This window comes from Prosopis cineraria, unplaced genomic scaffold (assembly GCF_029017545.1).
Source record: "Prosopis cineraria cultivar Desert tree isolate PC_DT_omini unplaced genomic scaffold, ASM2901754v1 PC4, whole genome shotgun sequence".
NCBI classification, from domain to species: Eukaryota; Viridiplantae; Streptophyta; class Magnoliopsida; order Fabales; family Fabaceae; genus Prosopis; species Prosopis cineraria.
The window spans coordinates 17,700,786-17,771,212 of record NW_026555335.1 but is presented as its reverse complement, the minus strand read 5'-3'; the positions used below and the strand labels follow the sequence as shown (position 1 = coordinate 17,771,212).

The window sequence follows — 70,427 nt, the reverse complement described above, 5'->3', positions numbered from 1 at the left end:
AAAATGGTTATGTGAAGTTCTATTAATCATGTGAAATGTGAATTATTATATGAATATGCATTGCATAATCTTGAGAGGCAGGAGCTCGCCTAGGAAGAGAAGTAGAGAATTAAAATCCACATAGTAGGGCTCCTATTTGAGTAATGGCTTGCCCAAATTGTTTATATTCATATTGTCCCACTTGTTCAACAAGGGACTATTCCATTGGTTCAACGAGGGACTCGAACCTAACTAGATATCTACTAGTTCAATGAGGAAGCTAGTTTAGGGAATATAACACCCTATAGTGTGAGAAATGGGGGAAACCATATTTTATAAGTGAGTTAGGTAAGCCTTGGTTGGGTAATCCCCTCACAAGTATTTAGGCTAGGGAAGTCACAAATTATAGACTATCCCATCGTGTTATAGCCCATAGTTTCATGTTAGAGGAATAAGGAGTATATAAGGGAGGTGTGATCATGCATATAGTGAAAACGGGCACATGGTTGATATATTGTGACCCCAGTGAATTAATACACTTAGAAATCTTGTTGATTATGTAAGGGCATTAATTTGTTTGAAATTTTATGGATATGAATCATTGTAAATGAATATGTGGATAGTTGTTCTCGAGACATGTTTACAAATTAATTTTTAATCATAATCTCATATGTATGTCTTGAAGATGATAAGAAGGTTGAGTTAAGCCCTTGAACATGTCTATATGTTGTAATTACTTATAAATTGCCACTTGCATTTAAATTAATTGACATGCATAAGCATAAGTTAGTTGGACCTTAGTGAGTGGTTATACTCACCTCATCATTTTCAATATTGCAGGGAATAGCTCAAGAGGATTAGATAGAGGAAAGCAGCTAGAGTCATAGGACTACTATCTTATTTTAGTAAGCCTCTTTATTTTTAAGCCTTTATATATATTTTACAATTTAAATTGCTAACTAGGATTAGTTCATTTTTAGTTCTTACTTGCATTATATATTTTGTGAGTTGTAAGTGTATTTTGAACCTTAGGGAATGAGTTGATGATATTTGTTATTTATGTAAGGGCCAAAATACTAATGAAAGTAAGAATTGAGCATATTATGCGTTGAATATAGATCACATGATGAAAATGTGCTTAAACTCCCCCTTGTATGTTTTGAAATTTAGGGTTTGAAATTGTGATCTAGAAGTGTTTAATGTGATATGGTGCATTGTAGGAGTTAGTTTTGATGTTTTGCATATGGTCAAATTGGTGTCGATGGCTATTGGCTTTTGATAATTGAATGGAACACTTAGTTTTGTGAAAATTGTTGAAAAACTATAAGTTTTGAAAAGAATATCCAAATTTTGATCGAGTAATAATCTAATTATGAAACTAAAGCCATTAGTTAGAGCTCGAAAAGAGCTTTTTGTAGACACTTAGTTTGTGTCAATCACATATCGGATGAAGAATTAGGGTGCATCAGAAGTTGCCCAAAAGCTATCAAATTGACAGCAAAATTTATTGTCAAAAATTATACAAATGCGCCGTGGTGTGTGGCATAGAGGTGAATACACTGCGATGCATATTCAACCATGGCTTCCCCTTTCTCTCCTCCATTTTTCTTTATCTAACTATTGGATCATCACCAAATCACTCCCATTCTTCTCCTCTCACTCCCCTCTACACATCCTTACTACTTGATCATCCATTTTACGCTTCATTCTCTACTTAGTTCCATGGAGGGGTTTGGCTAACTTGAGCTTTTCATAGAGGACTTGAAGAATTTTGAAGGCTAAATCATTTTAGGTGCTTGGAGGAGGAGGGAACCTTAATAAACCACTTGGGTCTTCAATTTTGTAACCCTTTTATTTTTCTCTTAATCTTTCTCCATTAATAGATTTGTAAGACCATAATATTAGATTGTTATGTCTTGACTTTACAACCATAATCTTGGTTGATATTTTTATATGGAGATTGATTTGATTATTATTAAATTTCATTTGGTATGTTAAGCTATATATTTCAACCACTCTTGAATGTGCCACAGTTTTGAATAGTCTTGAGTGTTTTAACCTATCATATGCTTTATCATAATTTTAAGAAGTGTTTGTTGGACTTGCTTGGGATCTATCATAATTTTGGGGGTCATTTGGTGGTGTAAAGAGCTGATCATACTTGCTAAAATTTTCCATTAATTAGCTAACTTGGGCTTAAAACTAAATTAAGGAAGTGAATTGGGCTCTAGAATCCTAAGTTTAATTAGATTCCTTGGTGAGGTTAACTTGCTAGAGAGAATTATCCTAGTGGCTTCATGATTTAGTTAAGAACAAAATGACTAATTCACATTTCATAAATGGTTAGGATTTAAGCATTAATCTAACTCTAAGTACCCTATTCCATCCCATTTTCACAAATTTATTAGCTTAGGTTTTAGGCTTTAATTAGGTTAATTAATATTTAGTTTAAATCAATTAAAATTAATTAACTCTTGGGGCTTTTATTTTAATTTAATTGCATTAAGAAGCTCTGATTTAGTCTTTAAACACCTTTTTGAGAGATGACCTATGTTGCCATTATGCTGTATAGTTGGTTAATCTAGTTTAAATTGCTAAGTGTATGACCACTTGATTTATATAGCACTAAGTCCAATAAATCTATTGTGACACTTAATCATCTCTAATGTAATTAATTCTTTAATTGACTAATTTACCCTTAGTTTGATTAATAAATCTTAATTTAAAATTTGAGATTTTACAATTTACCATATAAATTAATTTTGGGTTAAGGGGCATAAATGCCCTAAAAAAAATTTGAAAGGAGAAATTTATAACATCCTAGATTTTTAATTAAGGAATAATTAAGGACTATTAGTAATGGAGCAAGGAATTTAAGGTAAATTAATGGATGCAGGAATACTAAACCTTAGCTGAAGGCATTGCATGAGTTATAGGTAATTATGCCATCATAGGGCCCAACTAGGATGGCTTAAAATGGACTTCACCATTGTATTATCCATCATGGTAGAATGCTTTATGCACTACAGTGGATTAAAGTGGAATCGATTTTTAAAACCCAAAATGTAATAGTACATACAAAGGTGTAGTAAAGGGGAACTTAAGAAAGGGAATCTTACTCGGTTAAGGTTAATGGTTTTTGACACTTGGAAGACTCTTGGAGCTAAACAACTCTTGGGTAAGTTCAATACTCCTTTCTCTACCCTTCTTATGATTAGTTTTTAGGATTATAAGGTGGAATTTGAAAATGGTGAGGATGGTTACTAAGTTTCTATCATCGGCAAGGTTAATAGATCTTAGTTTGGTGTTCTAATTGAAGTTTTGAGCTAATAGCATTAGTGAATGCTTTTAATAGTAGGTTTAAGCTTAGCCCTAATACTTAATAACCTAGTTAATGACAAAGGGTTAGTTTCACAATGTTATTTATGCTAATAGAAGGTTAGACAAGTAAATGACAGTTAGGAATGAGGTGGTTTATAGTTAATGGTATTAATGGAAGTCTTAAGCCTTAACCACAATTAAGGGATAATTGATGATAGTTAGTCATTAATGATGTTTAATGACCTTGTGCATCATGTACTACGGTGCATTTGGCCAAAAACCATGAAAGATTTTCTTTGTGCCACATGCCATGACATGTGTGAAATGTGTCACAACGCATGGCTCATTTTTTGCATAAATAATATTCGATCATATGCAAAAAAACAGAGAGAGGAATAAGATTTGAGCGAGAAGGAGAAAGCGAATACTAAGAACTCTACTAGGTCATGAAGAATTGAAGATATGAGAGAATTTTAGGACTCCTAGACACAAGAGGTAAGTTTTCTAAGCACTCATCTTCCTTCCTCTCTTATTTTTCAGAAGTTTAGAGATTAGGCTTTGTTGTTAGATGTGATTTTCAGTCCATAGAATTATGGGTCCGAATCCATTGACTTAAATAAAGTTAATAGGAGTTATTTTAATTGTTTAAACTAATAATTAAATGCTTTACATGTTTTGGTGGTTGAGGGTGCATTACTAGCCAAAAATTGCCATTTAATGAGGTTGTTCGAGCTGGTTGAAAGCCATTAATGGCAAGCACGTAGTTTAATGGTGTTATTTAAGGTTAATTGACGTTTATAATCCTAATGGGTAAACTTAATGCTAGAAATGAGAACTTTGAGATATTTCAGGTGTTAAAATAAGAGTTTAAACTATGTAAATGGTGATGATGATGATGAGTTTGGACATGATTAATTATATATTAATCATTTATGCACCTAATTGAGCTAGAGAGCAACCTTGGATGCAAATTATTTGAAGGATAAATCTTTGACCTCTCCAAGATTTAAGGTAACCAAAGGAAATATTTTTTGTATAGTCATTTGTTAATTGATTTATATTTTGGAAATGAATTATTTGATGTGAATGCATGGGGTGTATAATTATGTAAGTACCACATTTATGAATTGAAATGGGAAGAAGACAACTTTATGAGATGATTGTATTGTTGTCATAATTTTGAATGTAGTATATGAAAAGTAAATATGTGACATTACTATTGAATAGCACCAAAATTAATAAAAACTAGATTTTGTAGTAAAACGCAACCTGAGTCGTCTTCCTAAGAGTCAATAGAGTAACTATTTGAATTATGATTATGAAAAGGTAAATAATGGGGTGTTTTTTATGATGAAATTAAAAACTAAATTAAAAATAAATAAATAGAGGAAATTCAACTATGAAAATTATCAAGTACAAGCAGTGCAATCAATCACAACCCAATCACCTAAACTTAATATTCCTTGTCCACCAAATAAATCAATTTTATTTAACTTTATTATTCTAGTTTTATTATATATTTCTCAAATTATCATTCAAGAATTAAACAAGAAATTAAGTTATAGATTAATTGAGATCTCCTTTAACCCACGACCTAACAACTGTTCTATGTTAGCCATACCAGAAACAAAGCATGGATAATCACCCAAGTTAGGCCAAATTACTCTTACAATGCTATATCAATCGATTGTAGCAAATAAAACCTTAGATAAAATTTATAACCTAAAAATTATGCAGTAAAGATACTCTAATCAGCAATAGCAATTAAAGCATAAAATTTAGAGGTAGAGAGAAGAAGAGCAATTTAGAATAAAGCTAAAATAAAATCTTTCCTGAATATTAAAGACTCTGATTAAAATTTAAGATCATGGTTTATAATTAATCAAACTAAAAAAATTAGCTCTTCATAGAACTAAAAATAAAACATCTCGTTCTTTTCTCCTCCTCGTCCAAATCGTGATTTATATCCCACTCTTTTCGTCTCCTATGCGTGCTTTTATAAATAAAAGGGATGAGGCATTGCTGTACGAGCGGCTTGCGTCTCTCTTTCTTTTCATTTTCTAATAAAACGTAATAATTTATTAAAAAGATTAAACTACCCTAAAAAACCCTAATTAAAAACTACACTAAATAATCCAAAATAAATTCAAACAAAATTTTAAAGATTTGATTCTTGATTTGATCTCCAAGCATGCCTATATTCTTCTTATAAAAAATATTCTCTATTAATATCTTCCAAATTAAATCTAGAAAATCTACAAAAATAAAATAAAATTAAATAGCACAAGTGCAAAAATATTAAAGATATTATTTATATTTTAAAATCAAAGATTTAGTTAGTTAAAATCCTAAAACTGAATATTGGCTAATAAAATCAAATAATATCTAATTAAACTTAATTAACCTTAAATAAATATTTAAAAGTCTAAATTAAAAAGATAAAAATATATAAAATTATCATTTATCAATATGCATATATGATATGAGATTGAGAAAAGAAGTGAAGTGTGTAAAGTGAAAATGATTGTGATGCTCATATGTGATAACTTAATGTTTGAATCCAATAAGCATACATTATATATGTGAAGTAAGTGAGCACGATTTATTACATGATTATTTGGTGGGAGTTCGCTTAGGAGGAGTAGATAAATCCATATGGTATATACAGCATCCTTTCGATAATCGAAGGCTAGCCTTGTCCCATTATTTGTCGAGGAACTATCTCATTATTTCTCAAGGGCTTGAACCTAACTATCTCTACTAGTTTTTTTAAGAGACTAGCTTAGGGTTTACGACACCCTAAGGATTCAAAAATAGGGAAAGTCATAGTCAGAGAGTGAGTGAAATAACATTTGGCCAGGATTACTCCTCACAATTGGTGAGCTTGGGTAGTCCATTCACACAGATGGAATCCTATTCAATTTATAGCCCACGATTTCAGTCAAAAGTTATAAGGAGGATATAAAGTAAAATTGATCATGCATTTTATCCAACATATCAATGGTTATTAAGCTTATGAAAAGTCATGATATTTGATTGTGGCACTGTCACATGGTTGATAGTATTATGGCAATGTGCATTTGTGATGCTTATGAGAATATGTTGATTTGTGTGGGTATGATACAAGATGTGTGTGTGTTCATATGGATTGCACGTTTTTCATCCCTCTTGCATGTTGTAAATGCCAATTGATATACAATTTCATAGGATAGACATACTTTGGTTATTGAGTGGTTATACTCACCACTATCTCTTAATATTTTGTAGGCTTTAACTCAAGTGTAAACAAGGGGAAAGCTTAAGAGGCTTAGGAATTTAACATTCCTATCATATAACCTTTCTCTACTTAAATTTAGGTGTAACTTATGATGATACTTGCCAACTAAGGAATTGCATTCTTTTACTATACTTGCACTACGTTATATACATGATTAATTATTGTATTTTGGGCCCTGAGATGTGTGTATGTAAATATTAGTGTAAAATAGGATTAAAATACTGATACAAGTATAGAAATGATTCATATTGTCATTTATACATGAATATTGATGAAATGTACATGCTAGACCTCCCCCATTGTTTTTTATATTGAGAGTTTGAGGGTTAAAAATGAGTCATGGATGCTATTATATGTATATGGTGTGTTACATAGGTTGTACTAAATCTAATAAAGATGGTCTAGGTTTTAGTAGTAGCTTTTGGCACATGTGTTGAGTTCTGGACACCCTTATATTGTGAAAAGTTCAAAAAATGTGCTTGGGTGTCTAATTTCTTTATGTGAAATTATTTGGAAGTAAAACCCATACCATTAGCTAGGTTATGAAAAGAGTTTTCTATAAATATCTAAATCACTTCAATCGAATATCGGCAAAGAAATAGGGCATAGTGGAAGTTACCCTGCATGCTGTCAAAATTTTATACAGTGTGCCATGACATGCGGCACAAAGAAGAACAAGTCGTGGTGTATGTACGTAATGCTACAGTGTGTTCCTCTGTTTTTCACTCCCTTGATATTTTTCAACTAGTTTTGTGTCTTTTTGAGTACTAAATGGCATCCCATGTTTCTATACTCATTTATTCTTAATTTTCACTTGACGAAGTCAATTTTGATTGGTTTTACTAAGGCTTAAACTTGGGATCCCAATTTTTGAAAGAAATACTTTTGGTTTTAATTTACTTTAAATTGGTTAACCATAGTTAGGTAATCCCCTTGGGTTAATTCTAATGATTACTAGTGTTGAGTTATTTGAGAGTTGAATTAGTAAGGGAGACCTTATAGCATAGATTAAGCACAATATTTAGTATCACTGGGTCCTATAGAAACAATGTGGGTCAAAGAAAGGGGAATTTATGTTTCAAGAGTGAGTGTGGGTACCTTTGCCGAGTAACCCCTCAAAACTAAAGAGTAAGGCTAATTCATTCGCTCAGGTTAGCCCTATATTATAATAACCCATGTATTCGATTAGAAGATATAAAGAGAGTAATAAGATGGAATTTGTAAGTTCTGCTTACTTATGCATAGTTAATTATCAATTCTGAGGTAATCAAGAGTCTAAACCCAATAAAGATTACTAAGCTTTCACAAATTTTACAAGTGGAAGAGAAACAATTTTAAACAAATGCAATGGGATCCCACAAAATCCATATGATCAATTGTTTAACAAAATTACCATTGGAATGACTAAATTTTCCAAAATTTCAAATAGGAGAAACAATTTCAAATTATTTCCAGAAGATATTCCAAGAACGGAACATTTGAAATACTTATATACACTTTCATATTTCTCAAATCAGAGTTTTAAAATAATGTGGAAGCCTAAGATTCAAATAAGAATCAAATTATTTGATTTAAAACACAAAGTTGTGAATTATGCAAAAAATGGCACTTGTGCCATGGCTAACCTCTATTCCATGTACTACAACGTGAAGTGCCATGCACCGTAGTGTATTACATGATTTATGATAGTAAAATTTTGCTGTCAATAATAGCAAAGGAAGCAAACTTTTGACACATCCTAAATCTCCTTCCAACGTCCAATTAAAGTGACTTCGGTGTTTACAAAGAGTTAGATACCCAAATCCATTTTTACTCCCTTTTTCACAATTCACATAAATGGAGTATACAAACTCACACACAAGTGGCAATAGCCTACACTAACCATCTGACCACCCTTAATGGATCATATAAGACTCGTGTAACAAACCAAAACCATACATATGCACATGTAACACAATTTTGCCAATCAACCCCAGATTTCATAAAATAAAGGGGAGGAAATTCTTGCACAAATCATTCATTTTCACTCTAAACCATTCAAAATATAAATTTTCCTACTTGCACTTGTATTTTAGATCTACAAGGTTTACAACCACAACTCACTAACCCAAGGCACAAAATACATAAGATTTTACAAATGGTAATACAAGTAGCACAAAAATTGATGAATGAATCCTAGTTGGCAATTCAACAACATAAATACACATAATCGAAATAAAGAGGCATACAAGTAGGATTTATACTACAATCCTAAGCCTCATCATGTTTACACTGATCTAGATCCGATGAGATAGGCCTTGAAAATATTAAAGATTGAGGGGTGAGTACAATCACTCAGTAATCAAGTTCCACCTAATTTATATAGCTATATATCAATTAAAATATATGTAATTGGCAATAACTTCATAAATAATGCATGCATGACCATCATAGCCACAGTTCACAACAATAACAACCATGTGACTAAGCCTAAAACACATATAATCATATTTAGCAATAATGCACATCATAGGGTCGTAAAAATACCAACCATGCGTCCCTAATACACGCCGAACTACAATAATAACAACCATATAGCTGGATCTAAGTGCATAATCAAATGCCAGCCTTATGTCCTGTTGTTACCTCTGATATGAAACCAATGGCTATTGAGTAGCAATGTCTATAACATGGACTAACCTAACCTTCTACTTGTGAGGAGCTATCAGGCCAGGGTTAATTTACATACTTGCATACCTCAATTTCCCTTAATACTAACAACCATAGGATGTCATACCCCTAATCTAGCCTCCTCATGAATCAGTGGAGACTAGTTAAGTTCGAGTCCCTCATAGAACAAGTGGGACAGTCCCGAATCAACTATAGGATAAAGGCTACCTCCTGATTCTAATGGTTAGTGCCAAAGTAAGATTCCAATTCCAATAGTAAGTACTATGTGGGTTTGCCAATCTACTCCTCTCTCTAGGAAAACTCCTGCCAATAATCGTACTATGCATAACTTACATATATTATGCATTCTAATCAATAATTCATATCATATGAATTCACATATCCACACACATATTGGTCACACTTCACATGTCAAGTACCACATTGTCCTTAATTTCACAATGACATGCTATCAAGTATAGTCATTAATCTCAAATGTGCAATCATGCATGAAGTTCTCCATTTCCTAAAACCATTTCTCACAAATTCATCATATTTGTCAAATTGCATCAAATTGTTTTCACATATTAAACAAGTTTCAAAGCATTAGTTTCAACAATTATTTAATTAACATATAACTACTAATATAAGAATTGAAAGTATGTGGTATTGTATGCTATGCTTGTTACTTTGCATATGCTTGAATCTATGTATCCTGGTTATTGAGATATCATATCTCACTTCTTACAATTTATTGATTTGTTTTTAAGGAACAATTGTGAGGCCAGGGAAAAAGAGGATTAAGCTACATACATCTTGCAATGTATTTATTTATTCCTATGTGTATGTTTAATCATAATATTGCCAACTGGGGTTAATTTGCTTATTAAGTCATTAATACATTTGAGCTAAGAAGTCATGAGCATGATAAGTTGGCTAGTAGTGGTCATTGGTCAAATTTTTGTACTGTGTCACTTAATTGTTTGAGAATTTGGCAAAAGGCTAATTTATTGTCCTAAGCATCCAAATCTCCCATATGACGTCAGATGGTGAGGAATATAGAGTTATTAGCTAGTTTATTAAATTATCTTTGTGTGGCTGCTTGGATCATCTTAATTAGAGGTGGCACTTTAGAAGTTAGGTTCGAGAGTTGATTCATTGGAGGCAGAATGCATATTAAACTGCAATTAAAGTTGTTTCATGTGTCAGTCGTAGAGGATAGAGTTATTAGCCACTGTGAAATCCTTCTGTACCTTTAGTCACAATAGATTCTCTTTTAGCTATAGTGGATTGCTTTGCTTTTGCAAAAGGGCCTTTCTAACCCTATTTGACTTGTTTTAATGCTCGAACTAATTTTTATGCTTCTGTAACTATTGGTACTACGATTTTAAGGGAGTTAAGGGTGTTATTTACTTGTTTTCAAATTTAAGTCTTTATAGGATCCCTTTTTCTTTAAAGTATTCTTTTAAATTAATCATTGAAATTTTTAATAGCTAAGGTTGATCCTATCTTCCTTTGGTACCTTTAACTAATCTAATTTATTAGCCTTAAATGTTATGGTTAGTTGGGGGTTAATATCTTGAACACTACACAATTAGCATCCTTACCTTTTAGAAGGAACGATGTTCTCTTGGAAGTGTTAAAAGTATAGCAATGTCATCCTTTTCTAACCTCTGACTAATTTTTAACTAACAAAATTTTGACAAGCCTTGAGATGAGACAACTGGCATAAGATGTGGTAGTCATACTTCACTCTGAGCACCTAGAAGGCCATGTCCTTCGGGTTCTTCCATGTTCTACATGAAATAGATCAATTTTCTAAAACTAGTGTCTTGGGTACTCCTATATTTGGCACACCACCGCCTTTTCCTCCCCTACCTTCTTCACTCGGGGAGCTATAATGTACTCTTACATCCTCAACTCCTTTACCCCACTCTATAGACATCGCCTTGACCTTCTTCCCAAGCTTTGACGCTGTGAAATCAAGACTGGTATGTCAATGCCAAGCTTCCCTCCTTGTCTTCTTCCTAAGCCATGTTAAGGTGAATGCCAAAGCAAAGGACACCACACAACCAGAGTTTTGTGCTTGTAGCAGGTAGAGTTGTGCAAACGGGTTGCAGGCCAACCCATAAGCTAGCCCATATGGGTTAGCATTTTAGCGGGTTGGGTTGGGCCAGCCCGCCAAGATAAACGGGCTAGGAAAAGCCAACCCAACCCATACATTGGCAGGCTAGTGAGCTCGCAGGTCAACCCACAAAATATAATTTTATTTTTTAAAAATGATTTAAAATTTATAATCAACATATCATATATATAGATAATAATTTTTCTCATATTATTTTTCTCAACGAATTTATATTTGTGATTTCAATCAATAAATCTCATAAGATTAATAAATAATATATAGTCAAAATATTTCTATAAAAACTAATAAATAATTGATTTACAAACTATAACACAAAATTTCATTTGTAAATTGTAAAAAATATTTACATTATTTTTTAAATGTAAAGAACATATTTGAAACTCATAAATTATAAATTTAAAAATATTATCGTTATTATAGATTTATAAGATGTATTATGATTAAAAAATAAACTATTTTTTTTAAAAAAAATAGGCTAGCCTAGTCAGTTTTGTGGGTTGGGCTAGCCCAGTCTATTTTAAAAAATGAGCCAATTCTTTCAACCCAAACCCATCAAAGTTGGTGGGTTGAACAAGCTAACCTGCAAGCTCAACTCATTTTTCCGACTCTAGTGATAGGATATCAATGCTTTTAAAAGCATGAGGAGGAGGTGGATCATAACTGGGGGTGTCGAATTCGGATGTATTGTAAGTAAAGCCATTCCCAACATCAATGAAAGCTGACTCCCTAAACTTCTTGTGCTCGTCTAAGTCAACTAGTGCTGTGAAGTTGTTGTGAGAAATGTTGAAGAACTTGAGCATTTCTAAAGGAGGGAAATCGAAAATGAAACTATCATTCAAAGAGTTGTTGAACAAGACCAAGTAATTTAATGAGCATAGAACAAAAATGGGTTTCACAGTTGGTTTGATATTGCAACTTGAGAGTTCAAGATGGTGTAGCCTGGTGAGGGTTTTTTTTTTCTTTAGGAGATGCCAGTCAGTGATCGAACTTGTGTCTTGAAGTTTACAAGCACTAAAGTAAACCACGAAAGCACGACGTAGCTGGCTAGGTTTTAAAGCCATAAGGGAGAATCAATAGATTGTTATGCATGAGGTCTAGAATTTAAGAGGTTTCAAAACTCTCAAAGTTTAGGCTCAATGGTGAAATAGGTCATGTGACACAGTGGCATACATCCGTCTACTTATTTAACAATTTAAGGTGACATTGCTCTATTTTAAACACTTCTAGAAAAACACTATTCCTCTTAAAAGGTAAATTTTCAAAAAACTTTCAAAACATTTTTCCTTTAACCCATTATTTTTAAAACTTTTAAAACTTTTAAAAAGTAATTAAGACAACAGACCATTGAAAAGCCTATCACTTGTCAAGAACCATTTGGTTTAATAGTATTTCACACTCCTTTAAAAAGAGGAGGTTGTGGGTTCTATCTCCAAATAACCTAAACAAATATTATTAGGCATATATGGTGTGGGTGTTATGTGCTTGTATGTGGTGTGGGTGTGTTTGCATGTATGTGCCTCCTCCTTATGGGGAAGGGGTAGTTTGGATAATAAAAAAAAAAAGAAAAGAAAAGAAAGTATATCATTATAATTTATTTTAACTTGCTCGATTTTAAGTATAAATGTATCTAAAATCAAGTCATGAATTATGGAAACAAGTCCATCTAGGACCTGTCACCATAATAAGGCATGATTTTTTTTCCTTAAAAAATAATCTCATTATGGTGACAGTTGCTCAGAGCAACTGTCCCCTTAATGGTTCCAGAATTTTAAAACACTTCCCTCAACTTCACTCTTAACTTGTGCATCAAATTCATCATCTCCCTTATCCTCACCTTACCCTTATAGTTGCTCCTTCCCTTGGCTGTTCACTTCACCATCAACTCTTCACTCCATGTTTCTCCCTTAGCTCCACCTCCACAATTCGTGCCTCCGGTTCATTGCAAGCTTTGCCTCCAGCTTGTGTCACTCTACCACTCCAACTTGTCTCTCCCATTGGTAGGTATTAATTTCTAGGATAATAAGCAAATAGGATCGTAAACTATTAGTCAAAAATCGCCTTGAATCCTGAATTTTTAAAATATGCAAAATAAACTCTAAACATTTAAATTCAAAGCAAAATAAACTATAACCATTAACTTTTTAACATCGTTACTGTCCACATGGGTACTGTAATAGTCAGAGTTAAATTCATAGAAAAACTCTAAATAGTACCTGCATGGACAGTAATTATATTAAAAAGTTAACGGTTAGGTTTATTTTGTTATGAATTTAAAAGTTTAGAGTTTATTTTATATATTTTAAGAGTTCAGGGTTCAGAGCGATTTTCGAGCAAAAATTTAGGGTCCTATTACTACCATGTTATTTTTACTTACTACCTTTTGCATTTCAATAAATCCATCCACATTAACAACCATTAAAGCCAATCATCTCGAGCTATCTGGAATCGAGTTGAGCTTTGAACATAGAAATTCTTTTGAGTGTTGAAGTTTCTAATTAATATATAAAGAAAATTAAAAATGTCTATCATGTTAATTATGAAATATTAAAAAATTATAATTTTTTGGTATCTCGTTAGTAACCTGATGAACTAACATTCTCAACCAAAAATAAAATTTTGTTGCTACTGTTTGCACCTCCTCAGGAAAAGGAAATGGTATAAAAACATTAACATTCATAACTTCTTCAACCATCATCTTCACCTGATTATCTTGTATCTTATGGCAGTTATCTTGTATTATAGCTAACTTCATATTAGTATTAAATATTCTTATATAAATCTTTTACTTGAGTTTCCCAAAACATAACAACATGATATCGTCTTCAGCTTCGAGCATGTTCAGCGCAGTAAAAGGCTTCATCAAGAGTATCTGAAATGCATCGTATGGATTGGCTTCCAGACCAGCCATCAAAAGCAAGGCAAAATCACACTCATTATGCTTTCCCGAAGAAACTGGAATCAATGGTGTTAGGGAGTCCATTGATTCATAGTTTTAAGTGTACGTGCAGGATTCATACCTTTGGTGAATTTGGTTTGATCTGTTTTCGACAATGTAACCTTTGCATTTGAAAAATGACAACAGAGTCGAGTCAGATAAGTTACTCAGCAGTGACCCTCTATGCATTTAAGCTGCAAATCTAATGTAACATCCTTGCTTGATGTTAAATAACCAGTGAACCATAATTTTCAGTACATGTAAAAAGGATAAGAGAACTTGGCTGAGACTCAGAAGTCAGAAGACAGAATACATTGATATTAACCTCAAAGTGAACCAAAAAAAAAAAAAAAAGGCTAACTTACAAATTAATGTATGTATTACATTCACTATGACTAGCTAGACAACAATAAAGTATTATTTCTTCGTTGTTCTGAATCAGTGGGATGAAGATGATACATGACTTTCTATTTCTCTTTTTTTTTTCCTTGTTTATTCCAATCCATAAGGAACAATTCATTTCTATTCCCTCGATGACTCACAAAAGTTCCTCGATCTTGTCTCCTAACATGCTAAAGAAACAAAAGCACTTTATCAGGAAGTCAAGTTAGGTCACTTGATTTCACAGACTGTAAATAGGCCCTGATAGAAGAGAAGAAAAATACAACGCCACAAAATTGCACCCTGGGTGGTGGATTAGAGCCACAATAAATAGAATTGACCAAAAAACTAACCCAGATGCATGCCTATGGTACGTTACACTTTCGTATGAAGCCAGACAAGTAATTATCATGATGAGGATGCACCAGATCCGGTGTTCCAACCAAGACCATGACCTAAGCCCAGAGGAACACTCTCATTTTTTGTTTTGCCATTGTGGCAACAACGAGAGCAATGAGCATGACAATTGCCATGACTGAGATGAGCACGAGCATGGTGCGAATTAGAGCTGGCGCTTCTGGAACCAACATTAATGACAGTATGGCCGTTGCTCTTTGCAATGTAAGAATGTGAGTCTCCGTTGGCTAGGCTTGAGATCCTTGAGATGTTTATCATTCCTATACCCTCAGAGTTATCCGATTCTTCAATTAACTGCACATCTTCATTGGATCCATTGATGAAGAAATCTGTACAATTCTTCTTGATCCCATGATCATATGGATTTCTGAACCTACCGCCCGCACCTCTAAGGTAGCTATATCGCACTGCGTTTGCCATTTCATTTGTTGTAATATTTTGTGATATCTGCAGGAAGCAAAAGATAATACATGTAAAAATAAACTCAAGAGGACAGCGAGATCAATCCCTTTGCGTTTACATAAATGAGAAAAGCATACATACAAGATGTTTTAAAATAAGAATTGAATTATAGCATCATGAGCAGGAATTTACAAGTATTATTCTTTGTTTTTTGATTAAGGTACTTCCTTGTGGATCCTTGATCACATGGTTCGTATTAATCAACATCAAACCACATCAAATTCATAGAGAAGGAAACAAAGCTGCAGCAACTTTTAACCAAGCTTCAGACTCAAAGTCTCCGAAGAATAATATTATGCAAGGTTATGAGAACTCAAAAGCTTTGTTTTTCAAAATTTTTAGATCCCCAGTGATATGACATTGATTTAAGTCAAACTACAGACAATTACAATCGAGACTGCAAAGCTACTGCAACTTGCACCAACAGTGATTAACAAACAGAATGTGAACAAGGGAAATTGAAATTTGTGATGAACAATATGGTTCCACAAAATCAGTGGCTTTCCACAGGTATGCCAGCATTCTTAATCTACACATAATACTGAATGAGACTTCAATACATACCTGATTAGCTTGGACAACTGTCATGAATAACACATTAAAGAAGAGGAAAAAATCAACAGCTAGAAATGATGTAGCCCCCACAAGATGTGTAAATGCAAATTGAATCCGTGCACCAAATGATGAAGGAGCAAGTGGATCAGTTAATATTCCTGTACACAAAAAATGAGTTCCCATTGGTAACTTAAACCAAAAAAGAATGAGGAATAAAAAGGAAGTTATCACAAGTCAAAGTTTCACAAACTCGTAAGAGTAACTCCACCAGTGATCAACATTGCTAAAACTTCAAGAACGAGAAAAACAAAGAATTCCCATTTGTTCCGCTGCATATTAAAAAAATTGCAGAGAACTAAATTAAAAAAAAAATTGCAAAACCAGGAAATCGGAAATGAAGAAGAGAAGTTGGCATTTCATTAGATAGTATTAGGATTAGTAACCATTCACCTCGATACCTTTACAAGAAGGATTGAGATAAGACTGACAGTCCAAACTAACTTTCCAAAGTGATTTCGTATATCATGTTTAGTCACAGAAAATCTCATATAGACCTTCTCAGGGGAGAAAAAAAACTATATTTATAACTTTCAACTACATTTTCACTCACAAGCTCAATCAATTCTCCCAAAATCGACAAATAAAAACTGCTACTAAATCCACCACCAAATAAAAATGTATAAAAAAGGATTTTTTCCCCCTCTTAGAGTAGCAAGGTGAATTTATTAATAAGAGGCATAGTTTATAATGTATACTTGAGGTACCACAGTGAAATCATAATCATTGGTACTTTTATATAGCATGCCATGGCTCCTAGCACCGGGCTACATTTGTAGTTTTTCAACTTTCATTAGCCTGCATTATTGCTATGCAACAAGAGCTATTTTGTGCAGCTGCAGTTTGCATACATAAAAATAGAGCACCAACAACCCAAAGTTAAGTGATTTTGCGGAGGCTACCAAGAGATTTAATCAAACCATCCCTGTACAACCAAAATTAAATGATTCAGAGTAAATGAAGTAAGGGTTTGAGGTGATTTAATTCTCATGATACCATTAACAAATAGCAGAGTGGTCAATGACATCATTCCTTCCAATTCTCTTGATATGGTTAATGATCCAACAAATCTCGTAAAAGGTACTTCAGGGATTGCCTAATAATGATCTTTATGACGATGTTGCATTTGAAGGAGAGGAATCAATTTAGATATCTTATGATGAAGCATAGGCTCAAACTTTCATGAGCATAGATTCATTTTACAATTTAAGTGTTTGACGTTAAGATTGTCTTAAATGTAGGTTGATTTTCCAAATATTCAGTCATCAACTATATTTTGAATCATCTTAAGTTGTTGCTTTTAATTACTGGCGGTGAAATGGTGCATAAAAAATAATTTGTTGTCCTTGCTAGACACAACATTTCAGACAAATTACCCTAGCACTTATTTTAAATTGTTTTAAATGTCTAACACTATTTTTTTTTCTTTTTTGACCATTCCCCCTTTAAATCAAATCAAAATGAAAAGAATAATTTAAGGTTAAAGAAGTTCAAATAGTACATGTCAAACAAATTGCCCAAGCACTTATTTAGAAAATACCTTGCCGATGCAATTAGATACCCAAGGACAATGATGATCAAATTGTTCCACACAACGATTACAGGTAGAACAGTGCTTTGCACGAAGGGGCCTGACAATCTAAAGGAAAAAACATTAAAATGCGCATGAGTCGTATAAAGCAAGAGAAAGATGAGCATGTGCATTTGAGTGTGTGCAAGTCAGAGATTGCTGGAGAATAATTCTTCATAGTAAGAGGTCTGACAATCTAAATAAAGCAGAGAGAACCTTGCATGTTGCACAAAGATGGGACCAATTTCCAGCAAGCAATGCAGGATGATTTATCTCAATCTTTAAGAGAGGTTCCTGCCACAAATTATTTGTAATACATAATTGATAGTGTATACTAGATCTTTATAGTACTCGAACATAAAACAAAAGAAGAAGAAAATGATAATTTCTGGGAGAAAATGAAATCTAAATAGAAATTCAAAAGAAAAGAAAAATACTCACATCATCTTTGTTATTCTCAGAGTCATGCACGTTCATTCTGATGAAACCGGGATCTTTGCTGCTAAAAGACAAGAGAAAGCAAATGAAGTATAATAATAAGGCAATTGAACACTAATAAATCTCTCAGTCCCAGGATTTTTTTTTTTTTTCATCGAGGATAACATGCAAGCAAAAAAATTCACATTTACCCTAAACTGCTTCATAGAGGATAATCCCTTTTTTTACAGGGCCAACACATGGAGAATAACCTTTGACAATGCATAATTGCATGAAGGTTGAAACAGATATACCATTAGCAATATATTAATAAGAAATACCAATCATCTGACTTTTCCCAACCCTCTCAAATTAACAAGTCTGTCAGACAGATATGTAGAAAACATCATTTCCATTTAACTTTTATGATTCACAGTTCCACACTGCGTAGTGAAAATATTTCCTAACTATACTTCGAGTTGTACTTTTTGTGAGTTGTGTGAGTAGCTGCATGATAAAATTCAGTTCTCCCAAACAACTAAAATACTACTTCACAATAATAACAAATGACATGGAGAACCCACTACTGAAACGAGATCCTCCTTTTTCAATTGAAACAACATTGTTTCCTTAAGCAACATGGCACAGAAACCGAATGAACAACAAGCAATTCTTATTCTTTCAAGTCTGCCTCTTTCACAGCCACAAGGGTCCTATTTTTAATCCTAGAATTCGTGAAACTGAACCATACAAATTTAAAAGGGGGTTACAGAAATTAAGGGGCGGTTACAAAGAGTTTATGATGCTCCATTTGTGTGTCTCCCGTTTTCTGCTTCATTATGTGTGTGCCTTCCGTTTCAGCTCGTTTCTGCTCTTTCCGTTTCATCCTCCTCGGGTTGGGAAGAACTCGCCCTCGAGTCAAATTCATCATCTTCATCAACATATGGAGATAAATCAGCGACATTGAAGGTGGCAGATACACCATAAGAACCAGGTAATTCCACCTTGTAAGCATTGTTGTTGATCCTTTGCACTATCTTGAACGGACCATCAGCTCTTGGAGACAACTTGGTGTTTGGCTGTTTAGGAAATCATTCCTTTCGTAGATGTATCCAAACCAAATCTCCTACCTTAAAAGTCTACTGTCTTCGATGCTTGTCACATTGAGCTTTGTATCTCAAATTCTGCTTTTGGATTCGCTCGCGGACTTGCTCATGCAACTTCTTAATTTCCTTAGCCCTTTGGTCAGCATCAAAGCTGTATTGCTGCTTATCAAGTGAAGGGCTCAAGTCTAGTGGACTAAGGGGACGAGTGCCATAAACAACTTCAAATGGACACTTCCCAGTTGCTTGATTGACAGAGTTATTATAAGCAAACTCAACTTGAGCAAGAATAAGATCCCACTGCTTCAAATTCTTCCCCACAAACTGCGAAGAAGATTACCAAGAATTCTATTTATAGCTTCAGTTTGACCATCTGTCTAGGGATGACTAGCGCTGCTAAATTGGAGCTTAGTTCCCATCTTCTTCCATAGCATCTACCAAAAGTGGCTAAGAAACTTCACATCACGGTTAGAAGTGATAGTTTTAGGAATGCCATGAAGACGCACAATCTCCTTAAAGTACAAGTCTGCTACTTGAACAGCATCATTGGTCTTCTGCCATGGGATGAAATGGACCATTTTTTAGAAACGATCCACAACTACCATGATAGAATCTTTTTGCCTTTGAGTCCGTGGTAAACCTAGAACAAAATCCATAGTTATATCTTCCCACGGTGCTTCTGGAATTGGCAGAGGCATGTATAGTCCGGTATTCTGACTCTTGGATTTAGCCAAGTGACAAATTCTGCATCTTTGTATATGCCTGTTGACATCCCGTTCAAGTCGAGGCCAGTAAAAGTTCTCCTTCACCAGATCAACTGTTTTATCCCATCCAAAATGTCCAGCTAATCCACCATCATGTGCTTCCCAAATTATGGCTTCTCTTGAGGAACCCCGTGGCATACAGAGGGTTTTACCTCGAAATAAAAACCATCATGCCTATAAAACTGGTGGAAAGATTGATTTACGGTTGCTTCCCACACTCCTTGGAAATCAGGATCATCCTGATACAACTCTTTGATAAGGTCAAATCCAACAACCTTGGTTTGCAGTGTTGTAAGTAGCACATGGCGACTACTAAGGGCATCAGCTACGGAGTTCAGAGTTCCAGCCTTATGTTTGATAAGGAATGGATAAGACTGTAAGAGTTCACTCCAACGAGCATGTCTGCGGCTGATCTTCTGCTGGGAATTCAAATACTTGAGAGCCTCATGATCCGAAAAAGGTATGAACTCTTTATTTAGGAGATAATGACTCCAATATTGAAGAGCTCGGACAATGGCATAGAATTCCTTGTCATAGGTAGAATATCTGAGCTTGGCATCATTGAGCTTCTCACTAAAAAAGGCAATGGGATGGCCCTCCTGGCTTAAGACAGCACCAATGTCAGTGTTAGAAGCATCACAGCTAACTTCAAATACTTGGTCAAAATTAGGAAGAGCTAGGACTGGAGCTTCGGTCAACTTCTTCTTAAGCTCCTCAAAGCTTTTCTGAGCTTACTCTGTCCACTGAAACTTCTCTCCTTTGGTGCAGTCTGTAAGTGGTGCGGCAATTGAGCTAAAATTACAGATGAACCTCCTGTAGAAAGAAGCTAATCCGTGGAAGCTTCGAACCTCCTGGATAGATTTTGGAATTGGCCAGCTGTCAATGGCTGCAACTTTGCTTGGATCAACGCGAACACCTTCCGCGGTAATGATGTAACCCAAGAACACAACTTCGTTGGTGAGGAAGGTGCACTTCTTGAGATTTGCATAAAGCTTCTGCTCACGCAAGGCTTGCAAAACTTGTCGCAAGTGATCTAAATGCTCTTCTTGATTCTTACTGTAAATAAGAATATCGTCAAAGTACACAACAACAAATTTACCAATGAAGGGTCTCAATACCTGATTCATCAAGCGCATAAATGTGCTAGGGGCATTTGTTAACCCAAAAGGCATCACATTCCACTTGTACAAGCCATCTCTGGTCTTGAAAGCGGTCTTCCACTCATCTTCTGGCCGAATTCTGATTTGATGGTACCCACTACGAAGGTCAATTTTGGAGAAAGTAGTGGCACCATGCAATTGGTCCAGCATATCATCAAGCCGAGGTATCGAAAACCGATACTTAATAGTGATCTTGTTGACGGCTCGACAGTCAATGCACATTCTCCAACTTCCATCCTTCTTAGGTACTAGAAGAACAAGTACAGCACAAGAGCTGATACTTTCTCGAACTAACCCTTTCTTCAACAACTCTTCAACTTGCCGTTGGACTTCGGCATGTTCCTGGGGACTCATCCTATAAGCAGGCTTATTAGGAATGACTGCTCCTGGAACGAAGTCAATGGCATGCTGTATGTCTCGCATTGGAGGCAACCCTGGTGGTATCTCATCGGATATTACATCTGGAAATTCTGACAATAACAGAATGACTCCAGGTGGATTGGCCGTCTCGTCGTTCACCTCAAGCACCAGAATAATACTCATCATTTGGGCTTCGGATTTTGACACCTTGAATTCCTCCTTAGTCAACAAAGACACTAACGGCTTAGAAACACTAGATTCCCTTGAAGATTGGTTAATCTCATTGGGTGGTAGAGGCGCTAGTGTGAACTTGACACCATCTTTCGTAAAAGAATAAGTGTTCGCTCGCCCGTTGTGCATAGCATGTCGGTCATATTGCCATGGCCTCCCCAAGAGAAGGTGGCATGCATCCATAGGAACAACATCACATAAAACTTCATCACAATATCGATTCCCAATAGAAAAGGTCACAAGGTATTGTTTAGAAACTTTTACCTCATTCCCTTTATTGAGCCAGTGAAGCTTGTAAGGTTGCGGATGATCTTGTGTTGGCAACTTCAATTTCTCCACCATGTAGTCAGATACTACATTTTCACAGCTTCCACTGTCAATGATAACATTGCAAACTTTTCCTTGGGCCGTGCAACGAGTGTGAAAAATGTTGCATCGTAGCCAAGGTTCTTCTTTGACTATTGTTGTATGCAGGCTTCTTCTAAGCACCAATGCTTCTCCTTGATCAGCAGGTGTGACCCCTCGTCATATACGGGATCAGTGCCGTAGAACTCATCGTCCTCCTCATCTTCTTCAAGTGCTTCATACCCTGATCCTTCTCGAATGGTGACAACGCTTCGTGTAGGACAGTCCGCAGCAATGTGGCCAAATCCTTGGCATTTAAAGCATTTGATTGCTTTAGAACCAGATTCGTTGGCAGCATTGGATAGTGGTTTGCGCATAGCAGTAGGTTGTGGCTTGCTTGAGGAGTTGGTCTGCTGAAATTCTGCTTTACAGCCTTCTGGATAACTCCTAGAGGATGAAGGTTGGAAAGTGGATCTCTTGGGCATCTGCTTCTCAACACGCACGGCCAGACGGATGACATCATCCAAGGTCCAATATTGTTGAAGCTAGACTGGACGACTGATATCTGTGTTTAAGCCTGCAAGGTACCGAGCTATTGTTTGCTCCTCCTTCTCCTGAATATCACACTTCATCATGAGTTGTTCAAACTCTCTAGTAATTCTTCTACAGATAAAGATCTCTGTCGAAGATTTTGCAACTGGATAAAATTATCCTGGTGGTAATGATCTGGTAAAAATTTTCTGGTGAGCTGGCGTTTCATTTTCTCCTAGGTTTCAATCTTGCGCTTTCCCTCACGTTCTCGCTTCCGTCTGAGGTTTTCCCACCAAATAGAAGCATGTTTCTTGAGTTTGAGGGCGACAATTTTGACTTTCTATGCATCTGGAATCTCCTTGTATTCAAATACTCGTTCAACAGTTTGCAGCCAATCTACAAACTCGTCTGGCTGGAGCCTTCCCTCGAATTCAGGAATGTCAACCTTGATGTCATTAGGGCGGAATTGTTGTTGTCGTGGGCGGCGGCGGTTGTCAGTAGATGACGAACTACTGCTTCCCGAATCTCTCTCTAAGTTTTCTCTGTTGTTGTTTAACAGAGTTTGCTGCAATTCCACAGTGGCTTCCAATTCTCGTATCCTACGTCTCAACTCTTCCATCTCAACCTCGTGCACATGTCTACGTCTTGGAGGCATTTTGGATAAGTGTCAAGGCTAGGGATAAAGATTGGGGTGCGATTGAAAACGTTGAAGGATATAGGGGTAAAGTGAAATTTTTTTCAAAAGGCTAGGGGCAAAATGGGGATTTTGGACTGTCTAGGGGGTAAAATAGCGATTCTAGAAGAATGATGGGTCAAATTGAAATTTATGAAAAATATAAGGGTTAAAATGGAATTCAGGTAAAATCAAGGGGCCAAAGTGTAATTTCAGGAAAGTTTAGGGGTTAAAATGGCATTTCGGAAAAATTTGGGGGTCAATATGAAATTTCATAAAAAATAGGGGCAAATTTGGAATTACTGAAAGATTTAGGGCGAAAATGTAATTTCTGAAAAGTTGGCTAACTGGGTATAGTGACATGGCGACTGTGACACGTGGCAGCAAACTACTGGGCTGACATGTCGTTGACCGGTCAGAATGCTGACGTGGCAGCTGACGTCAGCGTCTTCAACCTTAAGATGGCGCGTGAAAGCGCGTGGACCGGCGGCGAGGCGCGTGGTCTTCCGACGGTGACGCGTGGCGGCGCGTGCGTTGGTTTCTGGTGACGGGAAACCTCTTGTTCCACGTTTTCGGACCTCCTGAGCACGATGGTGATGTTAGTTTTCTGAGAAAATGCCTGGTTTGTAAAACGCGAAGACGTCAGGGACTCCTCCTCTGAATCTCTCTTCTTTCCGGTGTACTTTCTCAACTGTAACTCACTCTCTCGCTCTTTGGACCAGCTCTGATACCCAAATGGCACAGAAACCGAATGAACAACAAGCAATTCTTATTCTTTCAAGTCTGCCTCTTTCACAGCCACAAGGGTCCTATTTATAGTCTTAGAATTCGTGAAACTGAACCATACAAATTTAAAGGGGGGTTACAGAAATTAAGGGGCGGTTACAAAGAGTTTATGATGCTCCATTATGTGTGTCTCCCGTTTTCTGCTTCATTATGTGTGTGCCTTCTGTTTCAGCTCGTTTCTGCTCGTTCCATTTCATTCTGCTCTTTCCGTTTCACAACACCAGGCCCTCATGACATGAGTCAAGACTGCGGCGCAGTGAAGAAAACCTCATTTGTCGAAACAACTCTTTTCAATTGATCGCTGTGCATCAATTTCCCAATCCACGATAGGGCCAATAGGTTTGCAATTTTAAAGGGGAAAAAAATAAATAAGTCCTACGTAAAAAATCATAGAAGCATGTTCTTCACAAAAATCCCAGTTCAATATTGATGGCCCTCCTGCCAAGAAACAGGGCCAAGTTTACAAGAGCCCGGACCAGAATAGTCAGGGCTCTGCAGTACAAAGGAAGAGGGCACGATGGGAATAATACTGGGTAACGAATGTACTGACTTGTCAGATAGTGGTAGCACGTAAAAGGGCTGTAGGGAGTGGGTGCAGATAGGCAAGAGTTTTCTTTTGTGAGGAGAGGACATAGTCTCTTGAAAACCAGGCTATGAGGGTTGTTTCCTTGTCTTTGAGAGTTCGTCTTATCCTGTTGAGTGTGAGAGACATTCCGTAGAGTGATTAGTGTGTGTATTCTTCTACATTTTCCCATCGTAATAGAGGAATACTATCAAATTTCTTCTCTATTCTATTGTTTTATTTGCAGGTTCTATCAAATATTTACAAATTTCAGCCAAAAGCAATGCTCATTTGTCCTTTGCATCGCATTTTGCCATTGTACGTTTGGTTTGGCACAAAAGCAATTAAATCAGAATTTGGACGTGGTAGATCATAAGCGGTTTTTAATTTTTGCTCTTATTGTCAGCTATGGATCCAAACAAACAAACAAACAACAACAACAACAAGCCTTGGGATCACCAATGAATCTCTTGAAATAATGTTAAATGTAATTGTTGCCCAAAATAATGAAGGGAGGGGCACGCAGGATGAAAAACAATCCAGCCAGAACACACGAGGAAATGATGATATTATTATGCTTGAATGATAAAGAAAGTCAAGAAAATAAGATGCAAAAGAAGGGATCCAAGACAAAGGAAGTGGGAGATGTGCCTCCGTCTCCTCTAAGCCTAATAATATAAAGCAACTAACAATTAATGAAATGTTGAAGGATAGAGATCTAACAGTTAGGGATATTGTATATGATTATATGGAAATGTGTGGCCATTTAATTTGGCGAAGAGCCCCTATTTAAATATTGTGAAATATACCAGTGAAAACAGTAGGGTTTGGAAATCATCACTCATCATGAGATGTCTCATTTTTTTAAGGAAGAAGTTGATCTTGTCCATGATAATTTGGAGGCCCAAGTAACAGGAGGAAGATAGGTAACATTAATTGCACTAGCAATCTTAAACATGTTTTTTCTGATTTTTAAAGTTTTCATATTAATTACTCATTGTAATTACATGTCTACATATAGGTCCATGAAATCTTATTTCGAACAAGAAAGAAAAAGGAAAAGGAATTTACATGCAAGTTAATGTTGAAAAAGAAATCAACGATGATGGTTATCGACGTAACGAAAAGGATGGCAGAATTGTCTTCTTGAAGATGGCAACAATAGGGATGACATCAGCCACAACTAATAGGAAAATGACTAATTTTGCACAACTTTTTAATTCGAGAACTTGTGTTAGTTATCAATTAGATAATTATTGGGTTATTATTATTATTGCAAGTGATTTTGTATTCTGAGTCTTATAATTTAAAATTTTCTGGTTCCCTCTTTGAAATTATTATTTGAGCACATTTTGATGGTATAAATTTCTGTAAAATACAATTCAAATTATTTTTGTCTCTAGACAACATAGTTCAACACAGTTTATAATTCATGATTGAAAAAATTAGCCTCCCAGTATACAGTTTGAATGGTTATTCAACTACGATGCTTGTGAGAACTGATTGTTTTTAAACCCAGTTTACCTACCTGCTACACCTGTAAAACATGAATGATCCAGCAGTTGCAAGGAAAACTCCAAGCCATGCAAGAAGACCAGAGGCAGCTGTTCGTTTTGGCAGATTTGTTGCTGTAGAAATTGTAAGAATAAAAATTAGAAGAAACATGTAACCCAAAAAAAAAAAAATAGAAGAAACATAACAAAAAAGTACTATTATTATTACAAAAATTGTCGAAGAAATACAGGCAAGATAGATACCCAAGATGACCGAGTGAATATAGGTGACCAGGAGCACAAAAATAATACACCAAAGTACAGGAGCAAGTCCTAATTTGGAGACTTTTCCAAGGCGGCTATTACCATCATAGCGCCTACCAAGCAACCTTCTGGCATTACCCTATAGAACATATTTAGCATCACAATAAAACCTCCTATTCATTCTTGTTCCGAAAAACAAACCTCAGCAAGGGGAAATGCTCAGCAACTGTGGCATCAGTACAAATGGCGGCAATATTGGAAAAGAATTTTATATCTTCAGATGCATCTTACTTTAATGAAGTATAACCAGGTTCATTCATTTAGGAAAAAATAACGGACGAGAGAAAAAAACAATAAAAAGACATAATCATAAGGTACCTCCCTCTTTCAAACATACCAAGTACATCTCTTACTCCAAACAATTACACCCACACAAAATAGGCAAGAGATTCTTATAATGGTACATGACCTTATTATCAGCCACTACGCAGTACTTAGTGAGAAGGCAGTTTTTGGACTTTCAGCAATTTACATATTTTTCAGAATGAAATGACCATTGCATGTTGCAAAGGTTGCTCAGTTGTGCCATTGGGAATTTTGTGGACAAAACAGCTTTGTAAGTGATTGATTAAGATCTCAAGGTGCTTTTGCACATGATAGGCATTACTCGCTCATTTATCCAAACATTCTCTGAATGATAAAAGTAAAAATACGTCATTGGTATTGCTGGAAGTTTTAGCAAAAATAAGTAAACATTCATAAGATAATCCAAATGTGAATATGCAATATTATCATCACTCCTGTGATTCAAATATCCCATATGTAATATGGAAGAGTAAAAAAAATCGCATCAATAACACCAGACAGAAAAAATATGCATCTCCAGGATAACAATGTGAATACTGACTGTTTTCATCAGCACACTTAAGAGCTCCACATAAGCACCTCAAATACAAAATGCTAAATATGCACCCTAAGATCTGAACAAACAGTGCCATGTATAATTAGGCAGAGTTCTATATGTTCACATGAAGAATACAGTATATCTAAAAACACATCTACAGACACATCCTCAAATTATAAGAACAGACTATAAAAAGAAAGGGTGTCCAAGTTCCCTAGAAGATATTCAAATGAAGTTATGAAAAATTTTCCCAATACATATCTATTCAAAAGTTATGACTTTGCAAAGAGAAAAAAGGGAATTGATGAGCACATAATCGTTTTCATCAATTTGTACTTAGACATTCTTTATAAAACAACTACCAGTAACAAAGGAAAAATAAGCCCCAAAAAACTCAATCAGCAAGAAACAAAAGAGGGTAATTTAAATGAATAAACAAATAGACAAATAGACAAATATTTTAATTATAAAACACCTACGAGGAAGAAAGCAACTTGTCTATGATTCTTATCAGAAGCAAGCTGTGCAGGAGTAAGGCCAGTATTATCAGAAACAACGAGGTCCTCTTTCTTGCCAGCCCATACTAGCACAGTACATGCCTCCAAATTACCCCTGAAAGCAGCCCAATGGAGAGGAGTGCGACCTGAGTAAAATTACAGGAAATAAAAATTACTAAAAAGCTTCAAAAATAAAGAATAGATTCACCCCATATAAATATCAATGCTTATACTATTTTAGAACAACAATATACAGGAGGAAATTCAGATTAGAGCATTAAACTTGCCCTCATTGTCCTGCCGCCCCCTATGTGCATCTAGGAAAATCAGAAGACGAATGCAATCACCAAAGCCTTTGTATGCAGCCCTGATATTCAAACCAAAAAGGAAGGAGTTTTCTCAACGTCTTAATCTGTGAAACAACCATTTTAGTTAAGCAGAGCATTCAAAATGTAGGGACAGGATTTCTTTCGTTTTCCTTTTATCCTTTGGGCATTCAGGTGAAACCGGTTAAGAAAAATTAAATTTATCATAACAAAGAAATAAAGATGTGTAAAATCAAACCAAAAAGCCACCTCCAAATTTTAAGAAGAAGTGAACATGTAGTAAGGAAAAAACAATGTTCAACTATTTAAATACAAAATAAATTCTGTATGCTACCTTTGGGTGACACACCTAGGATCTAATTTGAACATTTCTTTCATAATGGACAATATTACAAAACAGAAGTAAATTACATCACATTCATTAATGAACACAACCAGCAAGCTTATTCAATGTAGTAAAAAATGAATATATATATATATATATATATATATGTATGTATGTATGTATGTATATAAAAAGAAATTAAAAAAATAAAGCATAAGTGACCATTCATTTTCAATTTAAAAGTTTCTAGAAATACTAACATTCTGAGTACTTGTTATCATTTTTTAAATTAAACTTGCTACCTGTAGCAAAAAACACGTTTCATAATCAGACTCATCATTCACTAAACATCATTCCATGCACATTAAATGTGCTTCTAATATATTCAATTTAATGCATCACTTTAAGCCGCTCACTTAAATCAAGTGATCCATTAATCCACATAAGCTCCACCAAAGATTTGACACAACTTAATAATGTGATCAACTCCTTCATACATATTCATTAGATTTAAATTTTCTACACAATTGTTGTAGTCACTATTCTGCCTTTCTTCCCAGCTTTTACAACTGAGAGAACCATGCAATGCGTAATACCCAAAAATTAACAGTTTCCAGGGAGATTGGAAGTATTAGGACAGAAAGCTACAGGCAATTCTCTAGTTTATGCCTGACGGTGGCACACCACATTTAACTTCGAATTGTAACACTATATGATTCCCTTAATTCTATCAGAAATATATTCATCGAGAGTTCAAACCAAATTTTATGTTAAAAGAAGGTATTTGACGGATTCAAAACTTACTAAACGCAAAAACAGGCTATTTTCGAAAGAGAAGTATGCAACATATAGGGGGGGATACCTTTTCAATCAGTGAATCATAACAATAGAAAAAGTGGGTGAATATAATTCTGAATTACCAATGCAATTGGCTTCTTCCATAATTATCAGGAACATCAGGGTCAGCATTCCATTTTGAAACAATGTGGTAGAGCAAAGCTGTCTGACCGAATTGAGCTGCAACATGCGTTGTCTGTGAAAAGTTTAATATATTTACTTATTTAGTAGAACCGCCATTCTACAGAAATACTTGTGCTCCAGGCGAAAATAAATTAGGGACATCCAATTTTAGCTTGTGCAAGTATATTTACATCACTTTGCAGTTATTGATAGATGGAATGAATATTTTATGGAATAAATATTAAAATGTATATTGCTAGTTCTATGAAACAAATAATTGCTCGTATCAGCATAGTGACTAACTTAATTGTCACTTACAATGCGTCCAATAGACTTCCCGCACTACCACCTAACAATTTATTACGTGAGATTCTCAACGTTATTTTGAATGATAAAAAGGGAACAAATAAAACTAACCTGATACCCATTCATATCAGCAGCACTAGCTCGTGCACCTTCTTGGAGCAAAAGCTCTGCAACCTGGATGGCACCATTTACTGCACTCCAATGTAATGCTGTCTGGCCGGCATGATCTGTTGCGTTCACATCTGCTCCATGCTGGCAATCAATACATCAAATATATTTTGAGCTGATTTTAAAACCACAAATTAGTTTCACATATTGCATAGATGGATTGAAAGTAACATTCCCCATCATGGAAAATATGGATAATACACTTAATAGCATCAATGTATAAGTGATTTTACATGCTGTAAAGAGCAGATGGGTATGGATGACAGTTATGTGAAGAGAGAGATAGGCACAAAACTGTTATTTCTTTTTTGTTATAAATTGTTATATATTTATCTCTCCCCTTAAATGAACATCTAGTCGCATGAGATTACGCAAATCCCAAACAGATGACTAAGAAGCAGAGAGAAGGATAATTGTTAAAAGTTCGAGGACTGAAAACACCAGCAACAACTTCTCTTTTTGTACAAATCCTTAACTATCTTTTTTTTTTCCTCGGCCAATGTATAAATCCTTAATTATCAATCAAACTCGGTAAGTGCAGAATCCAGATGCAGTCATACTCATAAGAACATTGTACAAGCCAAATCTTCCCCATAACGATCGGGAAAAAATGTTGTCGAAATTGAAATATGCCAAAGGGAATGTGGAATACTAGGAAGCTGCAGAATGAGAAAAGCTCAAATGATAATAAATCAAACGCAATTCAACAAACCTCAATGATGTATTGAGCAGCGGCAGTATGATTGTTAAGCGCAGCCCACTGGAGGGCGTAGTATCCGAGCCCATCGGGCACCGACACGGAGCAACCCTCCTGCTCTACCAATCTATGAAGCTTGTCCAAATCCCCATAAGTCGCAGCGGTGTAGACATCGTTCCGCAAGCTTACCTCCCCCAATTCATCACCGCCGGACGCAGTGCCGGAAACCGCAGGTTGCAGATTCCGATACTGGATCTCTTCAACGACCTCGATCTCGGATGACATGTCTCTCAATCACTCTTGAATAGACCACGTCCATGCTGACTTCTTGTTTTTCGAGGGTGCCTTCAGAAGCGGACCTACGTAGAGTTGAGGATGGGCAGATAATGCCACTGAATTTCATGAAGCCGTACTGTAATCTTCTCTCTTACTATTTTTATTTTATTAAAAGACCAAAATACAAATATTTACATAAAAACGTTAAAAAGTTAAAAAGCTGTCCTCACAAGTTCTTTTTCTTTTTTTGGGCCAAAGGGAAATTACGTCCAGGTCGGGAAATAGATTTATTTATAAATAAATTTTATAAAATTTAAAAATCACAATTAAAAATGTCTTGAAATGTATAATTTAAAATTAGAGTATAAAAATAATAATATTTTTATTAAAATATATTATACTAATTAAATAATTTATAATTATTTCATTAAATTTTAACTTTTTATAATTTCAATTTTATATATACAATATTTAAATTAACCACGCATCACAAATTCAATATTAATTATACACAATTACCTTTTTAATAATTTATAATTATTATTTTAATATTTTATAATTATAATTTTACATAATTAATTATTAAACTGATCATATGTTACTAGAAAAATTTACAATTATTTATTATTACTTCATCAATAATTTATAATTTTAATTTTAACTTTTTACAAATATAATTTCACACATTCGATCAGGATAGTATTTTCTTTATCTTATAATTTTAATTTTAAATTATACTTAAATTTTAAGAGATCTTGTTGTAATTTTTAAATGTGGCAAAATTTATAAATATAGTTCAAGGGATCTAAAACCATATGACCAAAAACGGAACGGCAAAAGAGTTGAGAAGAAAATCTCCCTGTTTTCACCTTGAATTGAATGGCTGAATCACAGTTGAGCACTATTAATTCAGTGAGCTTGAAGGAGTTTGTAATCTTTTTCTTTTCTTTTGTAAAATAATTTTTTTTTATTAGCAAGGCTGTACTTTTCAATTTTTATATTGCATTGGTTGTTGTGCATATATTTTATTATCATTTTTTAATTCTTCTGCTCTTTAAAATATTTTGAAAAAAAAAAAACATACATTCACTTCTTTCTTAATATGCAATCTCTCTCTTGGCCAAAAAAAAATGCAATCTCTCTCTAACTCAAATTCCCTCCACATTTTTCAAATCATCTTCTAAATAGTATTATTTCAATTAAAACATCTTAAGTTTCGGCCAAAAAATTAAAACATCTTAAAATATTAAATTATTTTCAATTAACTACAAAAATTAGCATAAATATTTTCAGAAAAAAAGTCAGCACCAATAATGTGTACATGTGCATCGGACCGGGCATAATCTAGTTAAAGAAATAACTCAGAATTCTTGCATACACATAGTACACTATGTCATTTATGTCATTTATATACTTTCCAGTAAAAATATATTAGTCAAAGTATAAATTGATCTTGTCATTAATAATAGAAGAGAAGGGGGGGGAAATTAAAAAAGTGTTGGATTCCAAAAATAAAATCATTATTTATAATGACATATAAAATTTTATTTGATTAAATTGTTAGAATTTTAAAATTGGATAAAATATGGATGAGATAGTACTCCTTGTTCACACAAGAAATTCTCTTTTTCATATATATATATATATATATATTGATGATGATTAACAATATATTCTCTTAGTTCTTATATGTTAGAGGTTTTTTAAAATTTTTTTGTCCATAAATATAAGATATTGTTAGTATATTTTTTTAATAAATAAACCATTATACCCTTATTAGATTGAAAAGAGAAAAAGATAAATAATTTTATTAATTTATTTTGAAAGAAGAGATTTATTTTTGATTTATAATAATTAGGAACAAAATTAAAATGTTATTGTGTCTTTAATTAGATAACTAATTTTTTATTAATTTTTGTAATTTAATTAAAAATATTTTATATATAGGAACGAAGAAAATACTTCCCCTCATTTTATTTATATGTAATTTCTAACATATTTTGCTAAAATTAAGGAGAACATTAAATCTCATTATCACTATCTTAAAATTTAATAAATTTGTACCTCTACCCTCTATTTAAGACAAAAAAATTATTTTTCATAATTTAATAAGGATAAAAAGATAGAAATAAATATAAAAAAAAATAAAATACCTAATAAATAGAATCAAAATTAACCTTCAAGTAGAGGAGTAAAATATAAAAGAGAGGAGATTTTTTTAACAATAATTGTTATATTCTTATCATTATTATTTAATGAGTTTATTCAAATAACTTTTAAAATAAGGATATTGTGCCATTCTTTAATTGTGTTTATCTCATTCCTCTTCATTTTGTATATTAAAAGAATTCTGAAAAATTAGTTTTTCACTACACATTCTCACGAGACATTGATGCACGTTGCAAGGCAAAAACTCCATTCTATGTTTTAGTTATCATATATTGAAGATTTTCATTGTGGGGTCAATTTGCAGGCTAACGCACCCCTTTTATGATGTCAAATTCTGAGGAAATTGCAATGCTCATTTATTTCATAAATTTACTTTGAACTAATTTATTAATGAAAATTAAGATATTGTTTATATTATAAAAATGCATGGGTATCAATATTTTAAAAAGTGAAGGAACAATATTTGAGGATTTTGTTTCTATTATATACATATACATATATATGTGTGTGTATGAATTATGAAATTGTATTGGAATACTCCCTCATAAAAATATAAAAGTAGCTTTTAATAATAATATGTGTACCAATAAAATTTATATTCTCATAAAAATATAAACTATCTTTTCTTTTTATCCTTATTTATGATAAATGAAAAGATGGTCATAAATTTACAGACACGAGAATTTAGGTTAAAAAATATAAGGAATAAAATAAAAAAAATTGAAATGCTAAATTATTTATATTTTGAACTAAAATTAATTAGGAGAAAATGCTTATATTTTGAACTTGAAGAGCTATGTCTCATACTATTTATTGTCCATGCTTTTGATTGCATCCAGCAAATGCTCTTTCTTTAGTGGCTTGCTTAAATGAGCATCCATTCCTGCCTCTTTGATCTTATTCGTCTCCTTCCTGGAGGTGTGAGCTGTTAATGCCATGATGGGGATGTAAACTCCATAATTCCTCTCCACCTTTCTTATCCGCATTGTTGCCTCAAACCCGTCCATTACCGGCATCTGTTCAATCACACACACTTAATATATTAATATACTATTTCTATCCCTTGATGAGTGGAGAGATAGATACAGAACAGTGGACCTCGCTTTTAAGATGTGAAATCACATACAAGTGAGACCTACAGTTCAGTATATATTTATCTTTTAGATTATAGCTCATTTTTGTTTCCCAACTATTTTTGTAAGAGCACCCAAAATTATAAAGTTTATTATAGCAATGTCTTCCTTCGAGTAATTAAATCGTAACAATGCTGTCCTTGATGTTAAATGGGCAAGCATTGACAGTTAACTTCGCTAACATCAAGAACAACATTGCTACAATTTAATTGCTTCAAAGGTTACATTTTTACAACAAATAATTTAGGATATGAGACACTCTACAAAAATAATTCAGCAGCAAAAATAGACCTTAACTCTTCTTTTTTCGCTTTAGGTGAAATCACTTTAAAGAATCTCTGTTAAGTACTTCACCTCACAATCCATTATGATATAATCATAAGGCGGATGGGGAAAAGCCACCCTTAGACCCTCTTCAACGAGGTTCACTGCATCTCCACCATTCTTACATTCCACACTTGTTGCACCTAATTGTTCTAGAGTCTTCAAAGCTATCCTACGCAGAATTTCAGTGTCATCAACAACCAAAAATTTCATGCCACTCAATGGCTTGTCACTGCCTGAAGCACTGCATTCTTGTATCTCTCCATGATCAACCTGAGAATTCCTTCCTTTGGACCTACCATAAGAATCCAGTTGCTCTGTTCTCCATGAACTGTCACACTTTTGCAGCTCTACATCTAGAAATGGGGGTGCATCAATTGAGGGAACTTCGGATCTGTCGAATACAGGTGATTGATGTCTTGACACATTGTAATCTTTGAATGTTTTTCTCATTGTTTCATGGAAAATGTCTCTCCTTGCTCTTGCAGTTCTAGATATGCATGTATAATTGCCACCTAACTCAGGAAGAAGCTTGATAATGTTGAACAAACGAGTACCATGAAATGGTTTTGGACAGCACAATGTCATCTGGATCAAACAAATCTTCGTCGAGTGCTTTGAATTCAAGTCCACGCACAAGTGACTTATTTAACCAAACAACCTTACAAGGATTTCCAAGGCCACTTCTGAACTCAGATATCATTATGCAAAGTTCTGCAAAGGGTCCTGCTAATACATCAATCACAAGTAGAACCAAACCCAAGGAAACTTCATCTTCTGACTTCTTAAAAATTGAGGACATATAGTCAATTCCATCTGCAGCACTCAAAGGAAACCCTTTAGCTCTGGAATTAGAGTTATGAGGCGTAGACTGGGAACTCATATATGATGTTCCTGTAGAACTCTGGCTGGAATTGCAACCCCTTTGCTTGATCTTCTTGAGAGTGTGAGATAAATGTTCCCATTGCTTCACAACCTTAACTTTAATCCCTAATCCCTCTATGAACCTTTGGGTAGTCCTTTGACGCTCCTCATTTTGAATCAGAAGAACAACACAAGAAGCCCCAGACCTATTAGAGGCAAAAATAGGTAATCTTGGACTGGGGGAACGAATGCTAGAACCAGAACTAAGGCCATTTATATCTTGTCTCTGAGGTTGATTTAAATCATTACCTTCTCTAGTGCTACTGCTACCTGTGACTGTCTCACTTAGGGCAAGGAGGACACTGAATCTAAAGCACGTTCCCTTTTCACCAATTTCCTTGTCCACAATTCTAATATCTCCATGCATCAAATGTACCTACAAAAAGCATTTGAAAATTTAGTACTAAACTTTACTTGGAACAACTGAGAAGAAGAAAGAAGGTGCCTACCAATGATTGCACAATACCAAGTCCCAAGCCAGTGCCCTCTAGTCCGAAAGCAGTTTCGTTGACTTGAACATAATTCTCAAACACGGATGTCTGCTTCTCTTTAGGAATTCCTTTTCCAGTATCGTCCACCTCGAACACAAACTCCAAGTACTGTGGGTCTTGTTGGATTGTATTCACGGCTTCTACATCAATATTTGCTTCATTTTTCTTGCAAAATAAGCATGACAAGCGTTTCAAGAAATTGTATCTATGAGAAGAAATTATTGAGTTCTGAAAACTTGGCTTTTGAGCCCAAACTCGAACTGTTATGTGTCCCTCATCAGTAAATTTAACAGCATTACTCAGTAAATTGCACAAAACTTGTTGAAGCTTTCCTTCGTCACCTTTTACATGCGCATATTTGATAATCGAACCATCACAGTGGTCCAAAACAAGGTCTACACCTTTCTTCAAAGCCAGAGGATGGAACAAGTCAACTTTATCTTCTATGAACTGGGATAGATCAAATTCATGTTCCTCGAGCTGCATTTTCCCTGACTCAATTTTACTTGTATCAAGAATAGAATTCAATAGCCCTATAAGCATAAAATAAGTCAGTGCCTTCCTTGAAAGTTAAACCAACAATTAAAAAAAAAAAAACAGAGTTGTTCATTTCCAAGAATGAAAAAATAAATTACGAAAAGATTAATGATGATGCACAATTTGGGTGATTTGAATTAGCAATTATACCTTGCAAGTCTTTTATACAAGCACCCATTTGCTTCAGATTAGTCTCTAGTTCTGAATCAGGGACAACTTCTTCATAAGACATCTCTAACAAACCGGTAAGGCCAGCAAGAGAAGCACGAATATCATGGCTGGCCCTAGAAAATGCAAGACTCTTATTCATACTTTTCCTCTCAGCTTGCTGAGTGGCCTCCATTTGTTTGATTAGAGAGGAACACAAATGCATCTCTCGCCAACCCACCATAGCTTTTAACAATAGAAAACTGGAGATGGAGATGAATATAGTAACCATCATAGCACTCATTAGCACTAACCCCAGTTTTTTACTCTTGTGTACAAAGGCCACCAATCCATTTTGTGGTACAGCTATGACATACACCTGAAATATAATCAAAACAAGTTATATTATACACTTAAGATTTAACTTTCAAGAAATGAATAGTTTTCCTTGACCCAGCAATAAGACTCAGAGCCCAATAAACAAAATATATTGCAAATTATATATCCTATTTGATTTTGTTGAAAATAGTTTCTATCTGGATTCACTCATGAACATGTAAAATGATTGAAGCATACCAACTCTACTCCCATGGCATCAATTGATGAGCAGCTTGCCAAGTACTTAGTAGCCCCAATTTTCAAAACTGAAGCAGAGGCTTCATCCTTGCATGAAACAGTGCCTTGATAACTCATTCGGTCGCCATTATTTGATTTCACTAAATACAGGGAAGCAGTATCATTAGAGAATACCATATGGGCTCTTTGGAATCCTCGGAGAATCACTTTCCCATCTTTGGAAGCCAAATACAATAAGCTTGCACCTTGACGCTCAACAGGAGTGACAAAATCAACAATTAAAGTTGCTGCAAACCCTAACGAGATCACAGCTGTTCTTGATATTCTCACTGAATTAACAAATAAAATTTGATGATTGTTGCTCCACTCATATCCCAATGAGGCATATCCATAGGAACTATTGATTGCTTCCTGAATCCAACTTGCATCAACAGGGTGTTCATATATTCTAGCTTCACCATAAAAGTCTCCGGTGCTAGGGTTTACAGGTTGAACATACATAATTTTTGAAGCACCCGCGGGAGAAGAAAACGAAGAGTTAGAGTACAATGCAAGAGTTTGACCCTGATCGATGTAGTATGAGAAGAAGAAACCTTCCATATCAATATATGAGATTTCAGTCAAGTGAGGAATCGTCTGGAACGCTTGAAACAGCATTGGAGCCACCTAAAATAGAACAAATAAATACCCAAAAATAAAAAAGGACTGGAAGAAACCTTGAGAAATGCAAAAAAAAAAAAAGAAAAGAAAAGAAAAAGAAGGAAAAACCAACTTTGGTCTCAATGAAAGAGAAGGAGACATTAGTCTCGTTGAAGGTCGAATCTAGAAGGCGAGCTAAATTGGTCGACGAAGAATTCAGGGGACGTTTTAGTTTGGTAGAGTGGTGAAGTTGAGCTTGCAACTCTGAAAGAAGATTTTCAGAGTTTGAAGTCACGCGCTGCTCAATGCGTTTGAGCATAACATACCAGCATGGAGTCGATAGTAAGAGAGCTACGAGTCCAGCAAATGCCTGCATCATTGGAGAAATTAAATTTATTTTTGAAAAAAAGAAAGAAAAAATTTATTTTTATAAACATAATAAAATGAGTAACAAATATTTTTTTAAAAAAAGTTTACTTAAATTTATAAATTTTAGAGAAATTGATTCCATTTAAATATGGTAAAGATCACTACTTTAAAGATTAACAGTTAAGATTACAATAGAAATATAATTTGACCGTTTATAAATAAAACATTTTATTAAATATTAGTTTAATTATCGATTCATTTTGGTTTTCAATAACATGCTAAAAATAAGTTAGGGTTGGGATCATATATGCATATATATTTAAGAAATGGTTATGCATGAACTTGCCAAGAAGATTAGGAATTTTTTCTTGCAAATATTTCAGAGAGCTCGGTGCGTGCATGAGAGGAAGGAAAATAACAATGATTTACTGAGAAAATTTAAGTGACTAAAAAAATCATAAATAATTACCAGAAGAAAGAATATGACACGCCAAAGGCGGTTTAAGACCATTGTTATGTTAAAAATATGGTTGAATCTTCAGGATTTGATCAGCTACAGTATTCTCTGGTTTCCATTGGAATTTCATAAAAATAAAAATGGTGTTGATAAAGATACCAAAGTAAAGTCATTGACTATATATATATATATATATATAACTGTATGAATTCATACATCGGCAAGATAAATTAGGAGAAAAAAATCTCTCAATAAAATTGACATCATTTGATTATATATTTCCATATTGGAACCCCCCCTAATGCGCTATTAATATTTAGCATTTAATATTAATGTTAATAATTATGAATTATTCACAAACAAGAGTTGTGTTTAACGAAATCTCTTACAACATAACAAAATAATTTTTGGATCTTTGGAAAATATGCACATACTTAGTGTTTAACTAAGTCTAGATCAAAATTGTCTACCATACCGGTATTATATGTAATAAAAAATATATTAAATATTAAAAAAGCAACAAAATTATAAAATTTATAAATTTATAAACTCACAATTAAAAATAAAAATAAAAAACATGACATAGATAAAGAGACGTCTTAATATCCAAATAAAATAATATTTTTAGTTTTGGTATAGTTAAATCTTATTAATGAATAATGTGTAAGGTTGGAAGTTTAAATCAAGAGAAGATTCTCTCATCTTTCCTTTCCGATCTCTTCAATTATTTTCCTTCTTTGCACGATTTGATATGTTATAAAATTATTCATAAAATATTAAATTATAACAAAAGATAAATAATTAGATTCGTTTGCTAAAATTTAATTTAAATAGTTTAAATTGTAGTAAAACCCAAATAAAAATATATATTTTATGGAAAATCAAATCCAAAGCATCCAAAATATTAATCTTAATTGTTAAAAATGAAGAGGATAGGAAGGGAAGAAAAGAAAATCCTCCTTCCTAACAAGTATATATATATAGCAATCTAATTTGAGGGATCTACTATTTGTCCTTAATATCTCAGTGAAGAATAGAATGAATATTTTTTAACAAAATTGGATGTGCATATTAGAGCCTAAAATTAATGAATTAATCATTAATTCAAGCTTATACCTATCAATTCTATGATGTAAAAAAAAATTGTTTCAAAAAAATTAATCATTTATTAATAATTTTAACTTTTAAAGATTAACATATCCACTAAATCAAATATTAAGGGCTCAATTCAAAAAATATAAATTATAAAAATTTAATTTAAAATAAAAAAGCTAGAAGACCTGCTAATTAATTTTCTCTATTTTATTTTCCATCTTATAATATATAATGCTTGAATATTGTTCATTTTAATATTGCCAAAAGCCAACGAATCTTGTACAATTAAAAGCATATCATTCTAATTAATTCTTTGTTTTTCGGCTGAGATTGTGATTGATTATTTACGTATAGATTTATTTTTGGATTTTATATAATATATAAAAGAATTATCTAACTTTTTAATTCTAATTATGACATCAACAATTTATATATAATATAAAAATTCTTTAAAAATCTCATTATTTATTATTTTTCGCACCTATTATTTATATATAATTTTTGAAATATTTCTCAATTCTCATAGCAGGCATGAGAGGAAGGAAAATAACAATGATTCACAAGAAAATTTATGTGACAAGAAAAAAATCATAAATAATTACCAGAAGGAAGAAGATGACATGCCAAGGGCGGTTTAAGACCATAAGGTTGGATATTCAGGATTTGATCAGCTACAGTGTTCTCTGTTTTGCATTGGAATTTCATGAAAATAAAAATGGTGTTGATAGAGATACTAAAGGTAAAATCCTTGACCAAATACACACACGCACACAACTGTATGAATTCATCTATGGGCAAGATAAATTGGGAGAAAAAAATCCCTCAATAAAATTGACATTATTTAATTATAATATATTTTTCATATTGGAACCCGCTATGTGAAAATAAAAAAAAAACCAGTGAAGATGAACATACTAATATGTTATTTAAAATAATAAACGGCAATCTTAATAAATAAATAGTAAGGCTGGGATAAATTAATATGTAACATTTAATAGACTAAAGTATATTTTTAATCCTTTAATTTTATATAATATTTTAATTTAATTTCTTAATTTTATAAAGCATCTTTTCAATCTTTTAATGCTAATATCATTAATTTTAAATGATTATTTTTATATTAGTCATTGTTATTTTAAAAAAATTAAATATAATATGTAAACATTTGAAAATATTTTATCAATATTTAAAAGTTTAATTTATTTATTTTGTGATAAAATTAATGGTGTTTTAACAGTGTTAGAATTAAAAGACTAAAAAAATATTTTATAAAATTAAGAAATCAAAATGACACATTGTATAAAATTAAAAGACTAAAGCATACTTTAGCCTATTTACTAACTAAAGTTGTGTTTAATGAAATATATTAATCTCTTACAGCATAGCAAAATAAGGTTTGGATCTCCTGAAAAGATGCACATATTTAATACTTAACTACATATAGATCAAAATTTTCTACCATACTTTTATTGTATGTAATAAAAAATAATTATAATTTTTTATTAAATATTAACAAGGTAAAAAATTGTAAAATTTATAAATTTATAAACTTAAAAATAAAAATAAAAAACATGAAATAAATAAAGAGACAAATTAATATCCAAATAAAATAATATTTTTAGTTTTGGTGTAGTTAAATCTTATCAGTGAACAATACATAAGATAGGAAGTTTAAATCGGCATATATAGCAATCTAATTGGAGTGATCTACTGTCCGTCCTTAATATCTCAGAGAAGATTGGAATGAACATTTTTTAACAAAAAATGGATGTGTATCAGGGCCTAAAATTAATGAATTAATCATTAATTCAAACTTATACCTTTCAATTCAATGAATACATCATTTTTTGCTAATGCTCTTCACGCTTCAGTATTTAAAAAAAAAAAAACTCGGAACTTATATTACAAAAATCCACATAATTACAAACAGAAAGAAACCTGAAGACCTCTGATCAATCAATCAATTTTTTTGTTTTTTTTTTTTGGTTTGGCCAAAGATCAATCAATCAATTAACCTTTATAAAAACGAAGAATAGGCATCAAAACTCCAAATAAGTGGGGAATATAAATGGATATATAAATAATCAAAACAATAAAATTCAACATTCATGCTAAACACTAAGGGGCATTTTTTTTTAAATAATCATTTTGTTAGTCCGGGTTAGATCGTTAGAAATAAAACTACGAAGAGACTATTATTATAATCATTGCTTTAAAATAATAGCAACTATCTTTTTTAATATTAACTTTTAACAAAGGACATATAAATCTACAATGCTTTTTTTTAAAAAAAAAATTCCATTAAGCAGCCAATAAGAACTGGCCCCAAAATATACATTCATAAACACCAGAAAATAGAGCTCCACTCGAAATCAAAGCATGAATTTGGTTGCTGAATCAAATTATAGTAACAAAAAACAAACCCCACGAAGTCACGATCAAACTAAATATTAGAATACGCACACATATATATAATTTTCAAGACTTACATATATATAATTTTCAAGACTTATTTTCTTTCTTCTAGTCTCCTTTCATTGCACCAGCAGCAAAATCTTTTTTATTTCTATTTTATTTTTATTAAAATAAAAAATTATAAAAAAAATAAATTTTAATAAATCTGATCATCAATTTGATCAATCCAAATTTAATATTAAATATTTTATAAATTAACTATCAAGACAGATATACTTTGAAATGTGCATATTTAATATGAATGGTTTAAATTTAATATAAAATTTTTTAAATTGATTATTCAAATACACTTCAGACAGTGTACTTATGAAAAACATATTTTTAAAAAATTATAAATTAAATATTTTACATCTAAACTGAATATCTGAATAATTAATTTATAAAAATTATCAAAATTTAATAAATTTGAATTATTAATATTAAATTTAAACTGTCTTGATTTATGAACAGTCCAAATTTTGTTGCAGGTGCAACAAAGGGGAGGAAGAGGGAAGCTTCGAAGGAGAGAAGCCGATTTCTAGCTTCAATTATGTATCTCTTCCCTATAATCCAACCCAAAATTCTGATGTAGGAACAAATATGATTTAATTAACCAAGTAAATAAGAAAAAAATTGATCATATATATTCCAACACGAAAGAACATGTCCAAATTATGGAAAATAACACCAACAATGGTTTGTTTGAAAATCCTTTGCCAAAACATAGACCTAATAGAACTGATATGTGACCTTTTTAACGCCTCTCTTCTCTGTTAGCAGGTTTGGTTTGGGACTCTTCATGAAATTTACATCTTTAATCTAAAAATAAAAGAGAAAGATATATAGTATATAATAACCCAATATTTTTTTAAAAAAAAAAAGATAGGGAGAGAAACATTACCAATGTTGTGCCTCACAGTTTGAAACTCTTCGGCTTCATTTTTTCTTCAAGCCCTTGTTACGTTGATGCTTGCTTCTTCAATCTCCAGATTTCTGCTTTTATATATATATATATATATATATATCTCTTCTCATATTGCTTTGGTTTCTTTCATCTGACAACATTAAAGGTGAAATCAATCACAGTGATCGCTGCCTTCCTTTTATTTGTTTTCCTTTCCTTTTTCTGAAATTTTAGCCCTAATCAGCATTCATTCAATTGATGTTAAAATTTCACTTTTTTTTTCTTTTTAATTTAAAAATTCACTTCCACCCAAACTCATCCGCGAGCTGTTTCAATGCACAATCACTTTTGTGATGACATGCGCCATTCTAGATTAGTAGATTTGATATCATTTTTATTTTTTAAATATTTTTAGTATATAAGTATTATTAATAGGTACAGAATTTAAAATAATAATAATAATAATAATAATAATAATAATAATCTTATAACTATTACTCTGTCAAAAGATAAATTTTTAATATGACAAATTACATGATAACAATTTCTAATCCAAACCAGTAAAATTAATTTTGGATGATTCAGATTTTATCATGGTTGAAATTGCAATCCAACCATGAAATTGCTGAATATTTTATAATTTGATGGTGATGGATGATTAACTTATTAAATAATAACATTATATGTATTAACAATTAAAATGTGAGTGATTGAATATTTTAAAGGAAAAATTACTCTGCACATCCTTATAATTTTCTCAAGTCTTTGTAATTTATTTTATTTAAATTGAACCCTTATAATTTCTCTCAATTTTAAATTATATCCTTAAAAATTAAAATCCTTGTCCATTGAAAAAATAAAATTAAGCACTTTATATTTTTATTAAATAATTATATAACTTTAGAATTAATTATATAATTTTTATAATTTAATTTATATAATTAAGTTATGTTTTCTAAAAAAAATTTATGCATACAGAATTTTCATAAAAATTTGAACATTGTATTAAATTAATTTTTTTTTTGCCAAAAGCATCAAGCCAATTTTTTATATATTTCAATTTTTTTTGTTTTGAAAATAATTAATCATTTATTAATAATTTTAAATTTTAAAGATTAACATATCTACTAAATCAAATTTTAAGGGCTCAATTCAAACAATGTAAATTAAAAGAATTTAATTTAAATTTTAAAAAACTATAACACCTATGAATTATTTTTCTCTATTTTATTTTCCATCTTATAAATATGATACTTGAATATTGTTCATTTTAATATTATCATATCATCTTATACTACCAATCCATGATTTGAGTTGACCAAAATCCATAGACCTCGTTTGAATGAATGGCCAAATTCCGAGTCGGAGCCACTTCCGTCCAAAAACTCATGTGGGCCATAGTTGTCCTGTTCAACGAGCATGTTGGAGGGAACAATACTATTGCCATTACTTGTTACAATTATTACTTTATTAGCGGGCGACAATGACATATTATTACCTACCGCAATAAATTACATGGTTATCTTCTCATCATATGGAATAACGACATTGTAATTCCTTTTTCCCCAAAATTTTAAATTATAATATCAAGATATCCCTTTTTTTTTTGGCCTGAAGATATCCCTTTATTTAAGATCCACAAAAAAAATTAAATTATATGAATGGAGAATGTAAAATCAATATATATATATAATTAGTAGGAAATTATGCTATTCATAAGGCATATAGTTTATTTGCAAAAATCTATGTTTACTTATACTGTCATTTTCAAAATAATTTGGCTCATTCTTTTATTTTAATACTTAACTATAAAATAAATATTTCATATTAAATTACTTCCATATTAAATCAATATTCAAACAGCCAAAAGCCAAGAAATCTTATACAATTAAAAGCATATCATTCTAATTAATTCTTTGTTTTCGGCCGGGATTGTAATTGATTATTTAACTATAGATTTATTTTTTTGGATTTTATATAATTTATAAAATAATTATCTAATTTTTTAATTCTTATTACGACATAAAAAATTTACATATAATATATAAATTCTCAAAAAATATATTATCTATTATTTTTCCCACCTATTACTTAGTAAGAAAAATACCAATTAAATTCTAAAAGAATAAATGAATGACAGTTAGATTTTTAATAAAAAAATTTAATAAATAAGTTGTATATATTACTTTAAATAATTGAAAATTTAAGAATTTTAATTATAAATAAAATATTTTAATTCTTTAATTCTTATTTTACAATTAAAATTTATAGTTGCAAAATTTTATTCACTTTTTTGTTTTTTGTTTTTTGTTTTTTGTTTTAGTTCTTCTAAAACTTCCCGGATGAGGCACTAGGGTTTACTCCAAGCGGACCTGACGCTTTTTTCCTCCCAGGGCCCTGGACTGACTCTCTCTCTCTCTCTACCCCCACCCACCCTTCCCCACTGTCAGACCTGTTCGTGTCATCACTGTCTCTCACTGCAACATTGGTCTTCTTCCTCTCAGGTTTAGGGTTTAACTCTACAGTTTTTCACCTTAGTCTCTTCCAATCTTGGTTTTCGGGAATGGAGGTTTCTGCTATTGGCTTCTTAGAGAAGAGGATTTGGATTGGCTCTCTGATGGAGGCTCTGGCGGTGGAGACTGTTCTTGTTGCAGGGAAATGCCTCCTTTGGCTTCTTAAAGCGGTATTGCTTCCCTTCCTTTCTGTAATTTTGGGATTTATTTTCTTAACATGTTTGTAATTCATCTTCATGGCGCAATAAGTAGGATTTATGCTGGAAACTTCTGCTTTAATTTCACGTTCTTGCTATTCTTTCTGGGTTTATCAGAGTCATACTTTTTAGTTTTCTCTGTTGTGTAGGTTTCAATTACCCTGTCATTCATTGGTCTTGGCTTCTGTGAATAATTTGGGGATCTCACTGGATTTTTACCGTCTATTTTTGCCTTTTTGATCAAATGCTTTCTCTGCGTCATAATATTCTTCTTTGGATGAACCACACTAAAAATTTCCCTGCTTTGTAGTATGTAGAGCTTTGTGTTTCTGGTTGTGGGTAAAATTGGTTCATGACTTCATGTTATAGTTATATCAGTGATGCACAAATCTTATGCACTAGTTACTCTTCTTGATGTTTCTTTTCTACAAAATATGGTGTGTTTATATACGGAGCTTTCCCTATTCATTTGTGATCCAAAAACTTTACTTAGTTGGGTTCCAGTGAATGGTTGATATTTCAATTCAGGATAGTATTGCTCTTGTTAACAGTGTTTAAAATTTCATCGATGCCTTTTCTTTCCCTGTTTACAATTCGATCATTCTATTTTCTTTTCCATTAGTATTTAGCAAAGGCAGGTGTAGTACTTGTGTGCTCGTTAGTGGCCAGGTTTCTCATGATTCAAGACGCATTTTGGGGCCTCCTGTACTTGTCGCTTGATTCATGATTAAACATGATTTGGGATGCTTTGTTTCATTTACAACAATGATTCACAGTATAAAATGTTTTGCTCTTAAAGAAATGTGATGGTAATGCAAAATTTTGTGGCGAGAAAAGCATGACATAAGCTCTTGCGGATTGTATCTATGTCAAGTCCATGCTTGGGACTGTAAGATGTGAAATATTCTTGCTCTGTGTTCTATGGCTAAAAAAAGGGCATTATACTCTGAATGGCTCTGATCTCATTCCCTTCTCTTTCTTTCTTGCTATTTATAGTATTTGAGGGTTCTGTTATAAACTGGAACTGTTGACAAGCCCAACTGTGTCTTTAAATTGTAAATATATGCCCATACTATGATACTATCTGTATTTGTTTTCTGACAATTTTAACATGTTATATGATTAGTGTGTTTAAGATCATTTTGCTGAGATTAAAGTAGAGTAAATTAATACAATCTTTTCACACTGAATTGATATAAAGGTTCTCATATTCTGTGTATAATGCAGACTGAATCTCTATTGACTGATGTCAGTCATTCAGTGTCACCAAAATTGGCTCCGATGGGTGGAAGGTGAGGTTAATTTTTGCAACTCTCCAGAGGGTGCCCTTCTTTTTTGGTAGATTTGGAAAGTCCATTCATCCCAATGTTTACATGTTAATTCTCTGTCAGGTTTCCTTTAGATGAACTCTTGAGGGGAAAACATGCTTTCGTAAAATGCAAGGATGCTAGTGATGAAGATGATGATGAAGATGACCAAGATGAAGAAGATGCAAATGATCAAGATGATGATGATGATGCTGGAGACGAGGACTTTTCAGGTGGTGAGGAAGATGCAGATCCTGAGGATGATCCTGAGGCCAATGGTGCAGGAGGAAGTGATGACGGGGAAGATGATGATGACGAAGATGGAGATGAAGATGATGAGGATGATGGGGAAGAGGACGAGGACGAAGAGGAAGACGAAGAAGACGAAGATGATGAGGAGGTTCCCCAACCACCTGCTAAGAAGAGAAAGTGAGAAATTGAGAGTTGTAGTAGTAGGTACATTGTTTTCTTCTCATCCTCTGTAATGCATTCTCAGTCATGCTTAGTTCTTAGAACAGTTCTTTCATCTTCCTCCTGAATGGACCAGTTGTTTTACCTTGTGTCGAAGATCATAATATTATCATTAATGTATTCTCATTGTGATTTTCGTCAACTATTATGATCATTTTTATGCTTTCTGTCATTGTTATAACGACAGCTGGATGATGACAAGGTTTGATAACGGTCTTGACGTCTGTTTAATGAAATGGGTTATTTATATACACTGTTTTAACTTTTACGCCCGTTTCACGTGTAAAAGGACGGGTAAAGGATTGGTTAAGAATATCAATGAATTAAAAAACAGATTAGACTGGCCGGTCTGACTGAAAAGCGGATGAACCCACCGTCACATCAGTTCAGAGGAGGCGCAAAACTGGCCTCCCTCAGAGCAAGCCATGGACCGAAAAATCCGGGAAACTAGTGAATCGGATAAAAACCAGCCGGTTCTACCCGATTCTTGTGAATGTTGACATGGTTAAGAAAACAAGTAGGCCTCATGAACCTATAAATTATATTTTGTTAAAAAAATTATTACCCCCATACACTATTAATAATATATTTTTACGATCTATTATTCTTTTTTTCTTTTAATATCAGGAGTAGGTTTATAGGCGGAATGAGGTGTAATTAAGGGCTAGGACAAATTTCGGGGGGAGCCCACAAGTATTTATCATCTTGTAAATGTTTAAGGCCATGCTTTATAAATTAGCTAAAAAAAATTTTTGTAGATAAATTTTGACCTCCTCCACCCCGAATTAGCTGCGGAAGAAGAAAATTTGGCCCCGCAGAATAATCCATGACGTGTAGTTGAGGGGTTGGGCTGTACTTTTCTGGTTTTATATATGACTATAATCTAATCTATTTTATAGATCATTAATTGATGAAATTATTTTATTTTAAATTAAAATTCTCAAACTATCTGTAAAAAGTAAGAAAAAGAAAGACAAAAAAATACAAATAATATTATATTGTTTGTTTATTTTTTGCTTTTTACTTAAAGTTTATATTTGAAATTTAGCTTACTTTTATTCCTTATATTTTTGTTATATTGATATTGAAGATGTTAGTGGAAATAATTTATAAATAAGATTAGATGGAGTATTGACCTTCATCTCATGCCCTCACCTCACCTTTACCCCCTATTTGGATGAGAAGAAAATATGGAAGAAAAGAAAACTAAACAAAAAAATAAGGCATGAGATTTACCTTATTTTCTTCCTGACTTTTCTCTTTATAAGTGGAGAGATTTTGAGAAGAAATTATTGTCCTGCATTTGCCCTCACCTCTCTCCCTTTGATAAAACACTAACATCACAGTCGCACCTTCATTCTGATTCACCCACGCATTGGGACCATGGGCTTTCCAGTGATCCCCTCTCCATCTTCGAACTCCCTTTCGATCTCCATGGCTTCAGACTCTGTTTCAGACCTCTACAATTAAAGGACTTGTATATGCTACTGCCTACTTGATTTAATATGAAATTTTTGTGGTGCTTTTTTTTTTTGTTTTTTTATTCCTTTTCATTTAATGTTTATTAGTTCGAAACAATCTTTTCTTCTCTGTGCTGTAGTTGGTGTTTAAAATGGAACAATGGGAGAGGGGCATCTTCATTTTTTCTCTTTCATTTCCTTCCACATCCTTCATCCCTATCATTCAAATTATTTTATTAAATAATTTTTTTAAATAATAAAATTAATAAATGGTGAGAATGGAGGAAGTGAAAGAAAATGAATAGAAAAAAAATGAAGAGACTCTTCTCTCTTAAACAATCTCTTATTGCTTATCATTGACTTTAGTTTTAAATTTTTAAATAGAAAATTATCCATTTTGATATTTAAATTATTATATTTTATTTAAAAAAGGATTAATGTATCAATATACCTTTAAAGTTTCCAAACAAGCACTTCTAATATCCTCAAGTTTTCTTAGGCATAATTTCACCCTAACGTTGGCTGATCATTAGTTGATTGTTAACTTATTGAATTTAATTATTCAATGCCTAATTAGATGTCCATGTAGGATTCCACATCAAAAGTATGTTTTCTTTTACCAATGCCACCTCAATTTTTCACCTTCCTCAACCAGAACCATCAAACATAACAATCAAATCCAGCAAATGAAGAATCCAAGGCAAGAACAATCAAGCCAAAACAAACAATTTAACCCAAAAAACTTAATTCATGAACCCAAAAATCAGGATCATCAAATAACCAAAAAATGATTAAGAACAATCAAAGAATATAAGGCAAGAACAACCAAAGAACAATCATTAGCCTTAATCAAACCCAGAAATCGTTGCTAATCAAACCCAAAAAAAAACTAGTGAAATAGATCTCAACTATTTTGGAACCGAAAAAACCATGTTCACTAGTATCGATAGTGACGAAAGTGATCGGAATCAAGGCATAATTTTGGAACCCTAGCACGAATACTTGGGCAATAGACAATAGTTTTGAGTCTACGGCTTGAGAGAAAACCCAAAGAAAAGCTCAAAGCTTGCAGATCCTGAGTTCTCTTTCATTGATACTAGCTCTATTATAGTTCAAGATCGAGAGAGTGAGATTGAGTCAAAGAACCCAACTTGCATTGATCCAAGCGAATCAAAACAGGCCAGTCATCGGCATTGGTCGAGAACCCAACCTCTATCTCAATCTGTCTCTATCGATCCAAGATCCAAGCAAACCAGAACTCAACCTTTGTCTCGATATGTCTCTATCGATCCAAGTGAATGAAAACCCAATCTTTGTCTCGATCTCTCTTCGTCAATCCAAGAAAACCAGAACCTAAACCCTATCTCAATTTGTCTTAAACCTCATTTAAATCTTCTGATCTACATTTGAATAATCTCTATTAGTTGTCACAACTCAACTACCTCCTTCATCGAACCTCAGTTACCCAGCATGCTCTCAGCCCATATTGTAGATCAATGAACCCATCTAGCTCTAGCAAAATCAAGGCTTCGACTTCAGCTTCTAGAATGATGCAAAATCCCATATCGTTGAATCAACCACCAAAACGATTAAAGAGAAAGAGAGAGAGGAAGCTAGATGGGCATTGGCACGCGTTCAATCACAACGAGGAAGAAGAAAGAAGAATACTTCATTCCAGATCGAACATGATCTCTATTTCTTTTTTTTTAATTTTTTATTTTTATAATATGGTAAGTGGATGCCAACTCAGCAATTCAAAGTCAAATTGACGATCAACATGGTCAAATCCCAACTATAAGGCAAAGTTGTACCATATTTAAAAAAAAAAGATGAAATTGCATCAAAATTAAAAACTTGAGGGTACCACATGCTCCTATATGAAAACTTTAAGACTAAATTTATACTTTAACCTTTTAAAAAACTATCCATTTTGATGTTTACATAGAAAAATATAAAAATATAATTTTTAGCCAAATAGTTTTATTTCAAAATATTTCAATAGATTTTGTAACATCCTGAATTTTAATTTTTAGTTAAATAACGAGATAATCAGGTTTAATTTGTTAAATTGAGTTAGAGAATGAATAAAGAAGGCTAAAGATTAATATGGTGCGTGGTTACAGAAAACCAATGGATGTTTTGGATTATGACAACTCTAGGATTGAGTTTGAAGTGAAGTCAGACCATTCAAACATCAAAAAGTGAAAAAAAAAAAAGGAAATGGCTCTGTGCCTTATGCCATGGCACATGAGCCAACAAAACATGAAACTCACCTCTTTGTGTGCCGTGGCACACGGTACATTTTTTGCAAAAATACTTTGTGAACGGACTCAAAAATCAGAAGAGAAAAAAAGGAGAAAACATGAAGCATTAGGAGAGCTTTACTAAGGCTTTAATTTTAAGAATGTTAGAGGCATTTTGAAGCTACTAAATTCTAAGAGTAAGTTTTCTAACCTCTTCTTCTCCTCTTTCCAATTCATTTTCTTAAGTTTATGGTTAAAGTTTGTAAGTGAGAGGTAATTTTTAGTCCATATAGATTATTAATTCGAATAGATTAATTCAAATGGAGTTAATGGGAGTTATTTGAGGCATTTAAACTTGAGAATAATGATTTACACATTTTGGTGGTTATGGGTGCATTAATGGCCAAAAATGTCATTTATTATGGTTGTTAGACTTAATTGGGAAGTCATTAATAACAATATGAGAGTTTAATAAAGCTCTTGAGAGTTACAGGCAATGAATGAACCCAATAGTTAAGTTTGAAATGCTAGACATGGGGATTGTGGATTATTTGAAATATTGAAATGAAAGTAAAAATGGAGTGTATGTGGTAATGTTGAAGAGTTTTAACTTGATTAATTGTAGATTAATCGTTCAAGCACCATATTTAGCTTGGAAAGCAAGCTTGGAAGTAAATTATTGAGGGGCAAACTTTCTTAAATGTTTGAGGTAACCGGAGGAAATCTATTGTTGTATAGTTATATGTTAATTGCAATATAATTTGAAAATGAATTCATTACATGAATGATTGAAATGGTGGTTATAAATACATGCCATAATTGTGCAAGGTTTTCATTAATCTTAATTTGTCCATATTTATGGAGTTAGAACTTGAAATGGATGTATATCACAAGTTTGTGTGGAAATAAGTAGTTGACAAGTTGTTTGATAAATGTGTGAATGTGATGATTGAGTAAAGTGAAGAATGTGTAGATATGTGTGAATTTTTAAAACTGGAGTATTTATGAAAATGTTTATCTTACTCACATGTTTCAATTGATTTTGTATTGAAAATGATAAGCTTGTTAATTAGAAATTACAAGTATGTGAAAAATGTGTATGAGCATGAGATATTGCATGATCATCTGGCGGAAGTTCGCCTAGAGAGAGGAGTAGAAAATCCATATGGTATTTTATAGCTATCTTTTGGTGCACGAAGGTTAGCCTTGTCTGATTGTTCATTAAGGGACTTGAACCTGATTATCTTCGCTTGTTTGTCAACGAGTATAGCTTAGGGTATACGACACCTCAGAGATTCGAGAATGGGGGTAGCCATAGTCTTAGAGTAAGTACGGTAATCTTTAGCTAGGTCACTCCTCACAATTAGTGAGCTTGGATAGTCTAGTCATACGAATGGAGCTCTAATAGATATTATAGCCTATGGTTTCAATTGAAAGAAATAAGGAGGGTATAAAGAGGTATTGATCATACATATAGGTGTATCCGACATGTTACATGGTTAAGTTTGTGGCAATTCGTGATAGTTATTATGCCACTGTCACATATTTATCTATATTATGGCAATGTGCATTGAGATTGTAAATTGAGTTATTATCACATATTTGTTAGTATTGTGATAATGTACTATATAAATTGAAATGTGAAATGTGAAAATGAGTATACTTGTGAAAGTACAACTTGTGTTATGTGTAATTTCATATTTTTTAGTATTCAACTCCCATACATGTATTCTGAATCAAGTGATATGCAACTACATAGAGTAGATGTTTCTTTATTACTAAGTGACTATACTTATCCCTCTCTTTCAATATTTTAAAAGCTCTACTTTTGGTATGGAAAGGGAAAAGACTTTGGAGGCTTAATAATTTAGGTATTCCTATTATCATGCCTCCCAATTTCATTTATTTTGTATAATAAATAATATATTACCAATTAGGTTGCATTTTGTATATACTTGCACTTACTATTGTTTGTGATTTTAGAATGTATTTTGAGCCCTATAATGTGTATGTAATTTTAATTAAGTGTTAATAGGGTCAAAATATTAATGCAAGTATAGAGAATATTGTCTTGGTATTGATTTCAAGATTTTATGATTTAGACAATGCCAAAACCTCCCCCTTGTTGTTTTTGGTATAAAGGGGTTAAGGAGTGAGAATTTGATATAATTGAAATTACGTGCTTGTGGTTTATTCTATAGATAGTTCTAAATTCATTGAGTGTGTTTTAGGTACTTGAATTAGCTTTTGACACAAGTGTGGGTTTTTGAACACCCTTAAGTTGTGAAAAGTGTAAAAAGGTTTGAAAATGTGTTTGGGTGTTCATCTTCCTTGTGTGACATAATTTGAAAGTAAAAATCATGCCACTAGCTAATTTATAAGAAAAGCTTTCCCTAGACATCTAGATCACCCCAATCGAACGTTAGAAGGAGGAATAGGGAAAGTTAGGAGTTGCCCCAGGTTGTTGTCATTTGACAACATAATGTTGTATGATATGTGCAATACATCGTTCGCAACGTGTGGCATAGAGAAGGACAATCATTGCGTATGTGCACATGTTGCTCATTCCTTAATATTTTTTAACTGATTTTGAGCCTTTTTTACTCTCTTGAGATATCTCATGCTTTCAAAATATATTTTGCTATGATTAGATGTTTGCTAAATGATTGTTGAGTAATTTTAAACTATGAAAACTTGAGATTTTATTTCTACAAATTATAAATTTGGTAATCTAAATGGCTCAGCCTATGATTGCCTTAGATTTTAGAGTTAAGGGTAAATTAATAAGGGTAACCTTACTTATCTGCCTATGGATTTTATAGATTTTAATATGATTTTTTCTTCAATCTATTTTAATGGAAAAATGACATAATATATCCAAATATGAGGGTATTATTGTCATTGTGATTTTTGCCTATGTTCTTTGCTTTATATTTTCCTTTGTCCATCCATATAAAAGATGTGATAATATTATCTCTTCAATTTTCTCTTCTCTTATTTTCTTTCATATCATCTTTTCTTTCTATCCAAGCAGAGCATTAACTTGCAGTTTGCACACTCTCCTTTAATAGTTTTACCATTGAATAATTAATAATCATATTTTGAATTAGCAATATTGACTTGTTCTACTTTTATGCAATAAAATATGAGAGAAAATTATTGTTATAGAGGCAACAATATTCACCTAAAATTTATATATGAAATCTCTTATTTCTTGACTTGATTTATCAAATCTTCAATCATAGTAAATTGTGATTAATATAAGATATTTATTGTAACACCTTTTAAGTTACTAGCCACATATATTTGTATAATTTTTATATAGTTGTTTATCTTAAAGAAAATATATTGCACCCTAATCTTGAGTCATAGCTCTACAACTAAGTAAGTTCCATTGAACACAAAGAATATCTCCTTAGAGGTACTGAGATCAATCATTAGATCTCACCAAACTAACTTGCTACATTCATAAGGGTTAAAATTTAAACTCCAAACTATTTGCTTAAGTGATAAGAGCATTTACCACTCACGCCAATTTTAGTTCATACAATTTATTACTATTATGCATACTAAAAACACAAGCAACTTATTTTATTCTAAAATTTATTATCCTATAATATTAAAAAAGGTTGAGGGAAATTTTTTCCTTTCAACTATTCACACCAGAATATCTAGTATTTTAAACTTTTTTTGCAGTGCAATGTTCTACTTCAATAATTAAAAATAGTGTAATGTTGCTTCTATTGTTAACAAATGTTAACTTTAATTGTTAGTTAACTCAAAAAATTATTAAAAAGACATGAAAATCACAAAAAAGTACCCTAAATTATAAATAAATATCAAGGGAAAAATGTTATTTTTTACCATATAAAAAATTAAAATACCATTTGACCAACCACTTTGACAGGTTACCAAATGATTATCAAATCATCATTATTGGCAACAATACTACTAATTAATTAAAAATAATAATATATTTATTTTAGGGTAAATGAGTAAATTATCTCTTAAACTTTAGGTCTAATAACACTATGTACCTTGAATTTGTTTATTTTGTGAATTATTTCCTCAACTTTTGTAAACGATGAAATTTGATCTTTATTATTAACAAAAATTAATTTTAACTATTAGTTGATCAGAAAATAATAAAAAAACCTCAAAAAATATAAAAAATGACCAATACCATGGGCCACTGCAAGATATCTTTTCATTTTAATCCCCTACCATTAACAAAATTGTTGGTCTAATTTTTAAAACTTTGTTTTCATCACAACTCTTATATAAAGAAGACAATAGAATAGACCGCCACAAGATATCTTTTTTCCATTTTTGGCCCACACAGAATTTTATCACCAGATTTTTTTTTATCAATTTATCAATCATTGTAGTTCTATACTTGTGCCTCTTCACTCTTGAAACTTACGTAAGCATGTTTTTTTTTCCTTCCTAAATTTCCCCTTTCTTTCACGAGAAATTGGACTTCTCTATTATCACATTTCCATTTTATTCTTTTCTCTCTTTCCTCACCCACTTCCCACATTCCTATTGAAGGGATACAAAATTAATATTATTTTAGGGTACATTAGATGTATTTGAATTTGAACTAAATCTCTCATTTGGATATGTAAAATTATATAAATTTAAATTTAATTATATCCAAATCCATGTTTTCTTATAATTTCTTTATAATTTCAAATTACATCTTAATTATAGTTATTTGAAATTTTAGCTACTCTGACCTTCTCATTTTCTTCATATTTTTACTATTAGTATCTTTGTTATTCTCGCATTTCCTCTCATCTCTTATCCTCGTCTCCCATCAATTGAAAAATAGAAATTGGCTCGTCAATCCTAATCTTTCTTTCTTTCTTTTTTCCCTTTGAATCTTAGCTCATCTCTCTTTCACCTTTAAAGTCTCTTGCACTATCCAAACAATGGATTCTGAATACATGGATTTTAATTTTAAAAATGATATTTTAAAACTAAAATTTTTAATCTAAAACTAAAATTTAAATCCATCAATCCAAATGCTACCTATTTGAATTTACCAATCCACCCCTTGATAGGAATCAGGTCATGATGTTGGATCAATGAGAAGAGATTTGACATATTCTAGAATTATGATAGTTGACTAGGGATCAAGAATTAATGATTAGTTTCAAAACAAGAAGTCATTCCCCACATTTAGTGTGATTATTCCAATCAAATTAGTCCTTCCATTAGGAGGTGAATTGTAACAATTAGGTTTTCCTTTTTCGCTCTAGCCTCCCCACACTATAAATAGAGGCTGTGGCTAAAGAGAGAACTCACCCCTGAATGAGCACATCTCTCTCAATGTTTGTTCTTCCCCTCCGTCTCTTTCTCTCTTTAGTGTATCTATTTTATACCTTAGATATGACTCTAGTAGTCTAATTTTATGTGGATAGTTGAGTAGATTTTACTATGCCTAGAATTGATAAAACTCTGATTCGATTCCTTTTTTGATATGTTATTTATAATATTCCTTTGGTGGCATTAGAGTTATGTTGTTTCTATGGCTGTGATTATGGGTAATACTAATAAAATTCTTTTTATTTATTTTATTGCTCTTTTCTTGCTTGAACATTGGCATTCATGAATAAACATCTCCTCCCCCAACAAGTTGTTGATCAAGGGGTTTCCTTACCTTAATTTAGGATTTGGCCAACTTCTGAGCATGCTTTTATTTCTGCTACATTAAGATGAATATCTTCATTTTATATTGTTGAGTGTTGTGTGTTCCTTTTTTTTTTGGCTTCCTGTGACCTTCAAATTTTGTTTTTGATTTTTTAATTTCTAAATCTATACATACATTGAGTTTATGCATGACTATACTTTTTCTTTTTTCTCCCCATGTTCTTGTGAGTCTAAAATACCTTTTGGAAGATTTTAAAACCTCTATTGAAGCTATTCTTCATGAACCCATAAAAGATGAGATTTTTGAAAAATTTTGCACTATTTTTAGCTTGCAAAATTTGGTATGGTTGAAGATAACTTCCCATGATGTGTCATTTTAGACTATAGGGCCCTATGTTTCATTAGCCAAACATAATGTGCAATGAGGGGTGGGGATCTAACTCAAACTAGTTAAATTAGGTTTGATTAGGTTAATGGGTTAACCTTGTTAATTAGTCAATTGGGTCGAATTGGCCAACTTGACTTAGTCCATCCTTGACCTAACTTGTCAATAGTCAATTTTTTAGCAAAAATCCTAGGGGTGACTGGTATGGTCTAGGTATTCCCCCATTAGTCAAAGTAAACACCTACTTGGATTTGTGATAATGAAAGGAATCCAACAATCAAGAGCGTGTGGTAGAATTTAGCCTCCATGATGTGTGTCGACATCAAATTCCAGTGTTGAGAGTGAAATTTGTCCCATTTTTTTATTTTTCTTGAATTTTCTCTTCCATAACCTTTTAGAGGCATGTAACGGCATGTGGGAGCTCTTTTTGTGGCACAATTCGAAACTAAAAATCTCTAAATTTTAGATCTATGCATTGTATATTTTAAATGTGTTTTTTTTTACCATTTTTCTTGTTTTCATTGGCAAAAAATTCAAAAAGGCCTTCTTATTTATCTTTGACATTAAATAAATCATATCTAATAGTTATGACTCTCTAAATTACTCTTCTTTATCTAATTATTCACTTGACAGTGAGGAGGACCCTTTTATGGAAGCCATGTTCAATAATTCTTCAAGTGAAGGAAAAAGAAGCAAATGCTTCAAGTGGACCATTGTCTAAGAGCAAAGTTGATAGAAAGAGACTTGACTCTAGTTAAAGATCTTGTGAGATCAAGAACTACATGAAGATATTGCTGAATCACTGGCTTATTATATGGCTAGAGATCTTGCGAAAAGGAATGCAGATAAGATCAGGCATGTTAATGACCTGAAGGTTGTACTAAGAACCTATGAAATCTTCTTGCAACATGGTTCATGACTCATGTTTTTATCTATAGCCATCAGGGAGGTATGGGAAGAATTGAATAGGAGGGACAAGAATTATGCCACTTAAATCAAGAAAGATACTCTTAAAAAAGCCATGATAGGGCTAATGAAAAGAAAAGAGATCTTTTAATCATAACTTTTTTTTCTCAATGAGTTTTAATATTTTTTGACTCAATTTTTTGGGAATTTTTTGAGACCTTTTTGAGACACTTAATTATAATTTTTTGATTTTACTTTAATTAATTATTTATTTTATGGATATTTGCTATCTATTTATTGCTATAATTTTTTAAAGTATTTTATTTGAGTAAGAGTTATTTTAGAACAAGTTTTCTAAAAGGACACAAGGGGACATGGATTCAATAAAGATTCTTACTAAGCTAGAAAAGTTATGATGGGAGTCAATCTAGTTGTCTCTCAAACATGAAAGTAGCAAAAACCTTTAACTCCATGCGCCAAAAATCTAAATTGAATGAGTTATAATATTGTATACCATAAACTAAGTATGCATAATTGTCTATGTAATTGAGTTATGAATCAAATGGCAACCAAGTCCATTATTGCTAAGCTTAACAAGAATGATAAGCTCAATGGAGATAACTACAATATATGGCATCATAAAATCTCCTAAGCCTTGAAAGAACAAAACATCATGAATGTCTTTGTTGATTGTGATCCCATAATTAGAGATTGAGAATTGAAGGGAACATGAAGTTTAAAATTCTTGAAGAAGAAAGAACAATATCACTTGTAAAACCATGCTAAGTGCCATGACTGATGATATCATGTGTAAATTTGAGCACTACTTAATTGCTAAGGGAATGTGGATGACCAAAAAAAAAAGTTTAGTAGAACCTTTACCACAAAGTTGAGGAAGCTCACTATCAAGTTTGACACATATAAGCTAAAACTAATATTTCAATTAGGAAACACTTAAGAGAGATATTGAACAAGATAAGAGAGTAAAAGAAGGTATGACATGTTCTTTTTTATGAGTCAAGTCACTCTAACCAAGCTTGAAACACATAAAGATAAACCAAATCCACAACGAGCATGTTATGACCTTTGACAATGTAACTATGCACATAGAACTTGTGGAAGAAAGGCTAGACTGCAAAATCTACCAGCCAAAGCATATTTAGTTGAAAGGATGAAGAGCTCATTCTCCAAATCCAAGAAAGGCAAGGGTCTATAAAAGAAAAAAAAGTGGACTAAAGGCCCAAAAAGGTAAGCAAGTCTTTAAAAAAGGCAAGTACATGTGTGAACATTTACCCAAGATAAACCATAACACTTAAGTCCATTTAATTATTTAAAAGTACTAAAAGAAGATGAGATCAACTTTGACTAGTAAAACTCCCAATAATTAATTATAATGACTCTTCTACAAATGGGGATGCAAAAAGAATTTACATTTGAAAATAGGTGATAAAGGCCCTTCAAAAACTTTAAATCAAAGTGGAAATAATTTAGGAAGCATGTAAATAAGTTGAGCATTAAAAACAAGTTAAAACAAGGTCAAAAGGGTCATTTCTCATAAAATACACCATCCAGCATGACAAAGGAAGGATACATTCACCAAAGCCCACAGTATAGAGAGTATTCACCATGGCTAAACGCACTATTCACCATGGCTAACACTCTATGTGTTTTGAGCCTTAGCCAACAGAGCTCTTTATTACAATGCACATGCCGTGCAGCAATAGTCAAAATAACATTTAGAATCTAACTTTTGATACACCTTACTTCTTAATTGAACCTTCAAGTGAAGTGATCTAAGTGACCACATGAAAACAACTAAATAAATTAGATAATAGCTCTGGCCTTACTATTATCCAATGTCATATGAAAATTTTGAACATCCAAGACCAAAGTGCACATAGCACAACCTCTATATCAACCAAGTGTCCAAAATCCTATTCTTAGCCACTAGCCTACTACCACTTTCTCAAGCATATACCACATACAAAATAAACACACATAAACCATTAGTGCACTGATAATTCAACAATTATCCAATTTTCACCTCCAAGACATGTATCAAGTTGGAGGTTGTAGCATTCAAATTTTTTACTTTTAAAATTTTTGGTAATTTTGGGATGTAATTTCATTATAATTGAAATTTACCATGTAGCTAATTTAATGAGGATATTTTACTCAAAAAGAATTAATATACATGTATAATTTTTAGAGGAAGGAAAAATTTATAAGATTAGGTGAGATTAAAAAGAGATTTAATATAAATTTCAATTTACTGTAATATAATCAATTATCTAAATTCATTTAAATAAAATGAAAAATTATAATTAAATTGTAAATTTTTAAAGTCAAAATTTTAGTATGTAAATAATTATATATAGATTTTATCTAAATTTGATGTTATAAGTCTTTCAGTTTGTGATCTAAACAATAATCTTTCTTCTCTACATATTCCTCTACTTGTACTAGGTCTTTGTTTTAGACTTCTTCTTGTAGGTTGATTAATATTTATGTTAAAAGTTGGTATAGTTATCCTTAATGATCTTTGTCCTATGTTATCATTAGTTAATAATCTTCTTGAGTTATTTTTATTTTCATAATATCCTATAGTATTATATAATTCTAATCTTAATTGTTCAGGTATTGTTATCCTAGTTGGGTCTAACTCTATTTCTTGTAATACTGACATAAAATGTTTATCAATAGTTAATTTTTTTTATTTTTTTTATAAATTTTATGTTCATTAGTGAATATAATCCTATCATAGTTATTATACTTATTGTTCTTGATCCTGATAATAATTATATTCCTCCTAAATTATGATATATTAGTAAAGTTTTATTCATATTTTCATCAGTTCTGGATATACAGAAATTAGTATTTATCATAAATTTTACTTTTTGATATATTAAGTTTTCTGTTAGTATTCCTAAAATACTATCTTCAACACTACTTATTATTCTTTCATCAGTTATTAATAATTTTATTGATGTATTTCTTCCTTTTTGAAAATAAGCTTTTACTAATAATTGTACTCCTGCAATATATATTTTAATTACTTCACCTTTAAATGGTAATTTATTAATTTCTGTATCTATTAAGGCTTTACTTATTAAATGTATTCTTAATATTCCTTCTGTTAAAGTTAATTCTATAGGGTGTTTCTTTTCTAATACTACACAAGCAAATTTTTCTTGTTTTTAGATTTTACAAGTTTTCCTACTTTATTCATAAAACTTTCATTTTTTTTAATTCTTTAGATTTTAAATTTAATTTTATATCTCTTATTTTTTGATATTATTTTTGATTAAAAGTCATTCTTTTCTGAACTACTTCCTTTTTCGGCACTTATAACTTCTTCATATTCATTATATTCATTTTAATTACTATTTTTAGGTTCATCTTTTAATCTATTTATCATATACATATAACTCATTTCTTTTTAGATTCACTATTTTCAGTTTCAGTTTCACCAATTATTTTTAGTTTATAAATTTTTGTATCTAATTTTTTTAATACATTTTCTATTTCAGATGATTCTTCATCATATCCTATGGGTTCTAAATTTTCTTCACAAGCTTTTTTCATTATTTTTTTATTTTTTTATCTTTTTTACTTGGACAGTTAGGTGATATAGGATTCTCTACAATTATAATATTTACATTTTTTAGGGTTTCTATTATAATTAATTCTTTTTTTCCTTTTCTTTTAAAGAATTTTCTTGGTTTGTATTTTCTGTATTTTTTATAATATTTATCTTTTGGGTATTTTCTAAATTTTATCTTTAATCTTCTTTTCTTTATTTTTTTTCATATTTTTCTAATTTACATCCCTATTTATGTCCTTTTATCAATTCTCCACATCTCAAAACTACGTTCTTAGTTTTGTAATATTTTAAAGATGAAGTAACTGAAATATATATTACAGGAGTACAATTATTAGTAAAAGCTTATTTTTAAGAAAAAAGATATACACCAATAGAATTATTAATAATTGATGGAAGTAAGCAGTGTTAAAGATAGTATTTTAGGAATACTAACACGAAATTTAATACATAAAAAATTAAAATTTATGATAAATACTAGTTTCTGTATATCCAGAGCCGATGAAAGTATAAATAAAACTTTACTAATATATCATAAACTAGGAGGAATAAAAGTTATTTCAAGATTAAGAATAATAAGTATAATAGCTATGATAGGATTAGTATTCACTAAGGAACATAAAGTTTATAAAAGAGATAAAGGAAAATTAATTATTGATAAATATTTTATGTCAGTATTACAAGAAATAGAGTTAGACCCAACTAGGATAACAATACCTAAACAATTAAGATTAGAATTAGATAATACTATAGGATATTATAAAAATAAAAATAATTCAAAAAGCTTATTAACTAATGATAACATAGGACAAAGATCATTAAGGATAACTACACCAATTTTAAACATAAATATTAATCAACCTACAAGAAGAAGTCTAGAATAAAGACCTAGTACAAGTAGAGGAATATCTAGAGAAGAAAGATTATTGCTCAGATCAAGAAGTGAAAGACCTATAACATCAAATTTAGAATCATTAAGACATGAGTCACCAAGGAAAAACAATAATTATATATTAATAGAAGTAAAACAAGAATCAAATTGGATAGACGTAATGACTTTAGTAGATCCAGAAAGAGAAAAAAGTACAATACACTTAAGTCTAACAAATGATAACTTAGAAGTAACTAATGAAGGAAATGGAACAATTTCATCAATAAAAATAAATAATAGGGATGTCATAAGTGTAAAATTTTAGGTAATAGATAATAATAATGATAAAGCAAAATAATTTTAGAAATTTTTTTTAGAATAAGTTAAACCATGGAGAATACAAAAAGAAAGAATTATGATCAATATTAATCACCAAATAATAGTAATTCCAAAAATAAAATTGATATGACAAAATTATACTATAAATTGATAAAATTTAATTATCAAAAATATAGATCAAGAAAAAATCATGCTTTAGTAGATACAAGTGCAAATATTTTAGTAGCAAAAGCAAATATATTACCAGATGAATTATGAAAAAAGAAAAATAAAATATTAAGAATGCAAGGAGTAAGAAAAAAAATTAATTGTATAGAATTAGAAGCAAGAGATATTACGGTACAAATAAGAAAATATAAACTAAAAATAAGAAAATTAAACTAATATAATGATAATTCATGCGATGTAATATTAGGATTTTGCAGAATAATATTATCCATTGTATACGTTTGAAAAAGTAATAATATTAACAACATCTTGTAATCATCAACCTTGAAAAATAAGAGCAACTAAACCTTATAATACAAGAGATGAAAAATTTCAAAAGAAAACAGAAGAATATGAAGTGCAATTTTTATCAAATAAAAAATTTTTATATAATAATAGAGTCATAAATTTAATAAAAATGTTAAACACTACAAAAGAAGTAAAAAAAGAAAAAATAAAAATAATTGAAGAAAGATTATTAGAAAATTATAGTGAGAATCCTTTAGTTCATTAAGAAAAATCTAAACATTTAGCAAAAATAGAATTAAAAGATTATAGTAAAGAAATAAATAGAAAACTTTATTCATGGATAGAAAGTAATAAAAAAGAATTTATAATTCATATTAATGAAATGAAATAATATGATTTAATAAGAAAAGTAAATCTAAATATTCATCACCTACAATGATTGTAGTTAAACACAGTGAAGAAAAAAGAAAAAAATCTAGGCTAGTAATAAATTACATAAAACTAAATAAATTAGCAATAAGAAATAGATACCCAACTCTTAAAATAGATTTATATTTAATCTAATAAGAGGAAAGAATATATTCAGTAAATTTGATTGAAAATCTAAATTTTTTTTAAATAAAATTAGAAGAAGAAAGTAAAAAATATACTACTTTTAGTACATCTAACAGATTGTATGAATGGAATGCATTGCTAATAAAATTTTATAATAGCCCTAATATATTTCAAGAATATGTAACAAAATTATTATTACCAATAAAAGATTTTACTATAATATATATAGATAATATTTTAATATTTTTAAAAGATAAAGAAGAACATGAAGAATACTTAAAAAAATTTATAACCTTAATAGAAAAAAAGGATTAAATATATCATCTAAAAAGGCTGAATTAAGAAAAGAAAGGATAGGATTTTTATGCCAATAAGTAATAAATTATTTTTTAGATATTATTTTTTATAAATAAAAATTTATGAAAATATCATAAAATATAAAAATAATTAAATAATTATTATTTTTATTATTGTAACCATTAACCAAATATAAAATTACAAGATACATGAACATATTATAAAATTTTAAAATACTAAGCAATAAATTATTTTTTAGATATTATTTTTTATAAATAAAGATTTATGAAAATATAATGGTTACAATAATAAAATAATAATTATTTAATTATTTTTTAGATTTTACGATATATATATATATATATGTATGTATACGTACATGATATGTAAAATTATGTGTGTGTGTGTATTCATATATATAAATATAATATGTATATGTGATATATATATATATATATATTATGTTATGTTATGTTATGTTATGTTAGTTTTAAATTTAATTTTATATAATAAATTAAATTTAATAACTAACATGATATAAAAGAATATCATATCATTTTTATAGTTTGAATTTATAAGATAAATTTAAATTAGATATGATATTACAGATTTTATTTATGAGATAAATTTAATCTACATTTCGGTTAGCTCTTCAAGAGGAAGGCAAAAACCCTAATCTATATATAATAGATACAAAGGAACGTGCAAAGAGCGAGTGTTAGAAAAGTTTTAACGGCCAAACACTTTGAGAGCCACGAAACACCTTGGAGAAAAGAAAATCAATGTTCAAAAAAGAATAGATGCTAGGAGCGCTAGCATGCTATTTGAGTTAGAAAGTTGTTTGTGTGGATATCGATAAAGGGAGCAAATCTACATTGTCAACTCTTGAGATCTAAATTCTTGAAAAGAACACGCGTTAAGTTCGAAGAATTAAAAAGTAACTCTTCTATCCACCTTAACTCAAACAAGTTCATTCGATCTATATTAGGATACGAATTTTAAAATTTTAATCTTTCACTTCACCTCCCTATCCAACAGCAAATTCAATACAAATTGGTTGCAAAATTAAGTTACAAGGTTGCAAATACCTAATGATATTCACACTTGATACATTTCAATGTTAGAGATCAACAATAGAGTTTATAGTTACATTTGGAAAGGACAATTGTACAAGCCATTAGCCATTGTAATTACATCATACACACATCATTAAAGTTCATTTAGACCTCTTCCCTGCCCTTTTTGATCAGTTAGCTGCTGAAAGAAAGGCAAAAACTTTATTTCTCGCTTGATTTTTCATGTAATTTACTAGCCACCATATAACATCTACCTTGAACTGTCTCAATTATTCCTAAAAAAATATGAAAAAAATTTAAGTTTGACATTGATAATTGGAAGAAAAAAAATTAAAAAAATAATAGATCACACATACATACATTTGAAAAGTTCTCCATGGTGAGTCCTCCTTTTCTTTTTCTACCTTCCCATTCTACATAGTACTTTATAACATTTATCCCACAGTCATCTCTAAAAATACGAGCAGTTAAGTTAAAGCAAAATGTCTATTTAAAGTGAATACATAAAAAGGTACTTGTTTTCATAGTTACTTACACGTTACTTTGTTTGGGCAGCTCTTCAAATATCATCTCCATTTGAAAATCATCTCCATATGTTTAGGGATCACATGCTTGTAATAACTCTATTATGCTATTTCTCTACAAACAGTTCCTAATGTTAGATAACTATTCTTATCTAAAAATTTAGATAACCTAAAGTGGTAATGCAAAAGCACTAAAAAAATCATACTATAAACCTAGCCATCATCTTCTTCTCTTGATATAACTTCCAGCTAATGAATCAAGGACAAAAAATTTTTCATTCTTCAAATCAGCAAAATAACAAAACCAATGATTGAACACAAGCATGGGCAAGAAGAGAAAATCACAGTTTGCAATATTATATCTAAGTTTGTCAGGCATAAATATCTTTGCATCCTCAAAAATAGACCATCTTAATTTTTTATCCTTTAAGGTCGCCATAAACTCTGAATCAAATATGTACCTTCACACCAATCCTTCACAAATTTACTCACCAACCATCACTCTTGCAGCCATACTCATGACCTATAAAGACCACATTCAATACTCAATATAATATTCGAGTAAACAACTAATTAATTAAAACTTTTGGGCCTACCACTATACTTATTCATTTTTTGGGACCAAGACTCTAACACTCTACCCTAGTCAGGTAATAATCAGACATCTTAATCAAATACCTACAAAAAAATTGTTATTTTATTAAAGATAAAACACTACAATTGTAAAGAGTAAAATCATATTACTTACTCATCACCCTCTGCTTCATTAGTTCGCTTGGTGCAATGTTCACATATTTGTTGTTCCTTGGTAAGTCTCCCTTGTATTGGTTCTTTCAAAAAAGGTGACCAATATATCTAGATCCTTTTCCTTTTAGACCTTTAAATCATTGGGCTTTCATCTATTCTTCTCTCTTCTTGCCATCTTGTCTTTTTTTCATTTTCTTGTTCAGGTATAAGTTCTGTGGTTTCTTCCTTACTATCATTGTATTGTCTAACAATGCCATAATCATCAACACCTTCATCTTCATCTTCTTTAGATCTAGCTCCAACTCCATCTCCATCTCCACTGTCATGTACATTTTCAGCTTCATCTCAACCTCTATCTCCATAATCATCTACTTCCATGTCTTCTATATTTAGTTTATTAACCCTTATGATAGCTTTACTGTTAGATATTTGAAACTGATCAAGATTTTGTTGCAACTTTAGAACTTTACTTGCAAATGTGTTGGCAAGTTGCAAAAAGTCTTCATATATTTGCCTCACACCATAACAAGTTTCACTACCAAGTTTATAAGCATAGAAAAACTAGTACATATAAAACAAATTATAGAAATATGTTTACCGGGTGAGTTATCACTACAAATGGCAGTAAAACTTAAAATGCTTCATAAGTTTGACCTCTATAAAAATGCCATGGATGCTTTGTTTCTCCAACTTGACCTGTTTTTGCACCATGTCTTGGTTCCATAAATGCATCACAAGCCTTCCACCATCTACTAATAGTGTTGGGCCCAATGAAAAATGATGCATATAAAATATCTGTACAAAAAATAATTATAATCTAACTAATAGCAAATAAATTGAAACAAAATATAGAAGTATTAGAAATAGTCTATACTAGTAAGAAAAACAAGCATCCTCCTACATTCTTCTTCCTCTGTTCACTCCTTAACGCTGTCTTATAAGATGAAATTTCTCTAACAAGCTTAGATAATACAAAAGATGACCAGTCATATTCTTAAACATTTTTCTTGCAACTCAAAGTTTTAATGCTCCTCACACTAACTGTTGTACTTGTTGTGGGATAGAGAAATATTCCAAGAATGAATAACAAAAATACCATTTCAAAATTTTTTCCGCATTTTCAAATATTATCATATTCTTTAACTCAGTGAAAGATTTACGAAGATAATTTTTCTTCAATACTTCAGATGCTTCATTATCACCATCTAAAAAAATAGCTTTCCCATTGTAAGGCACACCTAAGATTGTGTACATATCCTTCCCATTAACACTTAATTTCTTCCCTTTAATTTCAAGTGTTGAAGTTAGTGTGTCAAAAGCAGTCATTACTTATTCATATAACTCTCTTAGTAGTTTACTGAATTTAAAATCCAAGAGAGATTGGAACTCCATTTTTTTTGACCTTGGCACACAACCTCTTATGTTTGCATATATATTCCACAACGTCCTTGAACTGGTTAGGAAAGCAACATGTATTAAATGAACCTACATGCTAAGAGGAAAAATATAATACAGTACAATGCAAAACAATCATGTTAAAAAAAGACTCATTAATTCAAAATAATTACAAGTGGGTCATACCATTGAACAAGATGCTAATTCTTTTCCTCCTCCATCTAGTGAAGCCATGTTTCTATATCTTTCTTGTTCAACATTTGATAATTTACTTCAATTTTCTCTCATTGAATCATTATCTTCTATAAGACTACTGTATTTTCCTTCATTTTTTAAAAAAAAACTCTTTCTTGAACTTGTCATATCCAGACTTCTTTTTCATTACAACTTTCTTATTCTCCATAATTTCAGCTAACAAAGTTATAAATCATATTAGCTATCACCATTTTACAATTATAAAGACACAGAAAGGATTAAGTCGCAACAATTTACAATAGCAAGGGATTGGGAAGTGGTTGGGAGTCATGTTGTTGTTAATTCCACCACAACTAAGCCTAACCATTTTTAATCATTTCCTTTCTTGTGTTATAAGAAAGAGAGGCAAAGGAAGTTTTAAAGAGAAGAAAAAGCAAGGAGTCAAGTTATAATATGTTTGGTGCTATAATCTGATAAAAATATGTAAAATCATATGACATTGAAAAATTTGTACCACACCCTATTTCTATGAATTACGTACCTAAACTAGTTGGGATGGCACAATTTTAAAAAAGACTAGCAAGTGGTATCTCAGAAACAAGAGCATGTTATAACAATATCATATTTGGATAAAAGACTATATCTAATCATTGCTTACATCCTTGACATTTTTACTCTACATAAAGGGCATCTTAAGATTTACAGCTAAGTAAGGTAATTGGACATTTCTATCATAAGATACAGAATTATGAAGTCAAGCAAAGAAAATTAGAATTACTAAAGAAAGTATGCTAAGCCATCTTGTTTTCATAACAAAATGTATTTAGTGGGATAAAGAAAATTCTATTTTCAAATTTTCTGTATAGAAGACCCTACAAGATCCAATTATAGCTCAGATAAGGTAGTCTTAAATATTAAATGAACTTTATTAATTAGCAAATTTACAAGTTGTGTTCCATATTTTTTCCAAAGCTATATTAAATAAATGAACCACAACTCGAGGAATACGGATTTAAACTAAGAACTCAAAAAAAATATAAAGAGAGAGAGAGATTCATGAATAGAGGTTAAGATATGCTCTTAAAGAAAAAACAAAATGTGAAGTAAAGGTAGAGAGCCATTTCAAATCCCTCAGCATAACAAACAGGGTCATGCCCTTTAAGAAAGCAAAGTCAAGACACACAAAATAATCCACAAACAAAAGCTTATCAAATAAGATAACTTGAGGCATCAAGAAGCAGCCCTAAAAATGTAACTGCTCACGCTCAAAAGGAAAAACACTAGAGTGCATCAAAACTAGTAGATTGCTATAAAGCTTTGCAATCCTTTATTCATTCAAAGCATTTGAACCCAATCAAATGAAGGCACCCTAGATGAGAAACATGTTTTCCATATATGTTAAAAAAAAGAAAACAAAATTGAGAAAAGGAGAAATTAAGCTTCAACATCAGCTTGAGAACACCATGCCATAACGAACAGGTACATAGCACATATAAGCAACAACTAAAATACATTTTCAAAGCACATTGTAAATAGCCTCATACTCAATATTCAAATGACTCATCTCATTAATAATATAAGCAATCATCTAAATGTTGAACAAGTGTAGAGGAATTTTTTAGCTTTGATTTCTCCAGTTCATTAGGTAGAGTTGACTCAAAGGATACTACATAGTTTTCTAAATTGTTACCAGAGGATTCGATTATGGCCCCAACATTCTGAACAACAGCCATAATCGAAGAGACACTACTAGTTTAGTGAAGAAGATGATGATTATCCTAGAGAGCACTCTCTCTCTCTCTCTTTGCTCCTAATGAATTAATGGCAGAGATGGGATCTTATAAAAGCTAAAACTCACAAATTTTCTAGCACAAGTAGTCGAGAAGTAACACAAGCAAAAAATAATCACGGTTAGGGTGGAAGAAGACTTTCCTCCAGTTGATCATTGACAAACAACAAAGATGAGAAGTGGTGTCTGGCCAAACTTACAGACTAATTACGACAAAGAGAAGACAAAAAAGAGACAGAGAGCAGTGTACAAAGATGAGAAAAGACAGAGATAAGAAGTAGTGTATGTCGCAAGCGGCGGTTAGGGCAAAGAAGAGATAGAGAACTTTC

The 70,427-nt window shown here is 31.8% G+C and overlaps 3 protein-coding genes across 6 annotated transcripts; 1 reads left to right on the top strand and 2 right to left on the bottom strand.

Moving 5' to 3' along the window:
* Positions 1-14,466: 14,466 nt before the first annotated feature.
* On the bottom strand, positions 14,467-31,006 carry LOC129308776 (protein S-acyltransferase 24-like). 4 transcript variants are annotated; one of them, XM_054950129.1, is made up of 13 exons: positions 30,637-31,006; positions 29,868-30,008; positions 29,411-29,523; positions 28,127-28,206; positions 27,822-27,985; positions 26,439-26,577; positions 26,210-26,309; positions 18,191-18,251; positions 17,966-18,043; positions 17,720-17,818; positions 16,373-16,451; positions 16,132-16,280; positions 14,467-15,552 (listed from the first exon to the last, which is right to left on the bottom strand). In XM_054950129.1, exons 1-13 carry the CDS (start codon positions 30,904-30,906, stop codon positions 15,097-15,099), a joined length of 1,929 nt encoding a protein of 642 aa, XP_054806104.1. In that variant the 5' UTR covers positions 30,907-31,006; the 3' UTR covers positions 14,467-15,096. The 4 variants fall into 4 exon arrangements, with proteins under 4 accessions (XP_054806104.1, XP_054806107.1, XP_054806106.1 ...); XM_054950132.1 differs by having other exon boundaries at positions 16,391-16,451; XM_054950131.1 differs by having other exon boundaries at positions 18,191-18,248.
* A 2,739-nt stretch (positions 31,007-33,745) lies between these two features.
* On the bottom strand, positions 33,746-38,213 carry LOC129308889 (histidine kinase CKI1-like). The gene is made up of 7 exons (XM_054950263.1): positions 37,971-38,213; positions 37,199-37,864; positions 36,626-37,001; positions 35,897-36,471; positions 35,161-35,823; positions 34,554-35,126; positions 33,746-34,082 (listed from the first exon to the last, which is right to left on the bottom strand). The coding sequence occupies exons 1-7, from the start codon at positions 38,211-38,213 to the stop codon at positions 33,873-33,875; spliced, it is 3,306 nt and encodes a 1,101-aa protein (XP_054806238.1). The 3' UTR covers positions 33,746-33,872.
* Positions 38,214-45,527: 7,314 nt separating this feature from the next.
* On the top strand, positions 45,528-47,746 carry LOC129309502 (uncharacterized). Its single transcript, XM_054951099.1, has 3 exons — positions 45,528-45,799; positions 47,054-47,118; positions 47,218-47,746. The coding sequence occupies exons 1-3, from the start codon at positions 45,680-45,682 to the stop codon at positions 47,564-47,566; spliced, it is 534 nt and encodes a 177-aa protein (XP_054807074.1). The 5' UTR covers positions 45,528-45,679; the 3' UTR covers positions 47,567-47,746.
* Positions 47,747-70,427: the final 22,681 nt, after the last annotated feature.

Coding starts and splice junctions, on each gene's coding strand:
- LOC129308776 (XM_054950129.1), bottom strand. CDS start 30,906: ATGTCATCCGAGATCGAGGTCGTTGAAGAGATCCAGTATCGGAATCTG. Junction 18,252..26,209: donor ATGTTTTACAGGTGTAGCAG/GTAGGTAAACTG, acceptor CTTGTCTTTTAG/CAGCAAAGATCCCGGTTTCA. Junction 15,553..16,131: donor CAGTTGTCCAAGCTAATCAG/GTATGTATTGAA, acceptor TGCTTCCTGCAG/ATATCACAAAATATTACAAC.
- LOC129308889 (XM_054950263.1), bottom strand. CDS start 38,213: ATGCAGGCATTTGCTGGACTCGTAGCTCTCTTACTATCGACTCCATGC. Junction 37,865..37,970: donor TCTCTTTCATTGAGACCAAA/GTTGGTTTTTCC, acceptor GTTCTATTTTAG/GTGGCTCCAATGCTGTTTCA. Junction 34,083..34,553: donor ATATCATAATGGATTGTGAG/GTGAAGTACTTA, acceptor GTGATTGAACAG/ATGCCGGTAATGGACGGGTT.
- LOC129309502 (XM_054951099.1), top strand. CDS start 45,680: ATGGAGGTTTCTGCTATTGGCTTCTTAGAGAAGAGGATTTGGATTGGC. Junction 45,800..47,053: donor TCCTTTGGCTTCTTAAAGCG/GTATTGCTTCCC, acceptor TGTATAATGCAG/ACTGAATCTCTATTGACTGA. Junction 47,119..47,217: donor TTGGCTCCGATGGGTGGAAG/GTGAGGTTAATT, acceptor ATTCTCTGTCAG/GTTTCCTTTAGATGAACTCT.